Source organism: Pan paniscus, chromosome 3 (assembly GCF_029289425.2).
Source record: "Pan paniscus chromosome 3, NHGRI_mPanPan1-v2.0_pri, whole genome shotgun sequence".
Taxonomy (NCBI): domain Eukaryota; kingdom Metazoa; phylum Chordata; class Mammalia; order Primates; family Hominidae; genus Pan; species Pan paniscus.
Genome location: NC_073252.2, coordinates 29,200,387 through 29,272,475, shown reverse-complemented (window position 1 = coordinate 29,272,475; position 72,089 = coordinate 29,200,387). Strand labels below are relative to the sequence as shown.

General features: G+C 33.5%; 1 long non-coding RNA gene across 1 annotated transcript; it reads right to left on the bottom strand.

Moving 5' to 3' along the window:
* Positions 1-17,321: 17,321 nt before the first annotated feature.
* LOC130541424 (uncharacterized) lies at positions 17,322-38,034 on the bottom strand. The gene is made up of 3 exons (XR_008955479.2): positions 37,947-38,034; positions 26,073-26,146; positions 17,322-20,490 (listed from the first exon to the last, which is right to left on the bottom strand). It is a non-coding gene; the product is annotated as an uncharacterized LOC130541424 (long non-coding RNA).
* Positions 38,035-72,089: the final 34,055 nt, after the last annotated feature.

Here is a 72,089-nt window from a genome sequence, read left to right as displayed (position 1 = left end):
GTATCACGCAGCATCCAGACAAGCTGCCAGCTGACCATAGATAAAAGTGAGAGAGCAAGACCATCAAAACTGGCCCACTGGCCAGGCACAGTGGCTCACGCCTGTAATCCCAGCATTTTGGGAGGCCAAGATGGGCAGATCACCTGAGGTTGGGAGTTCAAGACCAACCTGGCCAACATAATAAAACCCCATCTCTACTAAAAATACAAAAATTAGTTGGGTGTGGTGATGCATGCCTGTAATCCCAGCTACTTGTGAGACTGAGACAGGAGAATTGCTTGAACCCAGGAGGCGGAGGTTGTAATGAGCCACTGCACTCCAGCTTGGGCGACAGAGCAAGACTCTGTCAAAAATGAATAAATAAATAAAAAATAAATAAACCTTGCCCAAAGTGACAGAGCAGGAGCATCGCCATCTTGGACAAGCACCATTGTTCTAAAGTTCATCTTGATCCCAAAACTCCTAAATCCAAAAGTCATCAACCCAATGGTTAAGGTCAGCATCACCATAAACCATAAATGACATCTTCGACCAGAAACATTCCAAACCCCTCCTTGACCAGAGACATGCCAGCCCCAAGATAACCTTCCCTCTGGCCAAAGAGATAATGTCAGCCCCAAGATAACGTCCCATCCAATGAGAGACATTCCAAACCCACCATAAACTTCTCCCCACCACAGAAACATTCTAAGCTTATGATGGGCTCTCTCACCCTGAAACCAATAGTCTTAGTCTGTAAGAGAGAGCACTCCTGAACAAAAATTGGCCAGAAACCCCTCTTAGGTTTATTCCCCAAAATAAACCTGTTTTTAACTGTTAATCCACATTTTATGTTTCTTTTCTCTTTCTTTAACTTTTACACACACCACATGGAAAATCAAGATGACCTACAGAATTGAGCAGTAATGAACATCGTGACTGTTTTAAGCCACTACATTAGGGATTAGTTTAATATATGGCAAAAGCTAACTGAAATACCTCCTTAGTCAGCATAATGGAGATGCCAACACATGTTTACCAAATACCATTTCCTTTTCCTTTTCCAGGATTCACAGAGAGAGTAAATTCCCTACCCTCCTTTGTTGTTAGCTTGGTGCCAGCTAACATGTGGTGATTTCTAGCAAATATCTTCCTCTATTGCTCAAATTAATAGTTGCATTTTTGTGCTTATGTTTCTCAATACTTACCTCTATTTGAAAGGAAAGTGAAGTTGGGTAGCTTTTGTGCTGTTGATATAACAGTCTGGTATAATTAAGAGTCGATTTTAATGTGGTAATTGGCCCTTTTCACATTTTCACAAGTCAGTTTCTGCCAAAGGAACACATAATTACTATCTAGGAATTTAGCCCCAGGGATCACTGGAAGGCCCAGAGATTTCTGTTGACTGTGATAGTTCTTTACCCAAGGTAAAGAATTGGATTTATCCAATCCAAATGGTTCAAAACTAATTTAGGACATTTCATCTATTCTGTTTACTTTTCTTCAGTCTAATGCAGAGTAAAAGTACTTAAGAACTTAAGGGGCAGAAGTCTCATCAAACCAATACAAAGAATCTCAAGGGATTTGGGTGGCATTCCAACAAAGAAGCCTACTCCAATGCGTAGACATACTGTCCTTGGAGGGTGGGGTAAAGGGGCCAAGGAAGAGTTTCAGTTTCCCTTTATTCTTCCCTCAAGGATAATTTAGAACAGGTTCTTAACTAAAGAAATGCTAAACCTGTTCCCTGATAATTATCAAAACTTTCAATAAATTCCTTGCTAAAGTCCAAAAGAAGGGAAAAGGACTTGGATGTATGAAAAACATGAATTTAGAGAAATAATGGGGCTATAAACAGTGAAAAGTGGAATCCTTGGGGAAAAATAAAAATTGATTTTGAAAAAGATTTATTTTCAGTTCCCTCAATTTGGCCACAAAATGTACAGATCAGACACTGGTTGCAGTAAGAGTTTACAGAAAAAAAAAATGGGGTTCTAATTGAAAATAAATACTGCTTTCCTCATCTCAGGATTTCACATAGACAAGATAAAAGACAGCAATTTGGGGATAGCCAAGTACAAACAGCCCATTTGTAGTCTGTCGCAATCTCCTTTATCAGATGATGTTGGTCTCCTCATCATTTCTTAAAGGACTAAACTGTTAACTTCCTTTTCAATTTTTGAACATTTCAGATCCGTATTTCATTTTCTAAACAGATGTCCAGAGCTGAACATGTCCTCTGTTTTAATAAGTATTTGTATGATCTGTAAAAAAATTCACATAAAAAATAATAGCAATCATAAGTAACTCAAACTGCATAACAGTTTTTTCGGAAAATAATTTTTTAAAGTATTTGGATCACAAAAGGCATAAGGAGGGATCTTGGAAACAATTTGAGATATATACTTTACAATGTACAATTTTTTTTAATTTTAAGAATTTCAATTTTCATTATTTTTATAGGTGATGTTTTTGTAAGACATTAAGAGTGAATTAAAAAATATATATTTCACATATATATTCTGTAATTGGTAGTAGATTTACCGTGGAGCTAACCAAGCTTAAACTTCTGGGCCACTACTTTACATTGGTCTCTTGCAAGAAAATAACCCACACTTTATATTTATTGTTTTTTATTTATTTTCTCAAGGAAGATAGACAGAACTGTATGAGCCTCTGGTCTACAAAACCTTGATCTTATCTGGTTTGTAAAGAATGACCCATTATCAATGCGTTTATCTGTTCTACCACTAATTTGCCCATTTGGATCTTTTGCCACTGCTAACTCTAGAACTCCTGTGAATATTTTGGTGCTCTAAATATTTTTAGGTTCCAAGTCTGTAGACCTTCATCTTTTCCTTTATTTCCACTTACAGCCACATAGTACTCACGCTCATTCCCAATCTATGATCCTGCCCTTGTCCCATTTTTTAAAATGCTACCTTTGTAAGTCAAATATCATCCTCAAAAATGATGTCTGCACAAGGAAAAGACTAGTTCATTGATAGTCATAGATATACATCTATTCAAATGCGTGTTCAAATTTAGCTATTACTGAGAAACTGCTAACCCTATGATATGTACTCAGTTACCTGGCTGTTGTGCCCACATAGTTAATCTGCACAACTCCTGCTGCTATTATCATTGGGGGTACCTGTTAATGTCAAAATAAGCTGCTTCGACCTCACCTTAGATATATACCCAGAGTCTAATTTCTCAATACATTGATCATGAACACCCCAATCTAAGGAACCATTATGTCTTTCCAGGATTTTCATCCACTAGCACTCCTCCTTCCTCCCTGGACCCTTTGCAGTCTCTTCACCCAGCAGGCAGAAACGATGGAGGTACAAACTGAATCACATTCTGTTACTCTTCCATTAGTAATCATGCAAAGACTAACTAGGAGAACAGGGAAAAGGAGGAGGAGGAGGGGGAGGAGGAGGAGAAAGAGGAGGAGGGGAGGAGGAGGAGGAGAAAGAGGAGGAGGGGAAGGAGGAGGAAGAAGAGGAGGAGGAGGAGGAGGATTCAGTACAAACTGAATCACATTCTGTTACTCTTCCATTAGTAATCATGCAAAGGCTAACTAGGAGAACAGGGAAAAGGAGGAGGAGGAAGAGGAGAATGAGGAGGAGGAGGAGAAGGAGGACGGGGAGGGGAAGCGGGAGGGGGAGGAGGAGGAGGGGGAGGAGGAGGAGGGGGAGGAGGAGGAGGGGGAGGAGGAGGAGGGGGAGGAGGAGGAGGAGGGGGAGGAGGAGGAGGAGGGGGAGGAGGAGGACAATGAGAGGGAAAGATTAAGGGAGAAAAAGGAACATCTCCATCACTAAGAGGCAGGAAAAGAGATGTGAGAGGCAGGCTTGGACATGGACTTGTGAATGTACAACTTCAAATCTTCCTCTGATCTTATATTTGATTATAGTAAATCATTGAGCTTTCTATGCTTCAGTTCTCATAAAATAAAAATGGGTATAGTGTGAGTAACTGTTGCATGTATTATGTATATATTCATTCATTTATCATAATTAAAAGGTTTAATACACAATGTTTCTGACATATGGTGATTACACAATGAGAGTTAGCTATTATTATCTTCAGGATAACAGTTTACAGAGCATAATAAAGAAGGGAGCCAAGCTCCTAAAAGTCAGTTCAACTAAGCTTGTTCAGTAGCAATGGATCAAAAACACCTCCTTCAATAACTCTTATGGATTTCCATGATAGAGCTGTGTTAACAATTATAGTAATACCTGATAATTTGTACACACACACACACACACACATATACAGAGTTATCTAATATGTACATATACTACCTTATTTAACCTTTATAAGAAATTTAGGAAATAATTACTATTGTTTTCCCCAGCTTTACCAATGACAAAATTGAGCCATCAACTATTTAACTTGTCTAAGTCAGGATTCAAACCCAAGTAGTGCAGTAGTATCATATGTCTACTAACTCCTTAATGACATTTAAGATTATTTGGCTGGGACTGGATAGATAAAAACAGTAGATTGTCTTATAGACAATGATTTAAGATGGATTGTGTCTGTCCATGTGTAATACGCCTACTCTGACACAGATATAGTATATTCATCTAGTCTGCCCTTTTCTGTTGTCTACAATATTTCGTTAGCAGAATTTTAAAAAGTCATTGTTATCTGAATTCTGCAGAAAGATAGAAGTACAAGTCCATTGCAAAATTGCATTTGGATAATTTCCACTTCAGATTTTACTTTCTCCCTCGTGTAGTTGTTCATATTAATCAGATCGATGATGATTCATTAGACCCTCTAGTAACTACCTTATATTATAAACATATGCATATTTACTAAGAATTGTTGCACAATTGTTGCCTAAAGTTAGGATGCAATTCTGTCATCTTTTATTTCATAGTCTGGGAATGTTTAACCTATGCATGCAGCCTTCACAAGATAGGCTACCATTATTCTTACAAGATCGGGTTGATTTGATACTCTTTTTCATCTCCTCACCTCACTGTTTCTCTTTGCTTCCTGCTGCTTAGGCTCACAAACTACAGAGTTGTATGAATAATTGAAAAACATTTTAATCTACATAATTTCACCAAGGCTATGTGTGTGATTCTAAAAATCTCAGACTTTATCTAAGTTCTAAAGAAACTATTTAATACACATTAGTCTTTTCTGTATATATTTATTTGTATGGCAAAAGTAGAGGCGTGTTTTCTCACTTCTGTGGTATTACAGAACCCCTATGTTCTATACCATAAACACTCTTAGGCAATGTATATAAAATAACTCCATTAAATAAAATAAAGTTATCAGTACCTGAATTTTTTAGTTTCAAGTATTAGCGAATTTTAGTTGTATTGACTAACTTACGTATTCTTTATATCATTATTGAATGATTATTGCGTTCCCGGAAAGCTCATCGTGATTACTGGTTTCATGGAGCTTCCAGATTAGTCAAGGTTAAAGAAAAGCTGCTTTTAAATACAGCAGCCACCACTTGTCTATGGTTTTGCCTTCTGCAGTTTCAGTTACCCGTGGTCAGTCAGGGTCTGATTACAAGTGAATACAGTACAATAAAATATTTTGACAGAGAGAAAGAGAGAGATTATATTCAATAATTTTTGTTATAGTTTATTATTATAATTGTTATGACTTGTTATTAGTTACTGCTATTAATCTCTTATTGTGCCTAATTTATAAATTAAACTATATCATAGGCATAAATGTACACAAAAAGCACAGTATATATAGGGTTTGTTACTATCCATGGTTTCAGGCATCCACTGAGAGTCTTGAACTGTTCCCCCACATATAAGGGGGAACTACTGTAATAGGAAATAAGATTGCTATGAAATACACACACAAACACACACACACACACACTCAATTGCTCAGTTTTGGGAGAAAGTAAAATTTTCCGAGGGCTAAAAGTTAAATAGAAATGAGCCAGACAAATGTATATGGAAATGTGGAGGAAGAAATTAAAACTGAGTGAGGCATGGAAGCATCTGTTTAGGAGAGAGAACAAATGCAGACAGCTGAGAAAGAGAATATCACAGTCAAGGATTAGAAGTTTATGAAATTCGAGAGTGTGGAGAAAATTCACTCACCCTACTGGTTCCTGAGACAATTCTGACAAAAGTGGAAGAGATATTAAAAGGCCAGCGCCTATGTTTTGCTGCCCTAACCCTAGTTTTCAATGTGTCTAACATGAGTATTTAGTATCCACATGCCACCAAGCTGCACTTTCTTCCCCAAAGACATTGTGTCCAACGTTTATATTTGTCACTCAGTCATTCACATGTCTGCTGCTTTTATTTAACCATTCACTCACCTTATGAGTAAATACAGCAAATACTTATTGAGTTTCTACTTTGGGCCAGGCAAAACAGAGAAAATTTCTGCCTTCATGGAATATTCTAGTTACAGAGACTAACGTAAGCATGTACACATAACATATGCACATGTGATTATATGATTCCTTTATAAATGTGTATAAATATATAAATGTACTCATATATTATTCTGGTCTTCCACTTCATGTAGAGAACTGCCTTAAATCTCTGTCAATATGAGTAGACCCATAATACTTTCTCTGCTCTTGCCATTTTATTTTCCTAAGAGGATAGACTATATTTTTCTGGAATAATCAGCTTCTTGAAATGAAGGGACACCTTGAAACCATAACTGGCATTGAATAGATGGTTTTCCTAGGTTGAACTTCCTTGGTTATTGACATGGGCCTGGCTAAGTTTATGATGATCATCAATGCTAAATATGCCCCTCTACCTTAAAATGTATCATTATAACCACCTCCATCACATTTTCATGTTATTGTAACTACTCAGTCTTTGTGTTCCTCGAAGTCCAAGCATGCTTAATATCCATATATGGTCAGGTTCATTTAGAATAATAATTTCTCTCTGTAATACTCAATAAAGATTTTTTTTTCCAGGAATAATGCTTCTGTTACTCAGGCAAAATTAGTTATGTTACAAAGCTAACTCCTTAATCTCCATGGCATAATTATCAGAATTTATTCTTCACTAAATCTACCTGTCAAATTCTGGTTAGTGAGGACTTTTCTTCACTATTGAATCAGGGATTCAGGATAACAGAGGCTTTGCCATCTTGTTACACCACCATCTTAACACAAGAAAACATCTTCAGCAGGGAAAGAGAATGAAATGATATGCCTGCTCTTAACAGCCAGAAATATGTATCTTCAAAAAAGGTCTAAATTCAGGCACCTACAGTTTTATTTGAGACTCAGCATCCATGACTAACACATAATTGTCAACTTGTTATATTTGTATAGTGTTTAGAAAGCATATTTCTACATTTTATTATACTTTTTCTTTACTAAACACTATCACCAAATAATTATTATGCTTATTTTGAGAAGAGAAATTGCACTATCATGACAGTTAAGTTACAAATCCAAGATCACAAAGCCAGTAGGGAAGACATCTAAGCAGGCTTAAAACTCCAAATCAGGTCTTTTTACTTTAAATAAATCCAATTCTTTCCTTCATTATATCATATCTACCCTACCTGGAGTTTGGTTATTAAACGTATGTAGCACCATAGATTTTATGAAGCTCAATGAGACTTTTTAGATAATCTCATCCAATATTTTTATTTTACAGATGAAAACACCATAGGCAAGAAAGGTTAAATGGTTCACCCAATGTATTCAGCTAACTTCAACTCATCTAACTTCAAAATCCTTGCTTTTTCTACTACTCTACAATACCAGTAGGTTAAGTGTTATTAGGTACGAGACACTCAGTATATACATAGTGAAAGGAGGTTTTATAACTGATGTATTATGAAGCATTTTCACTAGCTTGGTTGGAGACTTTCATTCACTCCTTATGATATTTCGATCATCACTTTTGTGCCAAGGTTATGGATCAAATTAGCGTGAAAAACCTACTGTTCTTCTCTTCTTCTATCCTTATGTACCTTGGAAACCTCTGCCCTACTGATAGCAGCTTGCCTGTACATTTCTGTTTTAAATTGCCTTCTCAGTAAGAAGTGACTTATTAATGATTGTATTCCTAGTATTTCTACTTGCCAAGATACAAGCAGTCAATTCTTTTAGTAAGATTTCCAAAAGAGTCTCTACCACAAGAGAAAAATGAGTGTTTATAAAAGTGACATTGTGAAAAAAGTTGAACTGTCCACTCTATAACTAGTACCAAATTGTTTCCTTCATAATTTCAGAATTACTCCAAACTCATGGTTCCTGGTACAAACAAAGGTGATAAGACACTTGAAATCCTCTACGTAAAGACTCAAATGCTCAAATTCCAAGGTTCTCTAAATGTAACTTTATTTCAGTCAAGGATGCTAAGGGTGACAGCTCCAGAATGTGGGTTCATTTTTTTGCTTTCCTTTTTTTTTCTCATTTTTCTGTAGTTAACTCATTCTCACTTGGAATGACTATAGCATTCCCTTTGAGTAAGAAAGAAACTTGGTCTGTAACTCACAATTTTTCTAATAATGTTGTTTATCTATGACAAGCCGTACTGGAGTATTCATAGTATTTATAGTATTAAGGATTTACAGTATATAGGAAAATAATATGAAATTTCTACAATAATTTTATTTTAAGGCATTAGTATTATTATTTAAAAGTCATGGCAAATACTATTTTTTTGAAGCAAACAGAAAAACAAACACGATAAAATGATACATTGAAAGCAATTGACGGTATTTATTGGGATTTTTATTTTATTTTATTTTATTTGAGACAGGGTCTCACTCTCTCGCCCAGGCGGGAGTGCAGTGGTGCAATCTCAGCTCACTGCAGTCTCCAACTCCAAGGCACAAGCAGTCCTTCCTCCTCCGCCTCCTGAATAGCTGGGATCACAGGCATGCCACCATGCCCAGTTAATTTTTGTATTTTTTTTGGTAGAGACAGGGTTTTGCCACATTGCCCGAGCTGGTCTTGAACTTCTGGACTCAAGCCATCTGCCCTTCTCGGCCTCCCAATCTGCTAGGATTACAGGTGTGAGCCACCACACCAGGCCTTATTGGGAATTTAACACTTTAAATATTCTTTGCAGGTAAAATTTGATGACTAGTCTTAAAAGAGTCTATTGAAGTCTGTTACTCTAACTCATAAATATTGGACATTATTACATTGAAATAATATATTATTGCTCCTAATAATAGCTTTTACTAGATTTTATATGTTCTCTGACCTATATACAAGTTATTTACATGGAATAAATACAAATGTTGGAAAGTTCCCCTCTGTGTCTTCTTTAGAAACCAAATTGTAGATCTAATTATAAAGGCTGCATTAGTTTAAATAGTGTAGAGGACAACGTTCACTAAAGTCTGACTAGGCATGTAATTAGTTGGTACCCATCTGGCTTCACTGTACATTGGATCTCACTCTGTATTAAGTGTTACATAAATAAGTATTTATGAATAATTGTTAATTGATTTAGCTTTCATTTAAAAAAACTATAACAACATACTGTAGTTGTCAGTGTGGGTAAGATAATAGAATGCGTTGAGGACTCAGTGAGAGTGGAAGCCATTTCTACTCCTAGGCATGAAGGAAAGTTGAGGGGAAGATAGATAAAGACTTACAGCTGTATAAGAGAGTTAATAGGTAACTTTTTGAGGTCCAGCAAAGCAAGTTAGGACAATAAATAGCCGAATCTTGTTGTCTTCCCACCTATGCTCTCCCATAATTGTCTCCTATTAGCTGAAGCCAACCAAATGCCAGAGGACAAAAGGGTTTGACTGAATTGGTCCACAGAGCTCAGCTTCCTGGGGATTGGAGGATGGAAAACGTTGAAATAAATTAGCAATATGATCTCTATTAGCTAGAGAGGTAAAGTGAAACTATCTACTCATTAAATTTATGGTTTTAGGAGATGTTGTTTTGTTATGCTTATAATAAAAAATGTTATTAACTTTAGTCAGAAGGCAAACAAAATTATTTTCTAAAAATTTTACTGAAAATTCTAGCCATGAAATTTAAGGATGAAAGGTGTGTTTGTGAGTACATGTGTTTATGGGTTATTTTATATATGATAGTGGATCTATTTTCTTTTTTGTTTCTTCAAATTACTTTATTATCTATAATTGACAAATTATACATAGGAAAATCTAAACGGTATAGATGTGTATTTTTTTACATAGTTACTCTCTTTTATTATACAATTTATATTTCATATATAAAACACGTTACTCAACAACTATAGAATAGACATAATTTTCAAGTACCTGTGGAAGTTAAAAAGATGTATCACATAGTTTGGGTAACTATACAGCATGGTTTGCTCAGGAAAGTCCTTGTTTGTGCCTATTGTCCTTAGCAGTCATCTGGTGAGCAGGTGTTTTTTTAAACTCAAAAGTGTGATAGTTTAAAATAATAAATAATACTGTAACCCTACATATACTGGAATGTATAGTAAGTCTCAAAAAAAATCAAAGACAGAGCATGTTCTGTAACCATAGCACAGCAGAAATCAATAACAAAAAGCTAATGAGAAAATCTACATTTCTGAAAACGAATATTAACACTTCTAATACATTAGTTTGAGGACAAAAATCACAATAATACTTAGCAAATGATAATAAATGATGATAATACATGAAGATTAATTGATTTAGCACACATTTGAATGTTAAGGACTAGAAATAAGATAGAAGTGAAGGAAAATAGAGTCCTTAAGCTTTTATTAGAAAACTATAAAAGCAATGTACTAAACATTCATTCAAGAAGGTGAAGAAGACTATTACCAAAAAGATAGCAGAAGAAAAAGAATAAAGAATGCAACACAAACAACAGAAAAAAGAGATGCACAGAATGTAGTAAAAAAATGAAAAAGAAAAAAACTCAGAAATCTCAAACATTAAAAGTGTTTAAAAAATAAAAAATTGTAAAAAGATAAAAACTTTGAATATTTAAATGAAATACACAAATTACAAAAGCTGACTCAATAAACAGAAAACCTAAAATTTATACATTTATCCAAAATTAAATTAGAACATACACATCTTTTCCTGAAATTACATCTGGCTGAGAGATCTTCACAACCAAGTTTACCCAAACTTTGAAGAAAAAAATTTTAAAAAGAAAATCTGAAGGGATATTTTTCAACTCATTTTAAGAGAGTATAAGTTGATATCAAAACTTGAAAAAGACAACTGAGAAAGAAAAATTTTATTCCTATTTTAATCATAAATAATGATGCAAAAAAGCCAAAATAGTGTACTAATAAACAAAATCCAGCAATGTATATAAGGTTAATACGTCATAATTAACTTTATATTATCTGAGGTATGCAAAGTTAATCATTACAAAATTAATGAAAGTTTAACCACATGAAACACCAATGAATAAAAAAAAGAATGGGTTCTTTGAATAAATGCAATAAAATAATTTATTAAATTAAACAGCTTTTCATGTTTTTTAAAAAGACAGAAATCTGAGTGACCTTTCAAAATGATAGAAAATATCTTTAAAATTTATAGCAAACATAGCTTAATTATAAAATATGCAAAGAAAGCTTCCCTTTTATATTCAATTTAAAACCAAAATGTCTGCTATTATCGTTTCATTTCAACATGTTACTTTAGAACCTAGGCTATGTGATAAGGCAAGTAATTAAGAAAAAAGTTATAAAATTAAAAAAAAGAAATACAACAATGTTCACCAATGACATGGCTTTGTACATAGAAGTTCCAAAGCAATTAACAGATAAATTTATTAAAATTCCTGAATACATTGCTGAAAAAAACAAAGAAACTTACCAATGAATACTACCTTCTACCAATTAAAAGTTTAGAAAATAAAATTTTGATGATGCTATTATAAACACTGCAAAAATGTCAAGTAGTGATGAATAAGCTTATACTAAAAATATGACTTTTATTAAGAAAATTTAAAACATTTTAGAGAAATTAAAAACCAAAATAATTTTTGTATGAATTAAAGAAATGTTAAACTCATTACTGGAAAAAATTCTAAAAATTCTGTCCTAATGCATGTGTAATTTCAATGCAATACAAAATTAAACTATTATTTCATGAAAATTAGTATGCTGATTTTAGGCTTATTTGGAGTACAAGGGGACAAGAATAACCAAAACACTCTTTAAAAAGATAAAGTGGAAAGAATTGATCTTCCAGAACCAAGATGCTTCATACACTGAGTGCTGAAATTTCTGAGACAGAGCTATAACATTTTTAGAAGTTAATATTTCATAGGAGAATATTTCCATAACCTTACCTTGTGACTAATTTTTTTTGTCTTTTCTTTCTTTTTTTATTTTTATAATTTTTTTTGAGGCTCTGTTGCCCAGGCTGGAGTGCAGTGGCATGATCAAGGCTCACCATAGTCTCGATCTCTTGGGCTCAAGCAATCCTCCCATTTCAACCTCCTGAGTAGCTGGGACTATAGGCATGTGCCAGCACGCCTGGCTAGCTTTTTAAATTTTTTGTCTCTACAAGACCCTCTACAGGGTCTTGCTCTGTTGCACAGGCTGGTCTCAAACTCTTGGGCTCAAGTGATCCTCCTGCCTTGACCTCCTGAAGTGTTGGGATTATAGGTGTAAACCATCGTGCCCAGCCCATAACCTCACTGTGAAAAAGAACTTCTTAAGTAAGACCAAAAACTATTAGCCATATATTAACAAATATATGGCTACTTTAAAGATTACTTTAAAGATTGGAACTCCTTTAATAAGTATTATAAAGAATATAAAAAGATATGCTACTTGGTAAAAATATACATGGGAAACAAGACACATCAAAATATACAAAATGACTTCCAAGCAAGAGAAATAGACAAGTAATCCTTTAGAAATAAAAAATGGCTGAAAACTTACCTGGGCACTTCACAAAAGGGGAAAGTGCAAATGGTGAATGAAGACATAAAAATATGCCCAACCTCATTGGCAATCAGGTAAATATGGTACATATTGCAGGCACAAAAAAACACCATTACACATCATGTAAGAAATGTGAAAACAGCAAATGTTGATGAGAATAGAGAGCTATGACAAAATACTGGCCCTGATTACTTGCCCTTCCCTATTTCCATATCTTTTGTTACATAGCCAGGTAATATCTCCCACTAAAAGTAAAGTACCTTTGCTTACTTCTGACTTTCGGATTATCCATGTGGTTTGCCTTAGCCAGTAGGATGTTAGAAGATACAATGTTAGCAGAAGCTTCCAAAGTATGTGTGCCATTTGTCTTGCTCTCTGCTATCTCTACCATTACCATAGGAAGAACGTGCCTCTGTGATATGGTTTGGCTGTGTCCCCAGCCAAATGTCATCTTGAATTCCCATAATCCCCATGTATCCTGGGAGGGACCTGGTGGAAGGTAATTGAATCATGGGGCGGTTACTCCCCATGCTGCTGTTCTCAGGATAGTGAGTGAGTTCTCACGAGATCTGATGCTTTTAAAAGCGGCTTCTCTCTTTGCTTGGTTCTAATTCATCTCTTTCCTGCCACCACGTGAAGAAGGGCGTGTTTGCTTCCCTTTCCGCCATGACTGTAAGTTCCCTGAGGCCTTCCCAGCAATGCAGAACTGTGAGTCAATTAAATCTTTATAAATTACCGAGTCTTAGGTATGTCCTTACAACAGCATGAGAACACTCTGCTACTCTCCTCTTCTAAGTGGAATGAGGGACACACCTAGTAGACTCAGACCTACATACCTGCAGTGTGAAGCAGAGACAATCCACAGATTGATGGGAATAAACAACTGCTGTGCTAATCCACTGAGTTTGGGATGGTTTGTTGAGCAACATTATGATAATAATTTACCAATCCAGGTGTAATGAGAATTCTTACACACCGGTGGTGGAAGTAAAAATTGGTACAAACGTTTTGAAAAATAGTTGTTCCTTACTTATAAATATCTATACAGTTCTCTACAACCCATAAATTCCACCAGTAAGTAAATAACCTGGAAGAAATCAGGATGAATATAATAGAATATGCATAAAATGATCTGTAATAATAAAAACTGAAAAAATCCTACAGAGAATAAATATATAGTAATATATTCATAAAGTGGAGTAAGTATGTATACACAGTAATATTTTAATAAAATGGAATAGAGTATCACTTTGGAAATAAACGTATTTGGCTACAAATGCCAATATATGTCTCACAAACAGAATGCTGAATAAAAGAAGAATATTTTCCAAAAAACACACTTTTTTTCCAGTCTATGATATTCGAAAACATAAAATAATACTTTAATGTTCAGGAATGCATACAAAAACACATATATAAGAGATATTTGTCATAATCTTGGTTTCCATCTATTTAGAAGGAAATCCTGGTTTCCATCTATTTAGAAGGAAATCCTGGTTTCCTTCTATTTTGAGAATTTTCCTCCATGAGAATCTGATATATACAACTCTCAGATGAGAAGCTGAATTCTTCCGCCACCATTCTAACATCAGTGTCATGAGTATATAATCTAAGCTCTGTCAATTAACATATCCTGCCTGGAACTTCCAGTCTTAAGTACAAGTAGGATAGTGAAGAATTTGTGTTGCAGCAAAACACATTGTTCTGTGTGACAACAGTCCCTTCCTTTGGTAAAGGTTTGGCTATCACTCTAGCAGTAGCTTCCTTTGGATTTCGATACAATTTTTTTTGGTTCGTTTTGTTTTATTTTTTAACCCTAGTTCACCAATTTCCTGTATAAACCACTATAGTTTTTAGTAAACTCTTGTTAATGAACTAGTGGTGATTTCTGGGGCTTGCTGCTAAGAAAACTAGGAGACAAGCTAACAAGATCTTAAGATAGTCAATGACTGTTTGGGATCTTTCAAGTCTGGGGCCAGAAGGGACTTAGAAAAGAATATGTCCAGCTAAACATATGCCTATCTTACTACTAGGTGTCTGAGGCCCTAGATAAATGCAGGTCAGTAATTCCATTTTTCACAAGTAGACTATTTTCTGAGTTATTTTGAAACTGTAATCTCCAGTGAGCAAAGTAGTTGTTGTTCTCTGTGTAGAAGGTGCCAGGAGGTTTGCTCTGTGCTGTCCTGTCTCTCTACAGGAAATTGCCTCATTAACTTCTGTGACATTGTAAGAGCTGCTGTATTACTTCATAATGTTGGAAATTATGTCCAATCGCCATTCTATTACTTTACTTTAGCATCCTCTGTGACTTCTAAAAGGGAATTTGTCTCTTTGAAACTGCTAGATCTTTTTTTCATGTTTAGTAATACAAAACCTTTTGAAAAGCCTAGAAGCGTTTATAAACCATGACAATTTTTAACAAACAAAAACATAAAAGAAAAATGCCATGCAGAACAGAGTAAATTCACATGAGATGCTGGTTATACATTCATTTTGACTCTGGCAGCAAAATAAGAACACCAGAGAATCAGCAAAGGGAAAATAAAAGGTAGAAAAAAACCCAAAAAGCTGACAAAGAGTTCTGAACATGAAATAAAGGCAGAAATAGAGAAAAGTAAACTCAAAGAAGGAAATGGAAATCTAAAATAAATAAAGGTAACCCGTCATGAAAATAATTGACAAAGGCAAAAAATAAATAATCAAGCTAATCAGAAGGAAAAAGAAAAATGGAAGGAAGAAAAATTCCATATTCATATTTAATTTTCTCAAGTAAGCAAAAATACACTAAAACAACAAGGGAAAAGAGACCCTAGAAAAAGAGAAAGAATAATATACAGTGTGCAAGTTCTATCTCTTAAATCTTAAGATGTTGGAGAGACTTGAGATGTACTCATTCTTTATTAAACACATATAGAGAAATATTTTGCTGCTTTCAAAACTACACTCACTCACTGCCCCTGTTCCATCTTTACTGCCTTAAGAAGTAAAGAGCCCCAAAGCTGAAGGCATTTCAGGTTTAGTTATCAAGGCTAACGTTCCATAAGTGATTTTGTATAGACATGAAACAGGTTAGAGAAGAGAGGCATGGTCACACATTTTGAAAATCAGTATTCCCATCAGTCTACACATCTTTTCAATAATGTATTCAACAATATATTTACCAGACATTTTCCTTCAGACTCACTGGGCTACACTAGTCATTTCCAAGAGGTCTATCTGAGTAATATGACATTTTACATAGGTATTTGCAGTGCATGAGGCTTTTCAAAGGAATTTTATAGATGCTAAAATTTCCTTATTATGATAGGTTCCTATATTGTTTTTGCATAGCTTATAGGAAGAGGGAAGAGGTATGTAAATTAAATACTGTGGCATTTTCTGGTCTTTCTCGACTGGAGTTCATGAGAGAATAAGCCCTATTGAAATTATTTATAGGATTATTCTCAAAAGTACAATTCTACATTAAAAGAAGTCAACTGATTATATTATTTGCAATTGTTCGCAAATGGCCTCAGCATTATCTAAAAAATTGTCAGAAATTTAAATGTTTGGTCCCCACCTTAGATCTACAAAATCAGATGTTATATTCATGGGGTGAGACCAGACAGTCTGTGTTTTAATAAAATCTCCACATGATTCTGATCCAGTCTGAAATTTGAAAATCACCGCCTTAGTGCATTCAAGCCTAAATCCCTTTGGAGCCAGGTTAAGACAGTTGTATCAGACTGTTCTTTCATTGCTATAAAGAACACCTGGAGCTGGGCCATTTATAAAGAAAAGACGTTTAATTGGCTGATGATTCTGCAGGCTTTACAGGAAGCATGATGCGGACAGCTGCTCAGCTTCTAGGGAAATATCAGGAAGCTTACAATAATGGCAGAAGGTGAAGGGCCATGGGGGATCGGCCTCATGACCCAAACACCTCCTAACCAGGCCCCACTTCCAGGACTGGAGATTGCAATTCTACATGAGATTTTGGAGGGTGCAAATATTCAAACTACATCAACAGCCTATAAGCTTCTTCAGGAATGTTTTTCAAATAGTCACAACGTAAAATGATTAAACTAGGACAGTAGAAATTTTAATGTTATTCTCTTACATAGACAGATAGCTTTAGGAAAAAGCCTGCTGTGGTTTTATCAAAAATCATCCTTATAATAACAAAAATGTAAATATCAATTTTCAATAGCAAGGTAGAGTATTTGAAAATCTACTATTCTGAGTTCTACATCATGTAAGCAAACTTACTACAACAACTGCTACCACAAAGAGATACATAATGAGAATTACTACTAATAATATAGACCTATGGCAACTGATTGTCAAAAATCCAATAAATACAATTCTACGGATAAAATACAAATGGAAGGGAAAAATCTTTCTATGTGTTTGCATGTGTATGTGTGTGTGTGGGTGTTTGTGTTAGTAGGGGAAAGTGGCAGTTATATAGTTTCATTTGGTTTGTTTTTTAATGAGACTGAAGAAACATACCCCTGAACTTCATACAAATGCATACTTTACTATTTACTTTGATTTACACACACACACACACACACACACACATGCGCACACAGGCACTGCTGTAACTTTCTTTTTGTTCTCTATCTTATGCTATCATAGTCTGTTTTTCTTCTTCTAGTGATGAACAATATAGATGTAGTAGGAGATAGTTTCTGCAGAAAAAGACAATGGCATCATTAAAGCACAAGGATATTAAAAGCAAATTCAAAATCAGGAAAACATTTGAACTTTATGCACCAACTTGATTTGGGGACTAAAATGTATTTCAGATTTAGTATTCTTTCTTTTGCTTTTTCTTTAGTTTTCTTTCTTTTTGCTTTTCTTTTCATCTTATATTTCTTTTGTTACTCTCCTTCTTTGTTAATAAACTTCTTCTGCTTCTTCCACCCAAATGAGTGAAATATAGTCAACTGGGTCTGCATTTTCACTTTACATGTTGAATTGAAGTACAGCAATCCTGTTCAAATAGTTTGATCCTCTTCTCTCAATATCAAGGACAAATTATTGAAGATCAATACTGATGCCAAGGGACATGGTCTCCTAGTTACTGCAACCATATAGAGAAGAGGGTGATCATATTTGAATGGAAAGTGAAGTCACAAATAATTGATATCCACTACAAAAATAAACACAAACCATCATTTCTATCACAATATTATTACTTATTTACTCACCAATTCTGAAAGCAAAAAGTACTGCTGACATAAAATAGTAACTAAACAAAGTATTTTCTCTGTAGTCACAAATTAAAATTATTCTGTTACATTAAACATAAATGTTATTTGATAAATGTCTATTCAGTACACATGTGAAAGACAATATGGTAGATAACATATGAATTATTTCTTAGCTTGCCTATATGTAGGTATTAGTTGGTGGGCTTGTTAATATACGTATTTCTGGCCTCCATTCAAAGAAATTACGCCTCATTGTTATGGAGAAAGGGCTCAATAATTTATTTTTAACAGGCTCCAAAGGCGATTTTCATGTTTTAGGACAAACACTTGAAAATGCCCTTGGAAGAGAAAATTGAAACAATGTCACTCTCCTCAAAATTCCTAAATTCTGAAGCATTTGAAATCATAATCATCTTTTGATGTTGGTGCACACATATAGGGGCTTCAAATACAAAATAAAATACGTTATATTTTGTAAAGCATAGGCTCAACTTAAAGGTTCAGGATCAACATGTAAAATGCTTATAAGTAATCACTCCTGTCTTTACAATAACAGAAAGCTAAAGAAATTGAAAGTCAATTAACTTTTCTTGGACCCGTCAGATAACTGAGGTCACAGGGTAAACAGCAAGCCTAAAATCTGGAGAGAAAGGGAAATCCAGATAGTCATAGCTGAGATCTGCTTACCTGGAGCAGAAGCTGAGGAACCATAAACTGGTAGGCAAACTTAAATAGGAATTTTAATAAACTGCCCAAAATGAAATGTAGACTAGCTTGAGTTTGAGAAATTCCTAGGGCTGCATTCTAAAAACGTCCTTCACACTTTTGTGGGTTCTACTACCAGAAACTCACCAGATTCTTATTAGTAGAGAGCCATGAAAGATCCTCTGAAGGACCTGGCAAGGTTGGGGAGGTATGATCATTATAAAATACACCTAGAGAGTTCTCCATAAAAACAAAACAACAATAAACAACAACACCTATCTCCAGTGGAAGAAACTTTACCAGAGCCTTATCCCATGTGGAAAAAGAGTATTTTTTCAACTTCAACCCCCTTTAGCCTTCTTGTTTCAATTTAGTGGGGGAAGGATTAAAGCTAAGAAACACCAGTGAAGCGTACAGCCTTGTGACACAGGCCAGCTGAAAGAATGATATTTAACCATACAACTATAGAATATTTTGTTTTCCTCACAGCTTACCACCTTATCAACAGGGCTTTAATATAATAACACTGGATTATAATAGAAAGTTGCAAAGTATAGACTTTTATTTTAAAAGGAATTCTTAGGGAAGCACAAACACAATAGGTGAGAAAATAAATGAAGAAAATAAAGGAATGTGAAGCCTCTGGAACTTACAACTTTAACAAATGTTCAAAACAGTTAATCTCCTAGCCTAATTTAAAAGCTCATAAAAGCTCATAGTAAAAGCCTATTTACTTCAGTTCCAATTACCTGATGCAATATATATGGATTTCACCAAAAATTATAAAGCATGCTAAAATGCAAGTAAAGCATAACCTAAAGAGACCAAGCAAGCATTAGAACCAGGCAGAGTTATTACACTGATTTGAGAATTATCAAACAGGAAATTTAAAATTACCATTTAAATATACACAATGTTTAAGTAGAGATAGATAATAGAAGTAGGAAGAAGGGAACATTCAGAAGAGTTCAAAAGGAAATTCTAGAAATAAAAAATACTGCAACAGAAATGAAGAATGTCTTTGACAGGTTCATCAGTAGGTAAGACATGGATAAACAAATAATTAATGAGCTTTGAGAGAAATCAATACAAACTTCCCAAAATGAGAGGCAAACAGAAAAGAGAATAAAAATAAAAAAAATAAAATAAAATAAAAAAACAAAGCACAGAACATCCAAGAACTACAGGACAATGTCAAAAGGTCTAACACATGCCTATTGGAATATCAGGAAAAGAAGAAATCAGAAATCCCCCACTATCTTTCACAAAGTCTTCTGGAGCGCATAGGCAATGCTTCTGCCTTTCTCTCTTTGACAAAAATTTAGTCACATGATGCCAAAAGAAGGTTGAGAAATGTAGTCTTTTAATTGTGCACACTGATCGGTTTTATGTTACTCAGGGAAAATTGGAGAATGGTAGAACAGCCTCTATTGTACTCAGTTGGAAGTAATAAAGTTGGGAATAAAACAGTTTGATTATAAAAACATATTTGTCATTCTAATGTGGAAGGACTTTATTCTTTAGTGTTCTGAAAGGCACATGGTCATTTACTCTGACAAGGTCTATATGAACTATATTGGATCTGAGCATATCTTGCCTTAGAGATATTGTTGCCCATTCTTCACATAACTTTTTAGCTAATCAGTGTAAACATGTCATATTGCTGAGCAAATGCAAAAAAAAAATGAGTTGAATCTGGGGCTAATCTCAGAAGTCCTAGATGTAACCATTCATAGTGGTATTTGTCTTCAGGCCTGTTGAAGTATGAAGAAAGAAAAATAATTTAATTTGGATGGAATATCAAGTTCATTAATTAACAAGTAAAAAGAAAAGTTAAAAAAAGGACAATGTTGCAAAACTAGAGAGGATAAAAAATGTGAAGACTGTGAGTAAACCTTCCTGTTATACCAAATAATTTGATTTTATATTTTCTGAATAATGAATGGGAAACCATGAAATTTTAGAATAGGTTGAAAATTCTGAGATGCACTTAAGGAAACAAATTACAAACATTGTCACATGCTTTAAAAGAAGAAAAATGAATATACAAAAACCTGGTAGGTGAGGAATGCATTTATAGTAAAGGTAAGAGATTGAAAAATAAATACATCTGAATTATATTGAAAGCAACCTTTGCCTACTTTCCTAATTTAACTGTAAACAACTTTGCAAATAGTCAATCCTCCAAAATCTAGACCTCACTAATAGTTGTCCAAAGTTTACTATTTAACAACAGTTTGAAGAAAGCATTCTGGAATTTTAGGTGCACTGCAAACTTTAAGTTTAGGTTAAGAACATTTCCCTCTTTTGGAGGGAAGCAATTGTTTATTTTATTCTATCTTTTTTTTCCAAGAGTGGAAAATATCATGCAATCTGACTGAAATTCAGATTATCTTCAAACAGTTATGCTGAGACTACAAGGTATACTGGGAAGAGAGAGCTCACTGTCTGATCACTTGCCATAAGTTTAACATGTTGGAGAACATCTTGTATTATTTGGAATCTATCCATCATTAAACATGAATGAGGAGACTGTGGTACACAAATGCGGTAATACCAAATGGATACGTGTATTAAAGACACTGTAACCATCTGGACTCAATATGGGACCCAGAATGTTCCCATTTATCAAATTATAATTCCCATACGATATTTTATATCTGTAATTCAATGTTGATGAAAACATAATTGTTTTTAATTTTTCAAAGTGATTTTCAGCAGTAGTGGAGTAAGTTCACACATTTATCAGAGGAGGAAAAGATTGGTGGCCAATAGAAAATTTTACTAAATTCTCTTGTTTTAAAGAAAGAGGAAGCACAGCGACAAATAATAGTCACCATCAGAGGATCATTCAAAAATTTTGAGAATGAACACATTTGATAATTATTCTTGTCTCCATCTGTTTGAATTCGTTTCCCCTATCTTAAAAGTGCTCTCCCTTTTCACCGTTTACCTAGATATTAAACAGGTTTCAAGATCCATCTTTTCCATAAAAACTTTATTACTACCATCCACTCCATTATATACTGAACTGTCCCTTCTGTAATACTGGAGACATTACTACCTCCACAAAGTAACTTTTAATACGGGCTTTTTAATGATCTCCATGCAAAATAGAGGTCTGTCTTCTTTCCTGTCTTTTTTTTTTCTATTAATTGATTTTTTCTTTCTTTTTTCCTTCCTTTTTTTCCCCTGAAGAAAAAAAAGTTTTATCATGAAAAATTATATAACACCAATAAATAAAACTAAGAAAAATGCAGATATTATTTTTCAAGAAATAGAAGTTCCCATACTTTGTCTACCAGGCCCGTGTTATGGCTGAAACATCTCTACTGGAAACTCAGGATATCTTGATAGACCATTAGCACAGCCTGTAAAAAATATTTACATAAATAATTCTTTGATGAATATTGGCACCCCTTTTAGTCCCGGCTATTGCTACTTAGGATAACCAGTATCCTATTATTTCCCCTTGTTCTGAGATAAATGCTGTCAGGAACACTTTCACTTCCAGTCCATCCAGGCTCTTTAGCTCTTCTAAGAGTTAGTCCAGGAAGGAATCTATGATGATAAGATTCAAGGTATTAATGCAAGAAGTAAAAGTAAAAACTAATAGGGAATAATAAGTGCTCTGAGAGCTCCTTCCTTCCTCCAGTCTAGACTCTGTTTTCTCCCAAATGTTGTTGGGCATCCTGAATCTTTTTCGATCATCTCCTGTTCCTCTCACCTAGCCACATTTTGCTTCTTAGCACTTAGTCCTTGAATCCTACAGTCAAATTTTCATGACTTTCTAAGTATTTTTCCTCTCCAAAGTGTATAATCCTTATTCTAATATTCTTCTTCTCAGTCATGGCACCTCCGTTCTTCCAGTGAATGGGGTTAAAATCTTGGAGATACCTTGCAGTCACTCAGTCTTCAAAATACCCCTGAAATCTAACTTTTTTCTAGCAATATCACCCTAGCCCAAGCCAACAACATACCTAAATGTGACCATTGCAATCCCCTCTGAGAGTCTTCCATTTTCCAGTATTATCAACCCTCCTACACATATACTTCTGTCTATCTTTTCCAAATTACTATTTGACACATGAATCTGTTTATGACCTTCCTCCAATCGAAGTTCTCCGGTGGCTTCCTATCATGCCTAGAAAAATATTCACATTTTCTTCCAGGCTTATAAATTCTAACAGGAACTTGTCCCTGACTGCCTCCCCTACTCACCTCCCATTGTCTTGCCACACTTTTTACCGTTTTAAAAACTCTTCTGCCTTGGAACTATTGCACTTTGCTCCACCCATCCTATTACTCTAGATAGCCTTATGACAACTTCTTATTTTGTACAAAAGCCAGGTCAAATTTATTACCTTCAGAAATGAACTTCCTAAGTGCCTCAATTAAATAGAAGTCTTCCATAAAATGAAAACTTACATTAAAATGATTTTATATTTATCACTATGTGACAACATATAAATAAAATGTGTGTATACATATACATGTATAATGTCTGATAACAATTAATGTATTTAATATTTTCCCAACTAATAGACTGTAAGTGCCATGAAAACAAGGATATTATTTATATGAACAATAGTGCCTGATACATAGGAAATACATAATAAATATTCTGAATACATAAATAATCTAAAGAATTATACAATTTATATATGTCAAAAGGTAATATAAGCATAATTTAAAACAAAATATTAAAGAGAAAAAATATTTTTCAACATACATACCAGAAAAAATAAAATTCCAAAAACTTAACCCTGAAATTCTTCATGAAACTTGGTCTAACAAGACCTTCCCCATTACAGATGATGGCAATTTCCTCTTTCCATTTGCCAAGTACAAATCCTTGAAGACTTCGTTGATACCCTTCTTTCTCCTGGAGTCTCATGTAATCTGTTATTTTAGTTGCCCATAACTTCCAAATATATGCAAACTCGGACAGTCTCTCAGCACATTTTTATTAGCCCTTTGTCCCATGGTCATCTCTATGCCTAGGTTACTGCCATATTCTCGTAAGTTGTGTCTTTGCCTATAGTACAGGCTTTTCATATAACAGCAGCTGGAGTGATCTCTTTCTACTGAAGGATTGAGTGCTGGCATACGATGGGAACTTTTTCCTGCTTGCACAGCTTTCCAATTATTTTGTAAATTAGCGGTGGCTCTTTGAAGCTCTGGAAAATCCTGTTTTCTGAAGCTGTCATCATCACCAATGAATATTCATGACAGTGGTGTTTATTGTATGAATTGCCATGATTTTTTCTGGAGTTACATGAATTTGTGTTTGAAACAGAAGCCTACATAAGCCTTGAATTTTTAACCCAATATTCTTGAATCTCTACCTGTATTGTTATGACTGTGATGAATGTCATGTGAAGAATCAAAATTCCAAAGGGGTGCAGCATCAAAGCAGTTTCTCTCATCAGACCAGAGAAATTCAAAATAGTCTTCAAAATGAAAAAAAAAAAAAAAAAAACTTGACTAACAGTAGGCTATTGGTAAGAAAATTTCATTACTACCTGACATTACATCTAAAGATAAGATAAATTTTTGGCATGTTCTTGTGGGTTTTTTAAATCAACTGTAATTTCTATTTCAAGGTTTCAGTGTCCTTTTTTAACTTCAGAAAGGAGAAACTAAAATTTAATTTTAAAAGTTTTTATTCCAACATTTCTTTTATGCTATTCTTCTGCTTTATAAGCATGAATAAGTATTAAAGGCATAAAATAATTGGATATATATATTTGTATATATATACATATATCAGAGTATTTTAACATATCAGATTATGTTACTATTTCTTTGCTCAAAATTCTGCGTTTTAATAATATTAAATTCAAATTTCTCCACAATGGTCTCCTAGGTACAACGTGATTTGTGTCCAGGCTATGACACTCCATTACCCCCACCTTGCCTCCAACTGGTTCTTGCCTTTTCTTTTCCTCGCTTGCCCCTGCATATTGGCCTTCCAGCTGTTGTTGAAACTGACAAGCACATTCCATCCTTAGGGCATTTGCTTTAGCTGATCTTTGTGCCTGGAGCACTCTTCTCCCAGATTTGCAATTGGCTTCCTGCCTTACCTTTGCGCAGATATCACCTTCTTAATGAAGCTGACCCTCACAAATCTATTTAAAATGTTCAGTCTGGAAATCCATATTCCCCTAATTATGTTCTATTTTATTTTACTTTGTACAGTATTTATCATCTTCCAGCACAAGTTTTAAGTTAGTTATTTATTATGCCTGTGGTATATTGTCTTTTTCTGCAAGAATATCAGCTGCATGAGCACAACTTATCTTATTCTTGTTGTCAAACTAAATAACAGAGAGAGGCTCTCTAAAAGAAAAAAGATATTTTTTCAGGAGTAAGGTATTTCAGTGGGAATACAAGTGCCATAGTAAACTATGTGTGTATTCAGGGAGGTCAAGGAAGACAAAGGTTTTTAAAGGAAAAAATGAAGAGGATTATACAATTGTTGTCAGGTAATTATCCTTGATTATAAAGACCAATAATAAGGGTGACAATAATCTGAGAAGAGTTTCTGGGAAGATTTTTTTGCAGAAGTATTTTTGTGTAAGGTTGCAATAGCTTCTGTACAAGGTTGTGATTTTTGCAATGCTTTGTGGTAGTTTTGGTCTCAGGCATACAAGCATGAGAACCTTCTTCTCAGGGCCTTTTCTGGCTCTATTTGTCTTTATCTTTTTGAAAACACTAGTGACTCCCTTCTGATTCTGATAATTTTCACACTGTATGTGAAGCACTACTATTATGCATATACATGGTAAAAGCTTGGAGGGCAAGCTTCGAATTCTATTTGTTACATGAATATTTTAAGAGCTCTTACAAATAAAGATAAAAAACCAAACCTGTCAATCGAAGAAATGAAAGTAGAAACAAGAGTATGAAAAAGAAAAATTCAGCTCAACATCAAAGGCAAATTAAAGGCAAAACTCCATTTTAGGCAATTAATTTAGAAGGAGCTTTTCCTTTAATTCCTGATAAACATGTTTTAAAAAAGACAGTATAAATAATAGAAGCTAGTAGAGAGATTCAGTCATGGTTGCTGCCCTATCTCACATGATTCCTTCTTAAAAGAAACCTACAATAACCTTCATGTTCACATTCCAGGGCAAATATTTAGCCATGATTATGATTCTATATGCTTACGGTGTAGCATAAATATCATGCATATGGATAGAACCCTCTAATGTTGTATCTCTATTTAACCTGTTCTTCAGAAAAGGGCAGCTGACCCACACCCTCTGGGTCAATCTTGATAACTCTCACTCTCTTTCTCCATATGCAGCCAAATCTGTCAAGGGCAACATACCACTTTCATGTGAAAAGAGACTTCTTTCTTGACTTTTGTGCTTTTTTTGGTCTTCTAGTTTTCCCACAACAGATCTGTATTAAACATCAAATTTAGTTTAGAGAATTGGGGATGATTAATTAGCCCAGCGGACTTATGTATAATTAACTGAAAGTTAAATATGGCCCTAAATATGAACGTAGTCCATTCCAGCTCACCAGGAGAACTCTGCTTTAGAATTCCAAGAACAGATCTGGAAAGTATAAAATACTGTTTTGCTCAATGTTGTCATATTTTTCTTATTTACTTATCTCAGTTGTTTAATTATGGGGTCAGAAGGCTGGGATCTAAAGTAGAATTCTCGTACTGTAGTTTCCTCAAACTCCATATAATAGAACTAGAAAATCCTACATTAAACCTGAAGTGTGTGTGTGTGTGTGTGTGTGTGTGTGTGTATTTCTTGTGTATTGGTATTTGTTTTTAAACCTAGGATAAAAAAATAAGATAGGGAAACAAGATATTTGGTATATTTGTTGATTGGAAAGATGACAGTTACAGTGAAAGAGCTGTATTAGATCTACAACTAAGAAGTGAACATTGAGCAAGAAAGAAACACTAAAAAGATAAATAAACAGACAAAAAATTCTGTCTGGTAATATCGGTATTGTAGAAAAAAAGAGTATCTTTTTTTCCCATCTTAAGTTCATGGCTGAGTTCTCTATAACAAAAGACAGATTGGCAACACAAAAGCATACACATTTATTTAACATAAGTTTTATGTGACACAGGAGTCTTCTGAAATGAAAACATTTCAGTCAACAATCAACTGCTTATGCTACAGTGGTCTCATAAGATTGTAATACTGTATATTTACTGTACCTTTTTTATGTTTAGATATGTCTAGATATGCAAAAATTTACCATTGTGTTACAATTGCCTACAATATTTATATAGTAAGATCCTGTACAAATTTGCATCTCGGGAGCAATAAACCATACCATGTATGGTTTATTACGGTTTATAGCCTAGGTGTGTAGTAGGCTATTTCATGTAAGTATGTGTAAGTATATCCTATGACTTTTGCATCACGAAATTGGCTAATAACTCAATTTTTGGAACCTATTCCCATTGTTAAGCGATTCATGACTCTTTAAAAATTTGGAAATTGGAGTGGCAAATCACAGGTGCAGAACTCACCATCTTGGCATAGTCAAATAAACAACACAGAGACTTAGGCACTGTGACAAAAGTGATCAAAAGAGTCAAAATTGCCCATGCAAAATGTTGCATATTGTAAAGATCATGCCAGTTACTGTTTTCATTTATGCACACGTTGAAAAGGGTGTTTATCTCAAGTTCCTTATCGTTGTAAATCAGAGGGAAAAAATGGATAGAGGTGAAGCAGTGGAGGCCTAATATCAGAAACAAGAAGTTGTAGTTGGAAATCTCACAAAAGAGAGGTATAAAACAACATATTAAAAACCGGTCATGAGATATTTTAAAACAACCTATCTACTGTTTTTTTTTTTAATTCAAATATATTCAGCAGGTCAGTCATATAGCAGTTATATATATTTTTTCTTGTTTCAATTCTAAAACTGCAACTGACAAGTTTTAGTAATCTCACCAGATAGAAAGAAGAACAATTTTAAAAATTTTTATAATTTGAGATTATTTCACCATAACCATATTGCAATGAAAAATGATGCTTTATTTTTAATAAAAATAATTTTGTCAACAAAAACTTGCTTAGGGTGTGATTTCAAAAGTGATAAAGTAATGCATTTAGAATTAACAATTAACTATTTTATATATATATACATATATTTATTATAGTTTAAATTTTAGGGTACATGTGCACAACGTGCAGGTTTGTTACATATGTATACATGTGCCACGTTGGTGTGCTGCACCCATTAACTCCTCATTTACATTAAGTATATCTCCTAATGCTATCCCTCTCCCCTCCCCCCACCCCACAACAGGCCCTGGTGTGTGTTCCCTTTCCTGTGTCCAAGTGTTCTCATTGTTCAATTCCCACCTATGAGTGAGAACATGTGGTGTTTGTTTTTTTGTCCTTGGGGTACTTTGCTGAGAATGATGGTTTCTAGCTTCATCCATGTCCCTACAAAGGACATGAACTCATCTTTTTTTATGGCTGCATAGTATTCCATGGTGTTTATGTGCCACATTTTCTTAATCCAGTCATCATTGTTGGACATTTGGATTGGTTCCAAGTCTTTGCTATTGTGAATAGTGCCACAGTAAACATACGTGTGCATGTGTCTTTATAGCAGCATGATTTATAATCCTTTGTGTATATATCCAGTAGTTTTTCCTATTTTCTGAATTCCTGATGCTGTGGCATCTGGCCCTTGCTGACCTGAGAGAGATTGTCTCACCCAGGATTAGTTCATTCTCAGAGATAGTAAAGAACTTGCTTGAGAGCATGCCTTTGGTATGCAAACCAGCCAATGCCAAATCTATGTCTCCTCCTCCTTCTGTTATGTTTACACTATAGAACACTTTCCTCCAGGCCTAAGCACCCCAGATCAACGTCACTGACAACTAGGGACTCCTCCTGCACCCCACAGCCCACCAAATTAATCAAAATATCTCATTTTAAACCTACTTGGCTTGCGTGCTTTCCATTGTCCATTCCTCCCAACAAAAACTCCAGTCAAGGCCCTGCCCTCAGCTCTCCTCTCTGCCTGCTCATCTCATGCAGATACTTCCCAGGCATAGTGTGCTGGGCCTTCTATTTTTAGGAGACCGTGAGAATAATGCAAATGCCTTTATTAATCACAATCACGTTCGTGCCTGTGTGCCTTATCAAACTTAATTAAAACAAATCCTGGGTACCATAAAACAAATCTGTATAAAAACATTAAAAAGTATGAAACCATTAAGATATAAAGAGTTAATCATCAATTATCCAGAAAGTTTGCTTCACTAGAAAACTCATTGCCAGATAATGTCACATAAAGGAGGTACTACAGTTTCCTGAGTTCTTGTCAAAAATTGAACATAAAACGTAAAAAAGAAATTAAAGATAATCAGACCTAAGAGCTTAAAAACACAGTAGATTGTTCACTGGCCTACACTGTAAAACTAGAAAATCTGGAGATCTCATTTAAAATAATGACCAGCCTCACAGGGATTTTACTTGTAATGAAGACTTAATGTATCTGAAACATTTTAAAACTTTATGGATGAGGGACATGAATCAAAGGCTTTGCTAAATCACTCTTCTATCTCTCGCCTCAGGAGGTTAACTGCGATGCCAGCTTTCCTATGAAGGGGAGAGGCCCGAATTTTGGAGTTTGTTTTGAGCAAAAGTCAAATAGAACCGTTGCTCCAGGAATCATTGCTTTTCTACATGGATTGTAGTCATAACAAACAAAAGAGCTATATTAATATATATCGAAGTGGTCCTGATTAGCAGGAAAGTAAATCAAACTAAACCAACACAGAGCCACACACACACAGTATATCTACCAATCCCCAAAGAATAGAATGGTGGGATGTGTCTTTATCACACAGAAATAATATGACAGTTATGACTTTCTGTGAAGAGGTGGTTGCTGGAACATAGAAAAATAAACTCACTTTGAAGGAGACTGGAGATAGGGCCAACTTACAAGATGAAGGTGAATCATTCTATGCCTAATGTTGTTCAAAATGTTATTGGAAACTTTTTTTAAAAAAAATTAAACATTATTGGGCTGTATTGATATAGCGTTTGCAAATATGTTCTGTATATAAAATTGCATGAAATAAATGGAGGTTCAGAGAGACTCAATAACTCCTCATGGGTTCTTTTTGATGGTGAAGAGCTTGGATACGATTCCTGATCTGATTTCAAAACCCTAGCTAATGAGTTTTGAAACATTAATATGTTTTATTCATAGAAAACATTATCTTGAGTTTTCTGTAAAGAATGTGATATCTTTGTAACACCGTAAAATTATTTATGTTTTTAAAACCATTTTTCTATATTACAATGAGTGATAGTGAAAATCACATGGACTTTAATATTAGAGACCTAGATTTAAATAAGAGCTTAACCATTTGATATTTGTGAATCTTAGAAAAGTTACCTAATCTTTCAAAGCTTAAGTTTTTGAATGTGTGAGCACAGCCAAGATGTGGTCACAGAGAATGGTTTGCATAATAAAGGGTGGTGTGTTTAAGAAGTACTGTTAAATTAGAACCTACAAAATATAGTTTCTACTGTAGCACATAACAAGAAAAAAAATTACTTGGAAAAAAAATCCCATAAAATGCCTGCTTTGAATTTGAAAAAAAAAAAAAAAACATGGAAAATGTATTCTGTTTTAAAAATAAAAATGACACTCCAAATTCAAAAGAACTGCTTTTCTAAATGATGTTGCTAAAGTAGAGTTGTATATTAAAGCATTTTTTATAAAAAGAAAGTTGCTGATGTTTTTTCAATGTATTGTGTTGTTCAAGCCCCCAGTCATCTAGCAATCCTTCTTAGCTATGTATCTAACTCATACTCCATATTTTAAAGACTCTCCTCTGCTCTTGTGGTTTACCTAAAAATTCCACATTTCAAAATTTTGTTTTCCTTGTAAACTGTTGAAAGACTTTTTAAGAAAGTCTTCTTCAACGCTAGTTTTTTAAAATTCCAATTAGCATCTAGCCATTGAAATTAGACCTTCTAGCCTCTTTAGAAATGATGTGCTGAGACCTGAAAATGCTCTGCTTCTTTGCAGAGGATGTTTTTGGATAATTCTCCTTATTACAAGCAGATAGCTCTGAGTGTGTTAGAGCCAAGCACTGAGGATCTTTACATTATTCTACATTTTTTTTTCCCTATTCTGAACAACACTGGTGACTAGAACTTATGAATTCCTCAAGGGTAGCATCCTGAAAAATTGTTATCCCAATTCAGAATATTTATACTTTTTAACAACAGATAGGTCACAGATGCAGATAACCAAATCAGACCTCGTCTCTGTAAACAACTGATACAGCCAAACGTGTGCGTACCAGGTGATTGTCATCCCTGGTCAAGATTTGTTATGAAAAGCTAAAGCTCTTGAGTTTTCACAAGGTGTGATCCTCGAGGTGTCTTCTAGGTGTGATTGCAGAAAGCTTTCAGTACTTACTTCCAGCTTTAACTTTCCTGCATTTCTGAAGGATGGTTTTCAAACCTTGACATATCCTTCTATCCCCTACTCTTTTTGGTGTTGAGATAACTTGTCTTTGTTTCCATTTTACTCCATTTAAAAGCCCTCCAAACACTTCATCTTCCCACTTTTTCACTGAAAAACATCATGCTATAAGTGAAAGAAGCCAGGCACAAAAGACCTTGTGTTATTCCACTTAAATCAAATGTCCACAACAGGCAAATTTATAGAGATGAAAAGCAGACTAGTGATTGCTTGGGAATGAAGGAAACAAGAGAGTGATAGGTAAAGGGTCCAGGGTTTGTTTTTGAGGTCATAAAAAATATTTTGAAATGTTTTGTGGTGATGTTTATACATATCTATGAATTTACTGAAAACAATTTCATATTTGTGAATTACATCTCAATAAAATGGCTAAATACCATATTAACAACTACGGTCTAGAGAGACAGGCACTAAAATACAGATTTCTAAGTGGTTGCCAATTGATCAAATAGTGGCTGTTTCTAAGTAGTTGCCAATTGGTCAAATAGTGGCTGTTTCTCTTTGATTATCATTTACTTAAATGCATTGTCAAAATTTAAAAATGTAGGGATCTCACATAAAAATCCAGAAGAAAGAGAAGGAAGAAAGGAAGGAAGAAGTAAGGCAGGGAGGAAGGCAGGGAGGAAAGAAGGAAGGAAGGAAGGAAGGAGAAAAGACAAAAGAAGAAAGAGAGAAGCATTATACCTTGTCTGTTGGGTTTTCATAAGAGTTATTATCTCTGGATAATTATCTCTGAATAATAATAGTTTGAGCCCCCTAGGAACACATTGAATCCCTTTCCTAAGTACATATAAATGACAGGAAAGAATGACAGCATCCTGGACTCCTCATTTTTCTCTTTCCTTTTTTATAACACCTTACATTGAATGAGATTGTAGTCAAAACTGGGGACAAGGATGGTATTTTTCTCTTGCAATGAAAGAAAAAAAACCTCAGTGTCAATCATTGACAACATTTAAAGAGTATCTTCTACTGACTGACAACTTTTAAGCCAATACTATATTGCCCAAGGAATGACTGAGATATCAGACTTCATAGTTAAGGATGCTATTTATGAACTCCAGGGGGTTGTGATGTTCTTACTGTTTAACAAGTGTAAGTAAGAGATCCCACAATGCTGCTGTACAAAATCCCTTTGTCATTCCACTTAATCCCCTTCACCATTTCCTCTCCTGAGCCTTAGCTTCATGGTCACTTTAGTTCTTTGAAGTTTGTTTTTCTGCCCCCCATCTGTGTGAATCACTGCAGGCCAAATTCTGTTTTTGTGATAGTCAAGGGGAGCTGCCAGCCTGTATCTAAAGGCTGAATTGAGCACCAGGGGTGGTGGCTGATCTCTAGCAAGTGTAAACAAACCTATCAGAAAATGTGGCTAAGCTAGACAAGTGCTAGGGAGGGATGTTAGCAGAGTGGCCAGATAATGATTTTTATTTGGTTCTACAGAACTGACTGTGTTCTTTTCTTCCTCCTTCTTTCTTTCTTTCTTTGTTTCTTTGTTTCTTTGTTTCTTTCTTTCCTTTCTTTCCTTTCTTTCTTTCTCTTTCTTTCTTTCCTTCTTTCTTTCTTTCTGTAATTCTGTAATTCCTTTCTTTTTCTGTAATTCCAGTTCAATTGTGATCTTATATAAATAACTACAGGTTGCATAATAATTGTAGGGTTATTGAAAATATTGCATTTTATACCAATATTATTTCTGTAGACCTTTACATTTAAAAGCACTTTCAAATTCCTTTTTTTGTAACATAGTTAGGATGGATTATCATATTAGATAAAGGTTTATAAATTTAATGTATGATTCCTAAAGTATTGTTTTCTAAGTACTTGTCAATGAGAAACCTAATTCAATGATTATAAATCAACATCTTTATATTCATTTATTATTTACAAATATGCAAGGATTGTTTGTAATAATCTGGTAGGATTCTCAATTTGACAATACAATTTCACTCAATTTCCCCTAGTTAGAATACAGGAGTTAAGGAATTTGTTACAAGTATGACTTCTGTAGAGAGCTGCCAATCTACAGATCTTATTCTAATAGCTTCAATAACTCTAACACTACTATAACTCTAACACTACTATAACTCTAACACTACTATAACACTACTAGCTATAAGTTGCTGAAGAGAGAGATTTAAGTAAAAATTTTAAGGCAAGTAAAAAAAATCAACTTAATTATATCCATTTTGGAAAGCATATAAATCAACTTTTCACTACAAAAAAATGCTAATTCAGTAAGCTATCTAATGCTTAATCTAAAGGAGGTTATATTGTATTATAAATTGAGAAAAACTGCATTACAATTTAACATTTATTTAATTGAAACCTTTGCCAGATGTAGGTATTCTAATAAGCTTATGAATATCTAAGACAAATATGTAAAACTGAATGTTTTCATAAATCATACAGAGGGAATTTCTGAAGCATAAATGTCAACCGAGTTGTCCCTTCCTTGAGGAAAGGGAACCAGTCTTTTAAATTTCCTTTTCAGTGTGTCATTGATTCAGACTGTCCTGGGATTGGGGCATAAGTGCAAAATCTCACAGGCATCTCTGGGCAACGTTGTTCTAGGCAAAATAATTCTCAAGAGAGTGAAGCTATCAGAAAGTGGCAGAAAACACACTAGTTGAGGGGATGCATATTGCCCTAAATCAAAAAATGGATCTGGGTGGTACACCAACGGCATCTGTTATAGTCCACAACTCACATTGCTCAAATCCATTTGCATCTCAAATCAAGTTGACTCCATTAGGGCAGAACTTCTCTGGGATTCTTATTAGTCACAATTTCTAGGGAATGTATAAGAGAATAGTTAATTTTATTCACTATAAAATATGATGTTGCTTTTTTGTCTTGAAGGCCATAAAAGATACCCATCATCTTCCCTCTTCACCATCCATTCTAAAGTTACTCCTTCTCAGGTAGCATTTTATAGGTATAGGTTGTTTGCCTGGTGACACAGATTCTCATCTTTGAGGAGATTCTGAGCTTCTAGGTTCAATTTACTGGTCAAGCTAAGATTTCTGCACCTGCTCAGTTACAGTTAAAACTGAATAGAAACTATCAAGATATTTCCCAGTTGATCATCAAAGTGCAAAACATATTCATTCCTGCTCTGATATTTGCCAACAACCTTCCCATGTATAATGATCATGTTCAATTATTACTCTATTATGACTACTCTATTTCTTTCCTGATAATCTTCTAGCACAAGGAGCCAAACAGTTCATAAGGCTACTGTGGTTATGTAAGTTTAGTGAACCTCTTACTGTGTACCCAGGAGGAAACATCTCTTCTGTGAGAACTAGGACTTTGGAACTACAGAATCTAAAGTTGCAAGTTTAAGAAACACAAAATTCCTAAGAGGCTCAGTAGGATAGTAGAGTCATCCTGATTTCCATCCCTTGGATTCCGAGTCCACATGGTCTACTAATTTAAGAGAAGAGCGTAATCTCTTTCTCAGTGAATATTCCTCAGTAGCTACTAGTGTACAAATTAAAGATCTGCACACTTGTGCCCATTCATATTGCTTCACCCATATGCATCTTCCCCAAAGTTCCTTGTACCCATATTTCAATATTGTTTCTTACAAGCCAATGGCCAAACAGATAACCCATTTGGTACTGTCCATGAATATTATATATAATAAATTTGGAGCTGGATGTGGTGGCACATGCCTGTAATCCCAGCACTATATGAGACTTAAGTGTGATGATCACTTGATCCCAGAAGTTCAAGGCTGAAGTCAGTTATGATCATGCCACTGCACTCCAGCGTGGATGACAGAGTGATAATCTGTTTGTAAAATGAAATAAATAACTAAAATGATAATTTTGGTTTAATTCTTTTATTAGTCTGTTCTCATGCTGCTAATAAAGACATTCTCGAGACTGGGTAATTTATAAAGGAAAGAGGTTTAATTGACTCACAGTTCCACATGGCTGGGGAGGCGTCACAATCATGGCTGAAGGAGAATGTGGATCAAAGTCATGTTTCTCATCGTGGCAGGCAAGAGAGCTTGTGTAGGGGAATGCCCCTTTACAAAACCATAAGATTTCATGAGACTTACTCACTGTCATGAAAACGGCATGGGAAAGACCCAGCCCCATGATTCAATTACCTCCCACAGAAGGGTCCCTCCTATGACACGTGGGAATTGTGGGACCTACAGTTAAAGAGGGGATTTGGGAGGGGACACAGCCAAATCATATCATTCTGCCCCGGCCTTTCCCAAATCTCATGTCCTCACATTTCAAAAACAATCATGCCTTCCCAACAGTCGCCCAAAGTCTTAACTCATTTCAGCATTAACTCAAAGTCCAGAGTCCAAAATCTCATTTAAGACAAGGCAAGTCCCTTCTGCCTATGAGCCTGTAAAATCAAAAACAAATTAATTACTTCCTAGATACGATGGGGGTACAGGCATTGGGTAAATACAGCCATTCCAAGTGGGAGAAATTGGCCAAAACAGAGGGACTACAGGCCTCATGCAAGTGTAAAATTCAGCAGAGCAGCCAAATCTGAAAGTTCTGAAATGATCTCCTTTGACTCCATGTCTCGCATTCAGGTCACACTGATACAAGAAGTGGTTCTCATGGTCTTGGGCAGCTCTGCCCCCGTGGCATTGCAGAGTACATTCTTCCTCCCTGCTGCTTTCATGGGCTGGCGTTCAGTGTCTGTAGCTTTTCCAGGTTCATGGTGCAAGCTGTTGGTGGATCTACCATTCTGGAATCTGAAGGATGGTAGCCCTCTTCTCATAGATCCTCTAGGCAGTGCCCCAGTGGCGCCTCTGTGTGGGAGCTCCAACCCCACATTTCTCTTTCACACTGCCTTAACAGAGGTCCTCCATGAGGCTTCTGCCCCTGCAGCAAACTTCTGCCTGGAAACCCAGACATTTCCATACATCCTCTGAAATCTAGGAGGAGGTTCCCATACCTCAATTCTTGTCTTTTCACCCACAGGTCCAATACCATGTGGAAGCTGCCAAGGCATGGGGCTTGCACTTTCTGCAGTAATGGCATGAGCTGTACCTTGGCCCCTTTTGGCCAGGGCTGGAGCTGAAGCAGCTGGGATGCAGGGCACCATCTCCCAAGGCTGCACAGAGCAGGGTGTCCTGGACCTGGTCCATAAAACCATTTTTCCCTCCTAGGCCTCCAAACTGTGAGGGGAAGGGCTGTTTTGAAGACCTCTGACATGCCCTGGAGATGTTTTTCCCATTTTCTTAGTGACTAACATTTGACTCCTTGTTACTTATGCAAATTTCTACATTGGGCTTAAATTTCCTCAGAAAATGTATTTTTCTTTTCTGTAATATCAGCAGGCTTAAAATTTTCTGAATTTTATGCTCTGCTTCCTGTTTGAACATAAAGTCCAATTCCAAACCATATCTTTGTGAATACATAAAGTTGAATGCTTTTAACAGCACCCAGGTTACCTCTTGAACACTTTACTGCTTAGAAATTTCTTCTGCCAGATGTCCTAAATCGTTTTTATCAAGTTCAAAGTTCCATAGATCTCTAGGGCTGGGGCAAAATGCCACCAGTCTCTTTACTAAAACATAGCAAGAGTCACCTTTATTCCAGTTCCCAACAAGTTCCTCATCTCCATCTGAGAATGAGCAGCATTTGGTGAAAGCCAGTCAACAAGTCTCTAGGAAGTTCCAAACTTCCCCAGATCTCCCTGTCTTCCTCTGAGCCCTCCAGACTGTTCCAACATCTACCTCTTACCCAGTTCCAAAGTTGCTTCCACATTTTTGCTTTACAGCAGCACCCCACTACCTGGTACCAATTAACTGTATTAGTCTATTCTCATGCTGCCAATAAAGATGTACCTGAGACTGGGTAATTTATAAAGAAAAAGAGGTTTAATGGACCCACAGTTTCACATGGCTTGAGAGGCCTCACAATGATGGTGGAAAACAAAGGAAGAGCAAAGGGACATTTTACATGTTGGCAGGCAAGAGTACAAATGCAGGGGAACTGCCCTTTATAAAACCATCAGATCTCATGAGACTTATTCATTATCACGATAACAGCATGGGAAAGACACACCCCTGATTCAATTACCTCCCACCAGGTCACTCTTGTGACATATGAGAATTATGAGAGCTACAATTCAAGATGAGATTTGGGTGGGAACACAGCCAAACCGTATCAATTCTCTTTTGTCATAAAATGGACAATAAGATGTACCTGCCAACCCTATACCTACTGAATAGATTCCTTCTCACCATTATGTCTCATAGCTACCACTAGAGACCAGCCTGGCCAACCTGGCGAAACCCATCTGTACTAAAAATACAAAAATTAGTTGGGCTGGTGGTGGGTGGCCATAATCCCAGCTACTTAGGAGGCTGAGGCAAGAGAATCACTTGTACCCAGGGGGCAGAGGTTTCAGTGAGCCAAGATTGCGCCATTGTGCTCCAGCCTGGGTGACAGACCTAAACTCTGTCTCGAAAAAAAAAAAAGTTGTTGTACAAAAGTGCATTTTTGGCTTATACAAACATACGAGGTGACCTATTCATGAAGTAAGTTCTGTACTATTCTTCCTCTCCAGCCATTAAAAAAAGATCCAGCTTGGGAACACAGATGTGAGTATAAAAGAAGGTACTATTGCAACAGTGGTGGGTGGCATTTATGTATCTTATTTTTACCCATTAAACTTGAGATTGATCCTAGATGCACTACTTCCATCTTACCATGGATTCTAGCTGGTTCTCACTGACTATCTGACTTTTTAAGTCTTCTCACACCCAGATCTTGATAAGCAGTACTCATTCCACGGTTTCTTGATATGCCATGGTCAGATATTCAATCTTTACCAATGTCCAATAGCATACTTACAGTTGCTTTTCAAATATGCATGCATGTTTGTTGCAAATGACATGATCTTTCTTACTTCTTAAACCTTGGAGTTTGAACTATGGTTTTCATATGAATCTGTACAATAGACATCACGTAAAACCTTTTCTGTAAATTAGATAACTTTAGTTCTATGAGATCTTCTAGTTGCATGGCTCAAACAACATCTTGGATCTGTTTCAGAGCCTTTTCTTGTTCTAAGTCCCACTCAAAGCCATTAATGTTACCTAACAAATGTGTCAGAATAGCATTACATATAATAGCATTATTATGTAATAAATGTGTCAGAATGCCATTCCCAAGTATAGTATGCTGTGTATGACCCCCAAAGAAGGTTAGGAGTTTTGTAGCTATTATTTCAATATGTTGGCCTGCCTTGGATTCCTAAAAATTTGAGAAATATGATAGGCACATGAATAACTGTAGGGATATATCTTTACCCTCTAGAGCAAGATATTCAGACTGCTAGCCATTTTTTGTTCATCAAGTCAATCAAAATGAAGAGTGGACCAACTTTATCGCCTGTGGATTGTTTAGATGGTACTAGAGCCTACTGGTATATTGTGTCAGCAAGCTAGAGAAATAAACTTTTCCAAGAGAAAGACCCAAAATATTTGTTGTCATATATTCATTGTGAATGTGACTGTTTCTTATTCTCCTTCTCAGTGGGTATGTAAAAGAAGGCACTTGCTTTAACAATAGCTAATATTATATAACAGAAACTGTGCTAATCTACCCTTGTAAATATACCAAATCTGGTACAACAGCTGCAATTAAGGTTTACAGTGGTCCTGACTCATAAGGCGGACCAACTATATTTTAGGGGATTGTGTTGTGAACTAAATGGTGATATCATAAGCTGGACCAACTATATTGTAGGGGACCGTGTTGTGAACTAAATGGTGATATCATAAGGCGGATCAACTATATTTTAGGGAATCATGTTGTGAACTAAATGGTGATATCATGGGGATCACAATCCCTGCATCTTTTAAGTTTTTGTGAGTAGCACTAATCACCCTGTGATATAATTTTGTTCAGGATTTGCTATATTTTATGGAAGAGATTAGTTTCAGAGTCTTCTTCTTGGCATTTCCTAATGCAATTATTCTTACTCCACAGAAACCAAGGTGTGGGTTCTGTCAACTACTAGAGATGTTCATTCAAATTATATATTTATGAAATAGGGCTTTGGATGTAGTGGATCTTCTGTGAGTCAGATCCGGGCCAAGACTCCCTTTATGACTGGACCGTATGTGCTTATTGTCTACCATAACAGAGAGAATGAGAATTTAGGTATCTAGTATCTGTGTCCATAGCATTTTTTTTTCTAACTAGCCATTGAAATATGAGATCTTCCTTTACCTCTGTGTAAAATTACCCAAGTAAATTGCCATATAAATGTGTTTAGTAAAGGAAGGTGAAAAATCACTGCTGTGTACACTTGCTGTGCTATTAAAGGGTCCTTCTTCATGGGGCCCTGCTCCCCTCATAACCAGTTCTTGGGCTAAAAAATGTCTAAGCTATGAAAAGTGGGGAATGGGCCATGAAAGCTCACTGAGGTAACTGACTTCAACCTTTTGCTCATTCAATCTTGATGTATTTTTATCATAGATGTTAAGCAATATACTTTTCTGTGGTTTATTCATCTTGGCCCTTGCATCTCCATGTTTTATTAACATTCTTCACTTCAACCTTGCTACCCATTATGATATTGTCTCTCTTGCCTCTACTATTTGTCACCTGGTATTTCAGAATCTTATTATCCCAAATGCTATAGGGAGCCCAGCTTTATAACAGAATCTCCTGTCGTTCTCAGCTTACCTTGAACAGTCAATACTGAACATCTCAGCAATACTGGAACATTTTTCACTTGAATATTTATTACTAACTTGGTAAATAAAGTGTCTCTAGGACAGTGATGCCCAACTTGTGGCAATGGTCTCCACTGCACCACAGGGTACAATTGACAATGTCTGGATACATGTTGGTTGTTACAACTAGAGAGGGCTATTGAGGTCTAGTGTGGAAGGGATACTGTCCAATATTCCACAAGGCACAAGACATCCCATCACTTCCACAGTAAAGAAATTTCAATCCCCCAAAATCAATAATGCCAAGGTTGGGAAATTCTCATCTACACTGTCCAAAAAATCAGTCGAACATTTTAAATTCCCCAGAGCTATATAATAGGTTCATTTAGGAAGACTCATTTCTCTAAGCTTTTTGATATTTTCCTCCAAATCTTACTATAGTAGATCTGGCATCCTATACTGCATTTAATATGAATCATTACTTTTTTCAAAGATCCAAGAGTCATCTCAACAGTATATTAAAATTTGTTTCAGGGATGCTCACTGAGATGTCACATCCTAAGGCATGAGGTATTACGTTTATCAACAAAATCTCCTTTATCTAGCTTTCCCTTTCATTCTGCCTTTTATTGGGCACCCTAAGGATTCTCTTTCAGTCTTACTCAGGAACACGTTGGCAGTATATGTTAGCTGTGTCCTGCAGCTTATTTAGTACAAAATTACTCTACCCCCTTATCAGGTTCAGCACTTTCCCAGTCAGATAATGCTGAAATTTAATGCTAGTTACTGCTTTTATGCCATGGGAAGAGATGGGAGCATATCCTTAGGAAAGCAAACTTTGTAAAGCACCTGCTTCATTTGAAACTTCCCCATAGTCTTTAGGCAAAGGAGTTGAAGAAGTCTTTCTTTTCAAACGAAGTAGAGTGAATCACTTCTGCAAACCCAGAGGATTCAGGAAAATCTTTACTTTTAAGTTTCTCAAGTGACTGTCCCCAGACATATCTATTCTAATCTCATTTCACTTCTTCCCTCTGATGACCCTGATTTTGGCATGGAAGACTTGACTAGTCTAAGAAATTCAAACTTTTCCAAATTTCTTTCAATTTTACATTAAGGAATATTATTTTTTTAGCTTTATATGTTTTAATAGAGAGTCTGAATCTAGGTTTGGAAGTTTGAATACTGACATCTTTTATGCCTAACCCTTTTATGCCCCACATCTGAGATTGCTGGTAAGAAAGCTTGGGTGCTCCCTCAGATTGTACAGATGGGAAGTTTAAATTACATGCTGTCACTCTAAGCCTGGCCTCACCCCTAATTACCATAAAAATCCCAAGCCAGTCTTTTTGTTTGTTTGTTTTTACTCTCTCAAGATATTTTAGACTTGCTGGAGAAACTCTCGCTTCAGAAAGCCCTATTGTGTGAGTAATAAACCTTCTTATACTCTTTGGGTAAATGTGTGACATCATCAGTTTTAACAGGCAAGCCAAATTTTGGATAGAGGTATATTCTGTTTCTGTAGAGTGGCTGCACCATCAGCTTCAACCTGCAGAAAATTAAAAGTTGCTTTAAAGGTTTCCAGTGAGACGCTCTGACTTAAGTATTTGTGTATAATAGATAACAACACATCCATGGCTGTGGCAGTATCTACTCAATTCCATAGTCCTTGTGGTTATTGCCTTCAGACCTCTCAAATATCAGAAACATTGCACAAACTAATGTGTCTCTTCTATTTGTACTTTGTCCTGCTTTCCAAAAAGGGACAGCTTCAGCAGTCACGCTGTTAGAACTCACCAAGGATAATCCATATTCCACCTAACACTTGTCAAGGGGATCATTGCCATCCAGGCAACAAGCTATGTGACTGTAAACTTTCACCCTTAAAGTCCATTTCTTTGCATTGAATCTTGTACCAACTATCTTAAGTCCTTCCTATTCTTTAAGCAGTGCTTCAGATGATAATTTTTGTACAAGAAGTTTTGTTTGAAGATGCGATTTAGGTGAAAGATGAAAGGAGGGAGGAAATCACAATAAGCCAAGATAGGAAGCTAGGAAAAGTGTGCATCCTCAGACTGATCACACACAAAGCTCTGGAGCATGAATGGTACCACAGAGTGTTACCTCTTTGAGACAAGGGGGATAGACTTTTACACCCTTGTATCAATCAGTCATCAGGTATGGGCTATTATCCCATGGAAAGTATAACTGGGTAAGATGATTTCCATTGCTGAGGGTAACTCTCCAGGGTTAACAGACAAAACCCCACAGTAAACATGTATGGGTGCAACATTCTGATAAAGAGGGTCTGTGCAAGATATTGAAAATATGTACATCAATTAGACAAATACAAATAAGAAGACTACTCCAGTAGGTATTGCAAAGGTACACACTTAGCATATTCCAGGAACAGAAAGAACAGTTCAGCTGTAATCTGGTTGGTTAGAGGAGTGATTTGAGATGAAGTGCAAGAGGTAGGTAGGGGCTAGGTCAGATAAGCTTTTGAAGGCCAGGATAAAGAGTTTAAGTTTTATCTTAAATGGGAGTGGAGAGTTTTTAAAATAATTTAAGACAGACAGTGGAATAATCTGATATTACCCTTTTAAATTTTATCTTTTTAAGAGAGTTAATAAACTTTTGTTATTGATGTCTCAGTCTTATGTTAAGTATTAAAAAGGAGTTTCAAAGTGGACAGGTGGGTGTGAAAAGGGGTGCCAAACTCTTTCCTAAACTCTGTTAACATATCTGTTTTTAGATAAAAGTGAAGGTAAGGAAAGAATAGAAAATTGATTTAAACCTCAAATGGACTTCACACTCATGTTAGTCAGGAGAAATTAGAAAAATTATTTGATTTGAAATGGCATACTTAAAACATTTTACTTTTTTGCTCATTGTAAGTTGTAGAGCAAATCACATTTATTATATATGTGAAAGATATATTTAAAATATGTGTCACTGTTGGAAGCAGCATATGTTGTTTCATATAAACATTAAGATAAGTTTTTGGCATTGTCTTGTGACACAAAATGATATATTTTATCAAGAACAGTGTCTTGCACACAATCAAGTGTCTATATATGTAAAATTTGTTGATGGACTTTTATTTCACAGATGACAGAGGAAAATCATTTTCTGAAGTTTTTCTATTATTTCAATTTATGACTCTCATTACCATACAATTTCTTTGTTAAATTGAATATTATATTGACTAAACATATTTTTATGAAGACCATCATATAAGTGAGAAGTTTCAAATGATATGTTCTGTTGAATAAATAGCTAGTTTTAATAGAAAATAACCATTTTAAGTATTTTTTTATTTTGTCCTAATCATTTGGAATACATCAATAATCTTTTAGAAAAAAGCACAATATTATATTAGGCAGGATAATAAACTGTTGAAGTAATTATTGATGGTGTATTAGCCACTGAATAAAAACTAAAACAGTTAAATTTGGGGGAATTTTATCTGAATTTGTGCTTTTAGGAACATTAGATAAGCAATCAATTTCATGTTTAATGATAGAATTATGGTAGAAACAAAATGAATATATGAAAAGTACACCGCCCACACTCTATTTACATTTTAAAAATGTAATTCTTTTTTTACAACCTATGTACAGTAGCATTCATATGTCTTACCCATACATCCAAGATCATTACAATGGCTACAATAAGTTTTTGATTTAATTGCAACCATTATATTTTTAATTACTACTATTTCTCATTATTACATTCCAGTCTATTAAAATAGATCATAAAAATAAAACAGAAATAAAGAGCTTTTTTTCACCCAGAATATTGGTCTTCTGAACTTAATGATTCTAAAGGAATATAGGCATCACAGGTTGCAAGCAGGTCGATGATCATGAATCTGAAATCTAAGCTATAGGATTTTTAACTGAACTGTGAAATAGGTGAAGTTTCACAGATAATGAAAAGAAAAAAATGTATTTTGGAACTACATTTTTTTCTGAAGTTCCTCATTATTAAGTATGCACTGATTGTCCAGCATTATGCATTTGCTTTAGGAATGAATTGAAATTTCACTACCTAGAGAAATGGCTGAGATTTTTAGTTCAACTGATGTTTTATGTAACTTAGCATTATAGAAAAAGAAAACATCCTTCTACTTTGATTTTTCATAACATATATTGTAGACAACAACCTTGTCAGCCAGCTTTCCACCTCTTATGGTTTAATTATACAATTTCAATGTATTTGTGGAACATAGAAATGAATAAAATACTATTTGATTTGTGTTAGCAGAGTTTTCAAAAGGTTTAAAAGAGATACTAAGAGTTATAGGTTGCATTTTGTATCCCCCACAAAAAAGTTCTAACTTCCAGTACCTCAGAAAGTGACCTTACTTGGAAAAGGTTTGTAACAGAGATAATCAAGTTAAAATGAGTCCACTGCCAAGAGCCTAATCCGATATGACTGAGATTTTCATAAAAAGAAGAAATTTGAATGCAGAAACACGCAGAGAGGGAAGATAGTGTGAAGAGACATAGGGAGGATACCATGGGAAGACAGAGAGAGACTGGAGTTATGTTGCCACAAGCCAAGGAACACTGGGGGCTACTACCAGGTGGAAGAAGAAAAGAAGGCATCTTACCTTACAGACTTCGGAGGGCTAAAGCCCTACTGACACCTAGATTTCTGAATTCTAACCTTCAAACATGTGAGACAATAAAATTGTGTTGTCTTAAGTCACCCAGTTTGTGGAATTTCGTAATGGTAACTATGGGAAGCTAATACATATAATTCTGAGAATTAAGTGAGGTTCTAGCATAATCCAAAAAAATTAAACAAAACTATTAAATTAGCATTTGGTTTTACTTAAAACTCTGAATAAGTTAGTTGAGATATTATCTATATTTTCAAAGTAACAAATGCCCAAGAAATTACCTTGGATATGCCAATAAACCCTTATCCATATTCTTAAAATATAAGATAGAGAAACATTGTCTGAACATTAACATTAGCTAGTCTTTCACTTACATTTGTATATACATGCTGTTGGAAAAAGTCACAAAAATTGTTAAACATTGAACCTGAAAAGTTTAGCCAGATCTCCTACTTCCCGAGCCTGTGACTTGATTATTTTAAACACATAGTATCAGTACATGCTGAATAAGCACTCAGATATCTGGTGATGAAAATGTCCCTGTGTGTAATCTTTAATACACACTTCACATGACAGACTTGGATAAATACATAAATCAATAGATAGATGAATAGATTAAAAGAAAACTTGTTCCTAAAGAAATTCCTTCTACTGAATTACTTTGGAAAAAAATAGAAAATCAGAGACATTTGGCACTTTTTGGAAAGGAAATGGGTAAAGCTTTTCAGAATGACCTTGACTTGACATAAATGTAAAAGGAAATTTATTAAAGGATTTCTGACTAAACACTTATCTTTATCAAATAAAATTATTCTCAGAATATTAATTTTTATCATTTAAACAAAGGTAATTGAAAAAATACGATATGAAATATTTCTCCATTTTAGAAGCAGAAAACACGCAGAATTGTTAACCTCTGAATATAAAAGTTTGCTTTTATAATTTTAAGCCAATATATTTATTCTCAATGCATAATTCAGTTTTACTTTACAAATGTCAGTTGAATCAATAGAGATAATTATTGTCATCTGCAGTCATATTTGGGATTTCCAAAAATTTTTAAATGACATCATGGAGGCTTTTCCTGTCAGTCATGTAAGGAGCTTGGGAATCTGCAGTTTGTTCTAAAAAGGGGTACAGAGTGAAACAAACTGAACAATAAAAAACTCTTCTTAGATCCATTAAAAGAAGTGAGATCACGGGGTAAACCGATGCCTCTCATATCGGAAAGACAGGCAGATATAAAAGAATTACTACTTCCCAGAGCAGAAACCCATAAACAGAAACCTCCTGGGATCTAGTACCGTGGTAGGAAAATCGAAACTGTAATTGAAAAACTTCCAGAGAATCAGTGTGGAAAAGTTTGTGAGTAAACTAGGGAGGCCTAGCCATAGGTGGATCCCCACACCTTGTGAGTTTTACCTCCAGATGCCCTACCAGGTCACACAGTGACTGTCAGAGAAAAATCCCCTGATGATTCCGGCAAGGGGAGAAGAAAAATCACCATTTGAAAAACAAAGCCAAGCCTCAAGAAAAACTATTTTATTAGCCTAATTAGTTGGGGTTTTAAGACAGCCTAGCCAACCTGAGAAAAGGAAAATTTACAAACAGCAATGAAATGTCACCACACATCTATTAGAATGACCAAAATTCGGAACACAGAAAACACCAAATGCTGATAAGGATGTGGAGCAAAAGAAACTCTAATTCATTGCTGGTGGGAATTCAAAATAGTACAGTTTAGTGGTTCCTTACAAAACTGAACGTTAATACGAACTTTTCCCAAACAAGTTGAAAACTTAAGTTCACACAAAAACCTGCACGTGGATGTTTACAGCGTCGTTATTCATAAATAAACTTGGAAGCAACTAAGGTATCTTTTAGCAGGTGAATGGATAAATAAACTGTGGTATATTCAGATAATGGAATTGAGAGGTGAAGCCGGCTGGACTTCCTGGGTCCAGCGAGGACTTGGAGAACTTTTCTGTCTTACAAGGGGATTGTAAAATGCACCAATCAGCGTTCTGTAGCTAGCAAGAGGTTTGTAAAATGCACCAATCAGTGCTCTGTAAAAACACACCTCTCAGTGCTCTGTAGCTAGCAAGAGGTTTGTAAAATGCACCAATCAGCACTCTGTAAAATGGACCAATCAGTGCTCTGTAAAATGGACCAATCAGCAGGATTCTAAAAGTAACCAATTGCAGGGAGGATTGAGAAAAGGGCATTCTGATAAGACAGAAACAGGACATAGGAGGGGACAAATCAGGGAATAAAAGCTGGCCACCCCAGCCAGCAGTAGCAACCTGCTCCAGTCCCCTTCCATGCTGTGGAAGCTTTGTTCTTTTGCTCTTCACAATAAATCTTGCTGCCGCTCACTCTTTGAGTCCGTGCCACCTTTAAGAGCTGTAACACTCACTGCAAAGGTCCGCGGCTTCATTCTTGAAGTCAGCCAGACTACGAACCCACTGGAAGGAACCAACTCTGGATGCAGAATGTTCTTCAATGCTAAAAGAAATGAGCTATCAAGCCATGAAAAGAGATGGAGAAATTTTAAATACGTATTACTAAGTCAAAGAAGCCAATTTGAACAGGCGACATACTGTATGAGTCCAACTTTATGACACTTTGTAAAGGCAAAACTCTAGAGGCAGTAAAAATATCAGCTCACACTTCTGGTCCCAGCCATTTGGTAGGCAGAGGTGGGAGGATTGCTTGGGGCTAGGGGTTTGAGATCAACCTGAGCAACATGGTGACATTCCAATCTTTAAAAAAAATAAATTTAAATTTAGCCGGGCATGATGGCACATGTCTGTGATCCCAACTGCTCAGCTCAGAAGACTGAGGTGGGAGAATCAGTTGAGCCCAGGAGGTTGAGACTGCAGTGGGCCATGATCAGCACCCCCTGCACTTCCGCCTGTGCGACAGAGTGAGACTCTTTCTCCAAGTGTGTGTAATATATATATATATATATATATATATATATATATATATATCGTCCATGTGTACATATCTGCAGTTGGGGGGAAAGATGAATAGCTATGATCAGCCCCTAGCACACTCCAGGCTGGACAAGAGAGAGACTCTGTCTTAAAAAAAAAAATCGTGTGTGTTTATATAAAGAGACATTAATAGGCAAAGCACAGGAGAATTTTAAGGCAAGGAGACGATTGTGTATGACACTAATGGTGGATATATGTCATTACATATGTATCCAAGAATGAACCCTTATATAAACTCTGGACTCTACATAACAATAATGTGCCATTGTGGACTCACTGATTATAACAAATGCACCACTCTGTTAGGGGATATTGAGAGTAGAGAGGCTGTGTGTGTTGGGGGGCAGGTAGAGGTTTGTAGAGAATCTCTGTACTTTCCGCTCAATTTTGCTGTGAACCTAAAACAACTTCTTCTAAAGAATAAAGTCTATTAAAAAAATGAGACTCATGGACATGTCATCATGGTTTACATTCTCCGAGTGACAGTTTGGGTTTCTGAGACTTTTATATTTTTGAGTAAATGACAAAAAGAAGCTAAATGACAATCTGATGATTGAAAACTATAATCAAAAAATTATATTAACGGAAAATAATATATTATTTTGAGGAGTAAAGAAAGATGTGATGAAGATTAAAGAAAGTGCTTTTTTGTTTAGTTGTACAGTTGTTGGAAGAAACACAATCCTGAGCAAAAATCTATCTTTTTAAAATTTAACTAATTCTGAATTGAAAGCAAATGCGGTACCTTTCCATTTTTAACTCTTCCATGATTTGCTAATCTGTAAGGCAAAAATGAAATTCTGTATACCTTAACTATGAAATGTCAACCATAGTTTCAGACCATTTTAGAAGTGGAAAAAATTTCATTTGAAACATTCTTTTAGAAATGTATGTTTGAATACTAACCTTAGATTTAAAAACTATATTCATAGTTTTTTTTGGAAACTTTAATAGTTCCAGTTGGGTTGAGTCTTATTCATAAGTATAGAAGGATTCATCAAATGTGTGTGTAAATAGAAATAAATATACTGGAATCATTTAGACAATGATAGAATTGTGGCTTTTTAAAAATGTTCAGAGACTCATTTGTTCGAAAGAAGTCTGAATCCATGGTTAGTTTTTTAGATAATGACATTGTCTTGGAAAATGCCATGAAAAACAAAACAAAACAAAAGAAATAAAAAATAAAATATCTAATGGAAAATTCTAGAAATAAATAATTCATAAATTTCATATTGCACTGTGTTTGAATTATTGTGATGAAATCTTGTGCCTTTCTGCTATGTCCTGCCTGGGACCATGAATCATCCCTTTGTCCAGCATATCTATGCTGTCTGAACTCCCCTTCCCTGCATCACTTAGTAGGCTTTTTGATAATCAGATTAACTGTCACTGTATCACAGTGCTTGTGTTCAAGTAACCCTTATTTTAATAATGGCCCCAAAGCACAAGCCTACTGATGCTAGTGTACTGTTATAATTGCTTTATTTTGTTATTAGTTATTGTCCATCTCTTTCTGTGCATAATTTATGAATTAAACTTTATCGTAGGTATGTATTTATGGGAAAAAAACATACTGTATATAAGATTTGGTGTTATTCACGGTTTCAGGCAGCCACTGGGGTTCTCAGGGGTAAGGAGGGCATTACCGTATGTCAGACCCACACCCTTTTTGCCCAATAGTCTATTCCTTTTTTGTTCTCCTGGATAACTGTATTTTATTTGCTGTTATACTGTAAACTACATGTGAATTTTTTTCCTGTGAATTACCATAATCCTTTTTTGTGATTATGAAATTACTTTATTAATGGCAGAATTTGTCTATTTTCTCACATGTGAAATACTATTAATGTAATCTTTGCTACATTAGAGGTAGAGAAAGAACAATGAAACACGAAAAGCATCTCCACACATGGACCCAGATGAGTCTTTGAAAATAAGTGTGGTTGATCATGTATTACTATACAGTAAGAATGGGCAATAAGAATGTTATCCCAGGAACCAAAATCAAACATCAAAAGTTCTCCCTTTGTTTTCTCTTGCACATAATCCCCAGTGTAAATTATGGTATTCAAGTTGTAAAGGTAACAAAAGGATATCAAACAAAGAAGATGGGTTGTAATGCTGCTTGCTTCTCTGGGCTAGACATAAGCATTGCATTTTCTACTCTCTCGCAACCAGCTGACATCACTGCCTCAAATAAATGTGCTACGAAATTATGAGACATACAGTGTGGTTTTGAATGGCAAGTTACTGCAATAGTAGTAAGAAAGATTCTGAAGAAATTAAAATCAAAGTATTATACACTTTGATGGAGGCAAGCTGGTGAGAGGATAGTTGGCTAATATTTTTTTTAAAAAGGTCCAGATTACACTTCAGAAATAAAACAAATAATGGGGTAAAATATTCACAAGAGGTAAGGCGCTATAAGATATTCTAGGATTTAGGAGTGAGTAGAAGAGGAGGGAGAAAGGGAAAAGTTTCTTATGATACATTTCGATTTTGGCCAAATGTTATTATTAGTTTTCTATTAGGTGGTTGTCATTATTGTTTATATATTACATAAGTAAAAATTTGTATATATACATATATGTCACATAACAAACGTGTGAAATACTTCATTTATTCATATCATATATTATTGTACCTCTGGATTGTGTTTTTATAGTTGTATAATTTATATTACATATTACTTGCAATCATTTTACTTATATCTTATATTTCATATGTTTTATATTTTTTATTGTTTACTGTTAAATAACCAGGACAATCTTCCAAGAAAAATCTTTTCTTCGTATTATAATGACACAGTCCTTACACTGGTGTGAAATACCATTTAATGTATTCAAACTGCTTTTTCTCTAGATTGCGCTGACATTTTGTTTCACTGTATGAATTTGAAAAAATATATATCGTAAGCTTATTTGACTAAGAGTCTTTCATATATAACATGAAGGTGTTACACTTTTGGATATAGTCATCATTGTGAACATTTTGGATATAATCATCACTGTGAACATTTTGGGTATTAAAATTATTTAACTATGCCGTGCTTTGTATTCTTTTCAGCTCTTAATAATGATAGTGCAATGTTTAATACCACAAACTATCTCAAAATGCAGAATTTATTATCCTATTTTAAAGAGGAAAAAAACTGAGACCTTTCCAAGTTCACAGAGTAAACATATGGATCAGCTTTAAAAACTTACAACATAAATTTTATAACGTGCCGTGTGGTATATAGCATAGTAACAAAGGATACAGACACTTAGGTCCAATACATCTGAGTCCAAATCCTGTGTTTTTCCTAATCAGATGTGTCCATAATTAAAGTTTTTAAATCTACCTAAGCTTCGATTCCTTCACCTTTATAAGTGAACATCCACAGAACAAATCTTTGTTCTTTACTTCTTTCCTAAATAAGTTAGAATTCAGTTTATTATTTGCCCAGGAATCTAAGAGAATTTATTCAGCTGCAGAATAAATAACCAATTCTCTTTAATTTTCACCATGTGAGTGAATTGTATTGGCTTCAGAGCAATATAGTTTTAAATGCATGAGGTTTTTTCTTATTTAAATTATTTTTAAATTGCTAGAATATGGATTTTTTCCAGTTTATGCTTAGGTTAATAATGTCAAGTCCATTGTTTGTCACTTTAATGACTTTTAATTGTCCTTTGGTCAATGCAAGCATATGATAAATGTGACTTACTTGCAGTTTGTCCACATGTAGCATTGTAATCAGAACCTTAAAATATGCAGAGAAAGCTGAATAGCAAAATCATGATTAACTGCTTTCTATTGATGCTTTTACTATTGTTTAAATGTCACACATAAAATAAGTCACAGAATTCTAGAAATAAGTGGTCTCGTAGAAACCACCAAATCTATTGTCTTCATTGCATAGAAAACAAATATATTCAATTTAGAAGTTGTATTTACTGACAGAATTAAGAGAAAAATACAGAATTATGCATTTGTGGACCTGTAGAAACTTCCAGTACTTCTTTTATAACAGATCTCAGATTTCAACAATTTACCCACAAGTCTACCATAAAAGGTTTTGGTGAATTTAAGTTAACATAGCACTTTGATATTTCCCTACTAAAAGGAAATATAGTTAAAATAATGTAACATATATGTATGTATATAATTATGTGTGCATATGTATGTGTATATGTGAATGTATATGCGTGTGTGTGTATATATATATAAAACTTTTGCTAAAATATTTGTTTAATTGCAGATATTCACCTTGTATTGCCCAATAACTAGGTCGTTCTTCCGCATAACTGCAATATAATTAACACCTTACAATATACTACCACTCCTCATATGCAGTCTATACTCAACTATCTCTATTTTTTATTAAAGATGCTGTTAATTAAAGGAAAATACTTTCATCTTAGTTGCAAAGTCTATTGAGTTCTTTTAATCTACAGTGCTTCACCAAGAAAAAAATTTTATTTTTATTTATATATATATTATTTTTTGTCTTTCATGACTCTGGCTTTAAAAAAGAAAATCGTAGGCCAGTTGAATTGCAGCCTCCATGGATTCTTCATCATGACATGCATAGGATTTTTTCACACAGACTGTGGTTTATCTGGATTTGTAAACTCTTTATAGTTAATTTGTAATGGTTCTGTCTTCATTTTTCAACTTTATTAAGGTTTAATCGAGAAATAAATTTGTACATAGTTATGAAGTATAGCATGAAGTTTTGATATATGTATACCTTGTGGATTGATTAAATCAAGCTAATTAACATTTCTATTACATTACATACTTATCATTTTTGTGGTAAGAACATTTCACATCTATTCTATTAGCAATTTTATGTATAACATACATTATGATTAACTATATTGTAGAGCATGATCACCACGCTCTACAATGAATTTCCATGATTTACTCTTCCTGTCTGACTGAAGTGTGTGCCCTTAAACCAGCACCTCAATACTCCTACCTCCCAGCCGCTAGTACCCACCATTCTCCTCTCTGCTTCTGTGAGTTTGTCATTTTTAAATTCCCATTTTTAAATTCCACATATAAGTGAGATCAGGCAGGATTTGTTTTTCTGTGCCTAGCTTACTTCATTGATCATAATATTCCCCAGGTTCACCTATGTTGTCACAAGTGACAGCATTTTTTTTTAGGTTGAGTGGTATTTCACTGTATATACATTTTCTTTATTCGTTTATCCATTACTAGACACAGGTGGATTCCATATCTTGACTATTTTGGATAATGCTGCAATTGACAGGGGAATGGAGATATCTCTTCTACATATTAATTTCTTTTTGTTTGGATATATCACAAGTAGTTTTCTCTTATCTTCATGGTATTTGTTCTAGTGTTTTCAGTTTAAAGTAATTGCTTAGAGCTTCATTTTAAATAATGTGAAAACAAAAATAAACAGAAAAATAAAAGTAGGCACAACATGCATGAAATTAAAGAAACTATCTGTAATAGATAAAGTTTACATACATTTCTATAGCAATTTGGCAACCTCAAACTTTGTATTTACATCATCACAGTTGGCATAATATTGTTTATTGTTAGAATGTTTTCTCCCCTAGTCTCTGTTAAGGCATATTCTTCCACATTTCATCTATTTTTTAATTCAGATTGCACTTGCTTGCATTTTGATCATCCAAATCCTAGTCAAAAGACTAGGCAGAGAGCCTTGGTCCAGAATTTTATGATTTAACTTTGCATTATAACCTGGGACTTTTGAGATGACATAATAAATTAAATATGGAGGTCTTCAAGTACACCCAGTTTATACCCATGTCCTTTTGGAAGACACTCCAATTTTAATTGGTATTTTGTTAAAATAAAATTAGTCCATCCATTCAAGATCAGAAGGCTCATCTATGGTTTTAGAACTTTTTTCAAGGGATGAATTTAGTGCTAATGCTATCACAAGTGATATACTTATGTATAACATCTTGCCAATGCAGCTGACTCTTCCCTTTATCTGACCATGACTAAACGTAGATATTTGGCATTTAAGAATGGATTAAATATACCAAACATTTACCTCAAGTACGGGCAGTATTACAGATTTTTATATAGAGCTATCTGAAAATAATATACAGTTAAGCATCAATCCCTGTTAAAATTTTGTTACTGGTAAAAGGAAAATGTTTTTATGAAATGGATAAGTAGACAGGATGAGAAGTTCTTTCAGGTCATCATATTTAATCTTTGCCCCTCAAGACCACCCTGGGGTTTAATTTTAACAGATAGGCTCTTGCTGTCTTCAAAATGCTGGCTTTCATGCAAGGTTTGTTGCATTGCTGTTATTTTTAGTCATGTCTCTCTGGTGTTGCTTAGCCCGAAACTTTTCTAAAAACTGTGATAATCAAATGAATGAACTTTCTAAAGATCTAGAAAGTGTAGAGTTCTAATAAATCAGTCTAGAGACATTTGAAATATAAAATCATAAGAAGCTTACATTGATTGGTATCTTGCTTTACAATTTTAAAAGTCCTTTAACACATTTTATGTCATTTGATTCTTGAGTTAAAGCTGAGAAATGAACAAGGTATTTCTCATTACCTCAAAGAAAAAAGTCACATCAGTGACTTTTTCAGTCCTAAAATATACACAAGATTTGTTTGGCTAAAATTTATTGCAAATCCCACTTTTTTTTTTTTTTTTTTGGCCATGCTACCTTAGTGCTAATTCTTTTTACCGCTATACCTAAAATTAAACCATTTTTATGGACTCTTAAGTTCCAAATAATTATAAAAATATAATTAATTTAGGAATAACCACTTTTGCCATTTATTTTTTGACAAGTTCTTTTAAGTGTTCGTCTACATTATTTTATTTTATAAATACAACATCCCTTTGAAGTCATAATTTTAATGAGAAAACTGGAATTTGAGGAAACTAAATGTATTAGCTAAATAAATAGTAAATTGTAGAGTTTGAATTAGAACATTAGCTTCTATAATTCCAGTCAGAGCTACCAACTACTCAATGAAGTGGTCATAGCATTTAGGTTCATTAAGGTCAAAATTATAGATTTCCTGAATAAAATATTATTTATAACATATTATGTGTATAGTTGTATATATGCAGGAGGCACCATGGGTATTATCAATTATTAATAAAAGTAATAAATTATTACTAATTAAACACGAACCACAAATAAAGTATGGCTATCTAATTTTTAAAATACTTTTTTCTCCACTTTTCCCAGGAAAATTTACAGAATAAAACAACTTTTTATTTAACATAAATTTTAAAATATTTACAAGAAGTAGGAGCAAACTCAATAGAAAGCTAAATTAATCTTAAATAAACATATTCTCTTAGGCTTGACACTGTGTTTTACAAAAGTTTATCACTGAATTTTAAATCTAGGAGGACTCAGAAACTTGAGTGAATGTTGAAACCAAACATTTTGATACCAGCATATAGAGCTCAGCCCTAAACCTCAGTATACAGAATGGAGAACCTGACCTACTTATCACTTCCAAAATAACACCCTTTCTAATTGCTGTAGTTTCAATGTGCCCCTCAAAATGTACATGCTGGTAACTTAGTTCCCAGTGCAACAATATCGGGAGGTAGGGCCTAGTTAAGAGGTGATTGAGTGATTAGGGCAAAGTCCTCATGAATGAATTAATGTAGTCATCAGTTCAAGGAATGTGATGCTGTAAAAGAAGCCCAGACCTTTGGGCTCTGTCTTTTGCACCCACTTCCTGGCCCTTCCACCCTTCTGATGTGGAATGATCCAGTCAGAAAACCGTTGTCAGATGCCAGCCCCTTGATCTTGGACTTTCCAGCCTTCAGAATGGTGAGTTAAATACATTTCTGTTCATTATAAATTACACAACCTGTGATATTCGGTCACAAGAGCCAAAAGAGATTAAGAAACTAACTGAAACCTACTTCCTGTAACTCATCGTTTTCATCTATTCTAAAACTACCATGGAAATTGCTCTACTCATCTCTCAATCAGATACCTCATTACCTCCAGCCTGCTCTAGAGACAACGGAACTTCATGATCCTTGGTAGAATGATTGGACTCACTCTCTATTGTAAACCCTACTCCAATAATGGGGCTATATCCTCTTGTTTCCATGTGTTATATTTATTTTTAACCTTAGTTGTGTCATGTATCCATTGGATTGTGACCCCAGATTATCTTACCATTTTGCTTTATCTTTCAGAGATCGCCCATGGTGCCTCCTGCACATATACAACTATACACATTTTCTTTTTTATTGTATATATTCAAGGCTTACAACATGATATTTTGATTTTTAAAAGTCAAGTACACATTGCCTTTTAATTTTTGGTTATTTTGCACTCTTTTCTGCATCTTCCTTTTTCACTTAAAATATTCCTTGTGAACCGTTCCCCTTCCTCATACACAGAATCAACTGATACAGTTCTCAATTATTTTTAATCGCACATAAAATTTATACATATGCATATATATACATATACATGCTATATATGAGTAACCGTTCTTGTATTGCCGATCATTTGTTTTGTATCTGCTTTTTTGCTAATAAGAAAAAGTCAATATTTATATGTGTATGTTTAAGTATAAATCTTTTTTATCACTGTTTGTCCATATATGTGTTTATATATAAAACATTTATATAATATATAATACATATTAAATATAATTTATATATTTTATATATATTAAATATTTATATAAATATATATTAAATATAATTTATATATTGTATACATATTACATATTTATATATAAAATGTATTTATATTAGATATAAACATATACAAAATATACTTATATTACACATAAATATATACAAAATATACTTACCTATATTACACACGAATACATCGAAAATATACTTATATTACACACGAATACATCGAAAATATACTTACATTACACACGAATACATCGAAAACATATTTATATTACACACGAATACATCGAAAACGTACTTATATTACACACGAATACATCGAAAACGTACTTATATTACACACGAATACATCGAAAATGTACTTATATTACACACGAATACATCGAAAATGTACTTATATTACACACGAATGCATCGAAAATGTACTTATATTACACACGAATGCATCGAAAATGTACTTATATTACACACGAATGCATCGAAAATGTACTTATATTACACACGAATGCATCGAAAATGTACTTATATTACACACGAATGCATCGAAAATGTACTTATATTACACACGAATGCATCGAAAATGTACTTATATTACACATGAATGCATCGAAAATGTACTTATATTACACATGAATGCATCGAAAATGTACTTATATTACACATGAATGCATCGAAAATGTACTTATATTACACATGAATGCATCGAAAATGTACTTATATTACACATGAATGCATCGAAAATGTACTTATATTACACATGAATATATATCAAATATATTTATATATTACACATGAATATATATCAAATATATTTATATATTACACATGAATATATATCAAATATATTTATATATTACACATGAATATATATCAGATATATTTATATATTACATATAAATATATCAGATATATTTATATATTACCTATGAATATATCAGATATATTTATATATTACCTATAAATATATCAGATATATTTATATATTACCTATAAATATATCAGATATATTTATATGTTACATATAAATATATCAGATATATTTATATATTACATATAAATATATCAGATATATTACATATAAATATATCAGATATATTTATATATTACATATAAATATATCTGATATATTTATATATTACATATAAATATATCTGATATATTTATATATTACATATAAATATATCTGATATATTTATATATTACATATAAATATATCAGATATATTTATATATTACATATAAATATATCAGATATATTTATATATTACATATAAATATATCAGATATATTTATATATTACATATAAATATATCAGATATATTTATATATTACATATAAATATATCAGATATATTTATATATTACATATAAATATATCAGATATATTTATATATTACATATAAATATATCAGATATATTTGTACATTGCATATAAATATATATCAAATATATTTGTACATTACATATAAATATATATCAAATATATTTGTATATTACATATAAATATATATCAAATATATTTGTATATTACATATAAATGTATATCAAATTTATTTGTGTATTACATATAAATGTATATCAAATATATTTGTGTATTACATATAAATGTATATCAAATATATTTGTGTATTACATGTAAATATATATCAAATATATTTGTGTATTACATATTAATATATATCAAATATATTTGTGTATTACATGTTAATATTTAAAAAATATTTGCGTATTACACATCAATATATATAAAATATATTTGTGTATTACATATAAATATAGATAAAATATATTTTTGTATTACATAGAAATATAGATAAAATATATTTGTGTATTACATATAAATATAGATAAAATATATTTGTGTATTACATATAAATATAGATAAAATATATTTGTGTATTACATATAAATATAGATAAAATATATTTGTGTATTACATATAAATATAGATAAAATATATTTGTGTATTACATATAAATATAGATAAAATATATTTGTGTATTACATATAAATATAGATAAAATATATTTGTGTATTACATATAAATATAGATAAAATATATTTGTGTATTACATATAAATATAGATAAAATATAGTTTATATATAAATGTTTATATATTACGTATAAATATATAAAATATATTATATATAAATATTTATATATTATGTATAAATATATAATATATTTTATATATAAAAATATTTACATATTACATATACATATTTATATATTACATATAAATATATCAAATATATTTATATATTACATATAAATATATCAAATATATTTATATATTACATATAAATATATCAAATATATTTATATATTACATATAAATATATCAAATATATTTATATATTACATATAAATATATCAAATATATTTATATATTACATATAAATATATCAAATATATTTATATATTACATATAAATATATCAAATATATTTATATATTACATATAAATATATCAAATATATTTATATATTACATATAAATATATCAAATATATTTATATATTACATATAAATATATCAAATATATTTGTACATTACATATAAATATATCAAATATATTTGTACATTACATATAAATATATATCAAATATATTTGTACATTACATATAAATGTATATCAAATATATTTGTATATTACATATAAATGTATATCAAATTTATTTGTGTATTACATATAAATGTATATCAAATTTATTTGTGTATTACATATAAATGTATATCAAATTTATTTGTGTATTACATATGAATGTATATCAAATTTATTTGTGTATTACATATAAATGTATATCAAATTTATTTGTGTATTACATGTAAATATATATCAAATATATTTGTGTATTACATATTAATATATATCAAATATATTTGTGTATTACATATAAATATTTAAAAAAATATTTGCGTATTACACATAAATATATATAAAATATATTTGTATATTACATATAAATATAGATAAAATATATTTTTGTATTACATATAAATATAGATAAAATATATTTGTGTATTACATATAAATATAGATAAAATATATTTGTGTATTACATATAAATATAGATAAAATATATTTGTGTATTACATATAAATATAGATAAATTATATTTGTGTATTACATATAAATATAGATAAAATATATTTGTGTATTACATATAAATATAGATAAAATATATTTGTGTATTACATATAAATATAGATAAAATATAGTTTATATATAAATGTTTATATATTATGTATAAATATATAAAATATATTATATATAAATATTTATATGTTATGTATAAATATATAATATATTTTATATAAAAATATTTACATATTACATATACATATTTATATATTACATATAAATATATAAAATATATTTTATATATAAAAATTTATATATAATATATTTTATAAAATATATTTTATATATATAAATATTTATATATTACATATAAATATATATAAAATATATTTTATATATAAATATTTATATATATTCATATGTAATATATAAATATTTATATAATATATAAATATATAAATATTTTTATATGTTCATATATAATATATAACTATATAAATATATTTATATATTGATATATCTAAATATTTTTATGTAGTTATATATAAATATTTATATATCATATATATTAAATATTTGTATATAAATATATAAAACATATTTATATATTATATATTAAATATATAATATATATTCATATATTATATATTAAATATATAATATATATTCATATATTATATATTAAATATATAATATATATTCTTATATTATATATTAAATATATAATATATATTCTTATATTATATATTAAATATATAATATATATTCTTATATTATATATTAAATATATAATATATATTCTTATATTATATATTAAATATATAATATATATTCTTATATTATATATTAAATATATAATATATATTCTTATATTATATAAATGTTTTTTATATATATATATATACACACACACACACATATATCAGACATTCATACCTGTGTATTTGTGTGGGTATGTGCAATGTTAGGCAGTATGTGCTTGGCATTTTACAAAATTTCGTGTCTTGCTATATTTTCACAATATAAAAATTCTGTAATCCACTAATTCCACTAACAATTACAATTTTCCCCACATCCCTTATTCTCACACCTCTGTCAGCCAAATATATTCACTAGCTATTTGTAACTTAAATAAGTTGTCGTGCATTTGTTTGGCATTGAAGTCTTAAAGTAGCAGAGCGATGATGGTAACACACCAAGAAAGGACCCTTATAACTATGTAACATTTCAGTTAAGAAAATAACTTCTTTCTGCATTATTTATTTGATTTTTTGCCAGAACCCTGTGGTATAAGGAAAGCAGCATGGTTATACCCTTTTTACAGATCATGCTGAGAAGGGGAAAAATCAGTTCCTTGCATAAGGTTAGAGGAATCGGGACAAAGAACCAAACCTTTCTGTGTACTTTACAATCACATTTTCTAGAAATACAAGTAGCTTTATTGAGTGCAGAAAATAGAATAGTACTTCACGTAAAATTTACATTTTATTCTCAATGGATTACGTTTCATTTTTCAGTCTATATAATATATGCTGAGAAATATCTTTCCAATTACTCACATAATATTAAATCAATCAGACACCTAAGAGTTGTAGTCTACTTATTAAATTCTCCCTATGACAACATGAAAGATATAGAATTTTAATTTTTTTCCTATGTCTTTTAGCTTCTCACTGGCCCACCAGAATGTTTGTTTCCTGACTTGAAGCCCAGTGTTTTTAATCCTATCCTCCCACTGCATTTCAGTTCTTTAAAAAGGAAGCTATTTCAATTCAGACTGGACTAAGTGATTAACCCTGTCAGAAAAAGAGTGGCTTTCATGTCTAAAACATAGCGATGGATTTTGATTGGTAACCTAAGGGAAAATGGACCACAATTCTATTACTAATCTAATGAACTATACATTACTACCCTAGACAAGTTTTATCATATTTTAATGCAAATGAGTCACTGTTCAATACTTCTGCTAAGTGTGTGTCTCACAGCATTACCTAGTTGACTGGATCATTACATAAAAATGAGTATTTCATAAAATTATAAACATTTCTTCGGAAATTTGCTGCCCCTCCAAATGACAAATGTCATTATTTTATAAGGTATAGTTTTGATTTCTCAAGTTCTCTCTTTAAAACAAATATATACAATGGGCTTATCTAATTCTACATTATTTCTGGAAAGGGCGTAGTTGAAATCGCCCAACTCTTTAACAGCTTAACAGTTTTGAATGCCTTCTATACATCTGGGGTGCAGACATGTGCCCTTCGTTCTGTGTGTCAGGTGTTTCCATGGAAAAACTCAGATCCTCCAACCTTGTGATATCCTTCCTTGCAAAGCAGGCAGGGAGAGTATTTTTCAGAGGCAACAGCAGCCAAGGTCCTGGTGGTAACATTTGTGGTGTGTGATTTTAGGTGTCTGTATATAGCAATAGCATCATACTGGGCCCCACAGGAGCAGCCTGACAGTATGATTTGGCTATTATTCCTGGCTGCATGACCCCCAAGCTTATTTCTTTGTCTTCTGGGAGATTCTATGAGCTATCTAACATTCTTTATTATATTCACTTTCTCCATAAAACAGCTGTAGGGGATTCTGCTCTTTTGCAACTAAGACCCCTAATTGATATGAAGAATAACAAATCAATGCACTGTGGCCCTCAAAGCTGTCATTCCAGGTCTAAATTTTCAGGCAAGCTGTGGCAAGTGGATTCATTAATCTCATAAACAACAATAGGTTTTTGCAAGGTTCTGTGTTTAACATGAGAATGACAATACAGAGTAAGAAAGATTTCAGTTTTCAAATTGTTAACAGTCTAGAAAAGTGGACAAATACATGTTTACTAACTGTACAGCAAAATTTGTCCTAATATAACACAAATATTAGTGTATTATGAAAGCATAGAAGATCCGAAACATTCTGGCTGAACTTTTTTGAAAATGATTACTATTTCACCAGGCACAAAATAGGAGGAAAGGCATGTTGAGAAAAGAAAGCATGAAGAAACTCACACTGATGGGAAGTAAATTATATATTGACAGTTCGATGTGTAGTCATGAAATGTAAAAGTCATTGAATACAATTATTATGGAAGAGACTGACGGGACAGCATCAAAAGACAGCTTGAGAGAAGATGATGAAGGTCCTTAAAAATATGATAAAAATTTGGAATATATATATGGTGGTAAGGCTGAATAATGGACCCCTCAAAGATGTCTGTGAATTTATAAATCTATGAATATGTCACCTTATGTTGTAAAAAGGACTTGCATAAGTGATTAAATTAAAGAGTCTGCAATGGGAAGATTATCCTATATTGACCAGAGGTTCCCAATATAAACATAAGAATCCTTCTGAGAGAGGAGCAGAAGGATCAGTCTTTGGTAGGAAATGTGACTACAGCAACAAGTGGCACCAGTGATACCAGGAAGAAGCCAAGAGCCAAGTGATGTGTTCAGCTTCCACAATCTGAAAAAGGTGAGAAATGGATTCTCCTTTGAAGTCTCCAAAAGGAATACATATTTGCTACCACCTTGATTTTAGATTTCTGACCTCCAGCATTATAGGATATGTTGTTTTAATCCACTAAGTTTGTGAAAATTTGATACAGCAGTAATGGAAAATTAACACATGTAGCCTAGAAGGAAAAGGAACTTTATTAACACTTGGAATGCAAGTGAGAAATATGCCAAATCATCATTTTAGAAAGCAGACTCAAGTGAAGTATGAAGGCTTAATTAAAGAGAGAGAAGTTTAGTGTTAGAAAAAATAGGTGGCTTTTGCAATAATTAGTTTAAATTATCCATCAATGAGAAAAGAGATGAAGAGACATTATACAGAAAAGGCATTAAACCAACTATAGTTGTTCAATTGGTTGAAATAATGGATGTAGCATGTTAATAAGTGGGAGATCTCCAAGACACTAAATGTGATATTTAAAATATAATCAACATTTGCTATGTAGTATGTATTGTAACAAGAACTTTGCATGTACTGTATTATTTGATTCTTATATCAGCCATATGATCTGAATATAAGTATTATTATCTCATTTTTATGAAAAGAAAAATGTGAGTTAGTGAGGCAAAGTAACTTACCCAAGTCACAGAGCAACTGAACTTTAGTGTTAATAGGCTATTGCTGATAGGAATGAAAAAATAATGGCTCAAACAAGAGTGCCACTGTGTACAGAAACACAGTCTTACTTACTTAAGGAAAGGATAGGAATATCCAAATGCTCTAAGGATTTGGGTCTGCATAATGTCTCCCTTGCTAATACAAATACACAAAAATATGTAAGTTTGGGGAAAATATCAGTCTCCAGAAACAGAGTCCCCAAGGACTGCCAAGCAATCATAAAGGCAGTATTTATCCCTTATGCCCGGAGAAGTTGTGCAGACAGTGAGTGTCTAGGGAGTGACATAGTGAAAAGCTTCCTCAGGTTCCATTATGCTACACACTGGCTAATCCACACTTAAAAGTCATCTTCAATTGTGAACTCATGATGCACCGGGGACATATACAATACCACAGAGAATTTTGCATTTCACACATTTATTTTTCTGGAAATGAAAGATATTAAAGAACAATCAAGAAAGAGGAAATCTATATGGTTTATCCTCTAGAACAAGGTTGTGTCAAGATTAAAGACTTAATAAAACAGTAAATACATTTTAGTATCCTAACTTCCAAAGAAGCACATAGCAAATCATTGGCAGTGAGGCTCTGGATTTTGTTCAAGACATTTTTGTGGAATAAAGACTTGTTAAAAACATATTATAAAATTAATTTTATTTGATTAATTTGATTTGATCATAATTTGTCTATAAATCTTCTATAGTTTTGCTCTCAGAAGTTAAAAATGTCAGGTGATAAAAAGATTTTAAGAGCATTTTGAAATTTTTATAGAATGTTTTGGTAAGTTTAATGTTTATAGTATAAAAAAGGCTTGATTTTAAAATATATTGATTTGTCATATTATGGAGAAAAACATCTTATGAATTTGTGACCATAAGGGGGATGCTTATGAATAAATGTATAGAATATTTAATCTAGAAATTTTCTTTCTGATTAATCAGTTTTATTGACGTTTACATTTTGGCCAAATGAACCTGAGTGAGCACTTCGTGTTTTAATGGAGGGTTTTAATGACAAAACCAGGGTATATTACCAAGACATATCATTTGGCTAAGGCAAAGACATAACTCTAAAATAACATAAAATATTTTTAAAGGTTATTAGTCTTATGTGTCACCCAATAAAATATCTTAGATAAAGTGATGAAAGGATTTCACTAAATAGGTACAAGAGCATATGATGATTAATTTTATGTGTCAATTCGACTGTGCTATTTTATACCCAGATATCTGGTAACATGCTATGTCTGGGTGTATCTGAGAGGGTGTTTCAGGAAAAGGTTAGCATTTAAATCAGTGGACTGAGTAAAGAAGAGCACAGCTCGCCAGTGTGGGTGGGCGTCTTATAATCTATTAAGGGCCCAGACAGAAGAAAAAGGTGAAGGAAGGGTAAATTACCTCTCTGTCCTTTTAAATTAGGACATTCCATCTTATTCTGTTCCTAGACAACATATCTCCTCATTGTTGAACCTTTGGCCTTGGATGGAGAGTCACGCCATTTGCTCCCCCGCTTCTCAGGCCTTTGGACTTAGATTGAACTGCACGATCACATTTCCGGGTTCTCCAGCTTACGGATGAAATATTATGGGACTTTCTGGCCTCCACAATTGCATGAGCCAATTCTCATAATAAATTTCCTTTCAAATATCTATATATAGTTTATTGGCTCTTTTCTCTGGAGAACACTGATTAGTACACAGCAACTTGGGGAAAAATAATATTCTGACCAAAATGACTTGAACATTGTGCTGGATTTAGCTTAGCTACAGATTGTTCCAATGAAAGGTGAATATTTTGCCCCATCCCTTGGAAAATGCAAAAGGGTTACTTTCCACCTGATATGGTTTGGCTGCATCCCCACCCAAATCTCATCTTGAATTGTAGCTCCCATAATTCTCGTATGTTGTGGGAGGGACCCAGTGGGGCGATAACTGAATCCTAGGGTGGTTTCCCCCATACTGTTCCCATAGTAGTGAATAAGTCTCATGACACCTGATAGCTTTATAAGGGGAAACCCCTTTTGCTTGGTTCTCATTTTCTCTTCCCTGCTGCCACATTAAGACCTGGCTTTGCTCCTCCTTTGCCTTCCACCATGACTGTGAAGGCTCCTCAGCCATGTGGAACTGTGAGTCCACTAAACCTCTTATTCTTTATAAATTACCCAGTCTTGGGTATGTCTTTATTAGCAGTGTAAAAACAGACTAATACACCACCCTTTCAATGTATGAATCCCTTAATAAGTAAAGCACACTGGAAATGATGCTATTCCAGATCTAGGCCCTAGGCAAGTTCTGTCTTGCTCTCCTAGAGCTCTGAGTCACCGTAGAGAGGCTGATTTATCTTCTACAGAGACCAGGAGCAAAGGATATCAGACTAAGTGGAGAGAAATGCAGCCCATTTAAGCCCTTTCTCACAGTTGTTCCCACAAGGCACCAGACTTATGAGTGAAGCCTACTTGAAGCCATCAAGCCAGTCCAGCTTCCAGATAAATAACCAAGTGACTATAATTTACATCAAATGGAACACAAAGAAATACCATATAATCCTTGCTGATATGACCTACAAATTGTGAGATAAAATTTTATGTTTTTAATGCCAATGAGTTTTGAGGTTGTTATGTGCAATTTTCTTGACTTATCTGCTTTTCACTTTCCTCAGCTACAACATTGGCTTAAGAATCTTGTAGGTTTGTTAACGTGATTATTTCAACTGTGTAATGATAAAGCTTAGATTGCCATCTACTGATTGTTACCATAGCACCTGGCACATTGCAATAACAACTGGCATTTATTGGGCAATCTCTAGCTTCTAGGGACTGTAAAGACACTCAGGACAGTTCTTCATGCAGAAAAATTACACTGCTTAAACTCGATGGATGTGTGAGCACTTTAAGTTTTCTCCACTTGCAGAAGTAGATTTACATTGATTCATCTGAGTTCAATCATTTTCCCTACTTTGTAATAGAGCAACATTTTTCAATACAGTTAACCAGAGTTACAGGAAAGCTAACTGGTTATATTCACGAATGAATGTATGACTTTGACTATATGAGCAAAAATACGTTATATTCACAAAGCTCACAGTTTGTAAATGCTTTTTAAGCATGTCACATGTTTTGAGTATAATAAATCAATTCTGTGGAGCATATGTGGGGAATTTCTACCTTCATTTTGCAGATGAAAATCATGAGTCTTAGAGATGTGACATGTGACTGTCAGTATTAAACGTATGAGATGATATGAGAACAAGTTCAGACGTTTTTCTGACATTGTGCTATATTCCTCCTTTGCAGTACAACAATTTGAGCTAACCATATTGTGTTATACCTTTCAAATGATTTTCCTCATTTTGTTGATATTCTAATTATTTTATTTTAGAAGCCAATATAAAAAATTAATATGAAGAATGCACTTATACTTGTTTAGAAACCTGCAACAAATATAACATTTGGATACATTTAAACAAATAAAATTTCAAAAACAATACTCAGGTAAAAAATCTAAGTAAACAATTGTCAACATTTCTTTTATGAGTGTGGTACAAAGTTCTTTATTCTAAGAGGAAAAGAACAAATAATTTCACTTAAAGTATTTCAACGTTGATGCTTAATGTGCAACCAGCATCGTTTCCAGGCAACCTCTGATGTTGCTATTTAAAATTGTACTAACTGTAGAATATGGGACCATGCCATGGTATCAAAATTAAACCATTCTCTTGATAAGATCTAAAATTGAAACCGTAGAATTCCTTGGGCTGATAAACTTATTCTAAATGTGCATTTGTAATAGTAATAGATTATCCTTTTAGAGAAGAAGAAAGTATAATCATGTCAGGAACAGGAATGCTTCTAAATGTAGAGTTGATAAGCATGTGATCTCTACCTAACACAGTGCTTAGTGGATAGTAGATACTCAACTCAATATTGAAGGACTCAAATGCTTCTAGTAATTGCAATAGCAACAACAGTCTTAATACTTTTTATTAAATAATTACATTTCACCTATTTTATTTGTAAGCTGTACAGCGCCCTTGATAATTAGATATTATATCAATTCTACATAAAATTAAAAGTGAGGGCCAAAGGGTTTAAGAATATAAAAAAAATCACAGTAAATAAGATACCAATTTTTTAATGTGGAAATTGAGGGAAATAGCCAGAGTGAACTTTAAAAACATTCTTTAGAAAACATATTTTGAATATTTATGTATGAGACAGACAGTAGATGAGATGAAAATAAGAAATATGACAATGTATTACTGACATCCCTATACCATCATGAGGGACCTCATTCAAGTACACTAGATTGCAGGGGCTTAGAAAGCTATCAGAGTTGGTTGTCTGCTGGCTGACTCTACTTCCCCTCCCTTGGAGGATATAACCTCACTGATTCCAAGTTTTATCAAGTATCAGTAGAGCTGTATGTCTGTACAGAGATAAAGAAAACACACAATGAAGTTGTCTGTTTCTGAGACAGGATATTACTGTGAGTTTCCCTAGAACTGCACGTCTGGAAGCCACCTCACTTCTTGCTGAGGTTTGTCTTGTTTGTTTTGTTTTATTCTGATAAATCAAAATCATAAAGGGCATGTCTGTATGGGCTTCTGTAACAAAAGGCACCTACCTGGAATGGTTACCTAGGTTTTTGAAATATTAGGCTGTACACAGATGTGCTTGGGATAATTCATGAAACTGCTGAAATTCCATATAAAATTGTTAATGTATTTTTATTAAAGCATTTTTCAGGAAAAACTATTTTTCATCAGAAGCTAAAAAAATGATAAACCAGATATGGTCTACAGGAAGATACATAGTGATAAAAAGCGTCATGGTATAGTATATGAAATAAGCACACACAGGTTGCCATGGAATTTGAGATTAGAATCACCTGGCACAGAAATAGACATTACAGAACAATTCTAGCAAAAGATAATGGTCAAAATTACCTTTAAATGATGAGTGGGAGTTAACTGGTTCCTGAAATATGGCAAGAACACTTTTAGTGAGAGAAAAAAGTAACTGCAAAGAGACTGAATTACTAAAGAGTTTGATTCTTCATGAAAATAGCAAATCATCCAATATAGTTCAAATTAAAAGAAGAAAGAGAATCATTGTAAAAATAGTAGTTTATTTCCTGGTTTACCCACAGAGTTATCCCAGTTCAAGTTCTTTTAAAGCACTTTCTAAACAACAGACTCTCTTGCCAGCTGATAATGAGCCTGTGGCTTAAAATCTTAAGTTGGAGAACAAAGAAGGACAGGAAATCAATAAGATACTCCTGTTGATTTGGTAAAAGGTATTAAGTTTGAATAAGATTTCATCACTCAATGAAAAATAACAAAATAAAAACTAAAGTATAGGTTATAAAATGATTCCATGATGATAAGGATATAAAACAAAGCACTCTTAAAAGACAACAATAATAATAAAAATAATTTGGAAACTTAAGTAAAATAAAGTTTCTGACTTGTGCTTTCATTAATTTGAGAGAAAACATGAAATGTATAACGTAATTGTTGTAGGCAATATGACAAGACAAAAGATTTGATTGAAATGATATTAGGGGAAGAGACATGAAATAATTTATTTAATAAAACTAAAATAGAGTAAAAATAATTTTTTAATGTTTAAAGATGTTAAGAATAAAATAAATAACATAAAAACTAAAATATGTGATGTAGAGAACAAACTTCAGGTCCTAGTTGAGAATCCAAGAGGGGGAGACAAAAAGATACAGATCAGCAGAAAAAAGAGGATGAAACCTCAATGGATTAATGTTAGGAACAGAATTAGAACTAGATTCAGAATTAGTCCAAGTGTTGAGTTAGAGTTAGGTTAAGAACTCTATCAGCCAATAATTAAAAATAATTAAAATTACTTTGAGACCAGCCTGGCCAACTTGGTGAAACCCCATCTCTGCTAAAAATACAAAAATTAGTCTGGCATGGTGGCACGCGCCTGCAATCCCAGCTACTCAGGAGGCTGAGGCAGGAGAATCACTTGAACTAGGGAAGCAGAGGCTGAAGTTAGCCAAGATTGTGCCACTGCACTCCAGCCTGGGTGACAGAGAGAGACTCTGTCTGAAAAAAAAAATTACTTTGAGTAAAGAACAAATGAGAAAATAAACTATTCAAATTATTATAGAGAAAATATTTTCTAAACTGAAGAAATCACTGACTCTGTAGGCAAAAAAAAGAGTGCCCTTGATTTATATGACAAATTAAGTATGTAAAAAAAACCCACTGTATCTTAGTGAAATGCTTCACTTATAAAGAAAAGAAAAAAAATCACACATTTCACCAACATACAGGGAGGAATATAGTTTATAAAAAAGAAATGCGAAAAAAGCACTAAAGTCTGCACTATGATTTTTTATGGAATCAGTTAATTTCCTTGTATTATAAATACTTACATGATCATGGAATACATGGAAATCTTCCCATTGTGTTTTCTGAAGTAAGCACAATCTTGACACCAAAAGTGGTTAATAGTAAATGCCTTGGAGCCAACCTGACTGGATTCCATCTATCTTCATTACTTATTTGCTCTGTAATATTGGGTAAGTCATTTTTCTTTTTTGTTTCTCACTGTACTCGTGAGCCCAAACTGCCATAAAAAAATATCATAAACTGAATGGCCTAACCAACAGGGATTTGTTTCCTCACAGTTCTGGAGGCTGAGGCTGAGATCAGAGTAGCAAGCATAGTCAGCTTCCGGTGAGGACCCATCTCTTGGCTTGCAGATGGCCTCCTTCTTGCTGTGTCTTCATCTGGCAGAGGGAGAGCCCTCATGTTAATACCATCATTAGGGCTCCAACCTCATGACTTTACTATTCATTAATTCATCATTTGGTATTCATTATTCATTAAACCTAATTATCTCCCCAAGGCCCCAACTCCAAAAACCATCATGCTAGGAGTTCCAGAGCTTCAATATATAAATATGGGGAGGACACAATGCAATCCATGGCACTCAGCCTCCTCATTTATAAAATAGAGGTATAAATAGAATACTTTCTTAAAGGCTGTTCTGAAGGCCAAATGAAGTCATAAATGTAAGAGAGTTATAAGTGTTGTAGCATGTAGTCAATGTTACATGAGTGCTGGCTAATATCGTTATTACCTCCAGGCCACTTAAAAACAGATATAAACAAAATATTTAATGAAATGCAAGCAAATTCAATCTAGCAATAATTAAAATAGATGACCATAGAAATTGTTTCTGGAGCTCAGGGATTTTTTTTAGTATTATTTTTTAACAGTACAATTCATCATATTACTATATTCAACAGACAGTATCTACATTATCACATTAGTGGATAATAAAAATGTTACTAAAAGTAATAAAAATATTGCTTTAAAAATCAATCAACCAATAAAAATGTCAGAAAGAGAGAATATTAGAGAATTAAATGTGTAAACCATGCATCATCCTAAAAGCTCTGAGGCTTTCTCATGGAAACAGAAATAAGGCAACTAGGTTGCCATTAGCTAGTATTATCTAATTCTGCTTCAAAAGTGACAATACCTGAAACAATAAAGTGCCACTGTACCTCTTTAAAAAATACCTGGAAGCGCCGGGCGCGGTGGCTCATGCCTGTAATCCCAGCACTTTGGGAGGCCGAGGCGGATGGATCACGAGGTAAAGAGATCAAGACCATCCTGGCTAACACGGTGAAACCGCATCTCTACTAAAAATACAAAAAATTAGCTAGGCGTGGTGGCAGGCGCCTGTAGTCCCAACCACTTGGGAGGCTGAGGCAGGAGAATGGCGTGAACCCAGGAGGCAGAGCTTGCAGTAAGCCGAGATCGCGCCGTTGCACTCCAGCCTGGGCGACAGAGCAAGACTCCGTCTCAAAAAAAAAAAACAAAAAACCTGGAAGCATAATCATTAGTAAGTTGAAAAATTCTCATTATTTTCAGATGAAATAATTGTTATCCTGGGAATCATATTAAATTTTAAAATTCTTAGGAATAATGAAGTAGTAATAAATGAATTAAAGTTTTTATAAAATAAGATTGTTTTATAATTGATGCACATATATTTTTAAATTACTGACATAGATATATACATGCACATATAATCATTATTTTATAATTGATGCACATTTTTTAAATTACTGACATTTATATACACATATTTTTTAAATTACTGACATTTATATATATGTACACACGTATATACACATGTATATCATTTTAAATTACTGATATTTATACACATATATATTTATATATATATACAGGCACATCATCTTTATTTTAGTCGTATTGTATGTACCCTATTTTCTTCAATTCTAAGATGTAATGATTTAATAACAGAGTAAAGAAATTACAAACCACCTTTCTATCACTTCTCTAGCAAATTATAACAAAAGTAGTGGATTAAAACAACACATTTATTATTATACCATCGCGTAGTTCAGAATGGGTCCCACTGGGCTAATCAGTGTGTCAGTACGGCTGTGTTTCTTTCTGGAGATTCTAGAGGCAAAGTCACTACCTTCTTAGCTCTAGCTTCTAGAGGTTGTATGTAGTCTTTGGGTGAGTGTGGAGTTCAAGATAATGATCCTCTTGAAAAATACTCTAATTTCCCTGATTGATATAATTAGATGTTATGTCCCATGAAATTTATACTTTCAATTCTATTTTAAGGAAGTTTTGTGATCATCATTTTTG